Raw genomic sequence first — 72,089 nt, forward strand, 5'->3', positions numbered from 1 at the left:
ACACATCCCAGAGTAATTGTAATTTATTTCAGTCAATCTTCTGTAGAGACTTAGCATTCACCTTTGGAGGAAGGTCCTTTGAGCAGGGACAGAGATGGTGATGTCACTGACAGTCCCCCTTTTACTCTGGGTGAGAGGTCTAGAATCCTCAGCTCCTGTATTCGTGCCCACAAGGGCCTCATCTAGGTGAAGGCTCCACCTGCCCCACCCTGCCATGGCCACCAGGCTCCTCTGCTGTGTGGTTCTTTGTCTCCTGGGAGAAGGTGAGTCCCCACAAATAAAGCACCTGCATTTTTGGATATTGCCAGTTATGATTCCAATTATGTTTCTTATTCTGTCCCCAAATTCTATCTCTTTTCACAGAGCTTATAGATGCTGGAGTCACCCAGACACCAAGGCACAAGGTGACAGAGATGGGACAAGAAGTAACTATGAGATGTCAGCCAATTTTAGGCCACAATACTGTTTTCTGGTACAGACAGACCATGATGCAAGGACTGGAGTTGCTGGCTTACTTCCGCAACAGGGCTCCTCTAGATGATTCAGGGATGCCGAAGGATCGATTCTCAGCAGAGATGCTTGATGCAACTTTAGCCACTCTGAAGATCCAGCCCTCAGAACCCAGGGACTCAGCTGTGTATTTTTGTGCTAGTGGTTTGGTCACAGCGCTGCAGAATCACCTGCTCCCTGTGCAGAAACCCTGGTGCTTCCTCTTCTCCTCCAGTACCCAGCAGCTCTCAGCAGCCTTTCTTGCTCCTCCCCTAGCACAGGAAGTACATAGGTTTCATGTTCCACATGTCCCTAGGCAAGGCAAGAACAGGTCATAAGGACACATCATGTTAGGAAACTTTTGGTAGGAAGTCAGTGGGTGTGATGGTTCCTGGGATTCCACACATACTTCTCACAAGGGTGCCTGAGTCCAAGTTTGAGGGCGAGTGTCACAGACTGGAGCTTTCAAGTGACTGAGTGAGCTTAAAACTGTGCAGCCATTGCATATGGATGCTTATCTCCTTTGCTGCTTTCCGTTATGGCTTCTTTGCCATTTCTTTTCTCTTCTACCTTAAAACTTTCAACATCTTTGATGACTTCCAACATCAATATTGGCTTCCCAGTTTTTTCACTTGCTCACTTCAAATGATCATTTCCTTCACCTTGTGTCAGATATTCATTTCCACTTTCTTTTTCTAGATTCCAATGACAAATTATTTGAAGTACCCCCAAATAGTTTCCTCAAGCATCCCATTGTCTCATGCGGGCTTCTCTTTTCATCTCTGGTACTAGTTCTGCAGCAATTCTTCAACCCCATCAGGACCACTAATTGACTTCTCCTGCAAATATTGCACTATATATCATCTCCTCATGTACTATATTCCTTATCCGACTTAGACTATGTGTTCTAAGGTGATTGTGAAATTTTGCATATGTCTTCAGCTCTTTTCTTTTTCTGTTTCTTACCTGGAAAATAAAATGGAGTCTACTCTGTGCCCCTTTCAATGACACAGAGAACATAAAATGTCCCTTACCCTTGTCAAGCAGTATTATAATGATAGAGTGTGTCTTGAGGTCTGTAAGTCCCTCTATGCATATAAAATTATATACTTTTCTTCTATTAAAAGAATTTGTTACCTTTTAATGAGTTCATCAGTTTCATCTTTCAATTATAGTTATACTTTTGACAATTATAGAAGCACTAAAAAAAGTTATGCACCCAGAATGTATGATTCTATCACTTTTATGTGTGTGTGCACTTCACTTCATACGTACAAAAAAAGTTAAAAGAATGCCAAATAGGCATATTTATCCATTCTCTTGTAGGAATGATAAAGATGAACTTCCAAGGGGAAAATATTTTCAAAATAATCCATGGCACATAAAATTATTTAAGAAAAAAATAAATCAATAAATATCCCTGTTAAGTTTATATATAGTTTTATATGCTTGGGTAAGGAAGAAAAAAAGTTGTGATATATTTTGCTGGTTATTTGGAGAGAGAAAATATAGAAAGACCAGAAAGAACATGATTAGCTTTGTCTTTGTTTAAAATTTTTGCTTTTTAAATTTGATACACTATTTACCATCAAAATTTAAAACAACACCACTGCTATAAAACAATATACAGACAAACTAAAAAGAAAAAGGAATTTACTATGTAAAAAAAAAAAAAGCAAGAGCTTATAGGCAGAGTATTAAGGGGAATTTAAAATTATAAAGACCTGTAAGTTTTCAGAGCAGTATAGGCCTCACAGCTGGAGCTGGGATTTTAATGTCCATATGAAAGAGATGACAGAAAACAGCCAGAATTACATTGCTTGCCTTAATCCTGGAGCTTCAAAATGCTCCCAGACTTTATAAAGTAAAAGTATTACACCTCAAAGACCCAGAAACATAATTGGAAACTGGATGTTTGGTCAGGCCTTTGGGTGATAGATAAAAAGGAAAAGTTAGGAGAGAAAAATTGAATCTTCAGACTGTGTCTCACATGTGTTTGGAATGAAATATACTCTGCATGGAATGTACACCATATACCCAAAAACTGACAAAAGGGTCCATAACCATTAAAACTCTTGGAGACCCTGGCATTAAGAGATTCAATACGGTTCTGGAGTAAACTTCTGCTTCCAACCAAGATAGATTAACGGGAATTAGATTTAACTTCTTGCTTGAAACAGCTAACACCCCAACCCCCACCCTGTCCCCCTGCACACACACATTCACACAACATTTGGAATAACGGTTGTCAAGACATTGGAAGTAGGCAACAGAAGACAGTGATCTCTGAGAGATGGAAACAACCAAGCTGAGAACTATGACTGTCTTAATACCTGGAGGGAGTTTCCAGGCCCTGGGCCAGAAAGAGGAATCCAAGCAGAGCTGGGTGATCTCACTGAGCTAAGTCAGAGTTGTAAATACAAGATCAAAGCAGCTAGATTTCACATGACAGGGCATTGAAAAGGCGATTGCTGCACAGAGAGAATCCTGGAGACCTTCCTAGGGTCTCCCTTAACCCTTCAGCTGTGCTGTAAGCAGTACATGTGTGAGGAAACTCCCTAAGGTTGGAGACAGAGCCACTCAACAAGATTAGAGGAAACAATGCCTGGAGCTCACAAAGGGCTGACAGTAATATATACATATATTACTCTCATATATATATGTATATGTATATTTTTGCAGTGAGAATGGGAAACTTAATAATTCATGGGTCAATCAGTAGAGGTTTCAGATGACTTATGCCTCAGTATAAAAGCAAAATAAGCCCCTCACTAAATAAGCCACATTTGGCTCCTGGCCTATGTGGGTGAGACTTCAAAATATCAAACTGTTTCCGAGTAACTTAAGTCTCAGAGCAAAACTAAAGAATATTTCTAACGTACAAGAATACCTGTTTGGAGATATCAGTATGAATTTATTGTTTTTAAACGTATAGATACAATGGTAAGGAAATGAATACATACCTGTGTGAATAATGGGTTGGTTCTAGGACCCTGAGGTAAAAAACACAAGAATGTTGTAACGAGGTGTGCAAAAAAAAAAAAAAAAAAAAGGATGGGACATATCTCAAAAGGACAGAGGAATCAATCTGAAAGAGCTTCCCCAATGACTAAGGCTGGAACAATTTGTAAAAGAAAATTCACAAGTTCACACTGAGAATGAAATGATTAAATAAATAAATAAATAATAAAAAATGTGAGAAAGGACAATCTCTTACTGAAGAATTCCAAATTGCATATGTAGAAGAAACAGAGGGAAATAGAAAAGTCACTGTGACAACACCACTGTGAGTAATTGCCACACATAAAACCCAATAGTGAGTGCTAAAATTAGTGGGTGTAACTAATTTTAATTACTAATTAATAACTAATAACTTTAATAACTAATTAAGAAGAAATGGGTCATTTGTACAGTCACAAAGTGTCATCCCCAAAATATTAATTAATATGGTGGTTTTAACATATGCCCACACATTCTTTTATACTCATCCCTCTAGATTCCCCTCTCCTGGATTCAGTGGCCTGCCTCTAATGAATAGACACGGGAAATAGAAAAATGGTAACCGAGTGACCGAAGTTAATAAACATGACCCATAATAAGTCTTGTTAACCTCATGTGCATTCTCTTATGATGCAATGTTGTGATGTTATCATGTGACTACATATCTGTAATATTCCTCCCCCAAATCTATAATTCCTGTCTAATAATGAGAAAGCATCAGACAAATCCAAATTGAAAGAGATTCTACAAAACACCTGACCAGTAATCTTCAAATGTCAATATCATTAAAAACAAGGAAAGAGGCTGTCACAAATTGAAGAACACTAAGAAGATATGACACTTAAATTCAGAATGGGATCCTGGATTAGGTGCTAGGGCAGGAAAAGGTCATTATTAGAAAAACTGGGGAAATCTGAGTACAGTCTTTAGCTTAGTTGTGCCAATGTCAAATTCTTAGTTTGTGTGATGTTAGCACTAGTGGGTGTTGGATGAAGGATATAAAGTCACTTGGTAGTATTGTTATAGCTACAGGACATCAATTCTCCAGCTTTGGGTCACCTGAGTCCCTATCAAGCCAACTTGTGAAGCTGCCGTAAGTTGTCCTTACTCCCCAGTCTTGGAGCTCTCAGTTAGACCTAGAATCAACCTCTTCTTCCTCTTGACCTCTGCTTCACTGCATCCTAAACGTGGTGAGGTGGAGGGGTGGTGAGGGAGGCTGAGCAGAAGCCCATCATTCAGAAGCCCATCACTAGAGCTTCTCTGATGGTTCTCTGAGACAGGGGCTCCCTCTGTAGTCTCCTTTGTGCACAATCCCAAGCATGCTGGGCCACACAGACTCCACCAAAGCTAGTTTTGTGAGGAGGCAAATATTGAGGCTCCATTGTGAAGAGAAGGTCCATGTCAGATTTAAGTACAAAAGATTAAAGTTGATGCATTACTATTGCAGGAAAATGATACCTGTGAGAATTTCCAAAAGCCAGATTTTGTATTGTGTGGCTGGCTGAGTAATACCCCTCCCCACAAAGACATTCACATCCTAATCCCTGGGATCTGCCTCTGTTACCTTAGATGGTGAGAGTAGACTTTACAGATGTGATGAAGTTAAGGATCTGGAGATAAGGAGATTATTTTGGATTAGCCTGGTGGCCCTCAATGCAATTACATGTGTCCTTATAAGAGATAGCCAGGGGGAGATCAGACACAAATGGAGAAGAGAAGGCAATGTGACCACAGGAGAAGAGATTAGAGTGAGGTGACCACAAGCCAAGGAGTGAGGCAGCCACTAGAAACAGAGGCAAGGAACGAATCCTCTCCTATAGCCTCCAGGGGGAATATGGTCCTGATGACACCTGGATTTTGGTCCATTGATACTGATTTTGGACTTTTCCAGAACTGTGAGAATAAATCTCTGTCATCGTAAACCAGCAACTTTGTGGTAATTTTTATAGCAGCCACTCAAAATTAACACACTCCAATATGTCCAGTTAACCTGAGACTAGGCCAAGAAACTCATGTTCTCATAATATTTTCTGCAAACCTTGCTGTCATGTTTTTATCTGACACCCATCTCAAACTATAATGAAAGAAAATAATTTTGAGACTTCAATGTCCCCCTGTCTGGGGTGTGCCTTCCATAGTTCGTTGGAAAAGTCTAGTCTCCTTTCAAGATTTTATTCCAGCAGTACCTCCTCTTGAAAGAGTTTTAGGCATTGTTTTATGTTCTCAGTGCACATACTAAAAAGAAAAAGACAAAGACTCATGTCTACTTGATGTTTACATTTTTGCGGGGAAGGAGAGACAGAGATAAACAAATAAGTAAGGCATATAGTGTGTTAGCAGGTGATACCTGCAATGCAGAAAAGAAAAGGCAGACTAGGGTGAGGGAGACCAGGACTGTCAGAGTAAGGAGCGTTGAAATGACAATACATTGTTCAGAGTAGGGCCCAATGAGGAAGTGACCTTTGAGCAATGATTTCAAGGAGATGAAGGAAAGAGACATGTAGGTATCTGGGGGAAAAGAATTCCAGGCAGAGGGAGGAGCCAGTACAAATGCCCTAAAAAAATATTTTAGGACCAATGAGGAGGCCCATATGACTGAAAAATTAAGGAAGGGAGTGGTAGACTTTACTTCCAAGAGGTAATGGGGCAGGATGGATCATTTAAGACCTTGATGGCCTTAAGTGCTTTGTTGTTTTTTTTTCTTATTCCAAATAAAACTGGGAGCTAGTAGATGATTTGGAGATGAGTGACATGATCTAGCATGTTCTAGAGGGCTGAGTTTGAGAGCTAGTTCAGAAGTAGGTGAAAGCAGGGAGATCAGTTAGGAATCTATTGCAGTAATCCAGGAAAAAGATGATGGTGGCTTTGTCCTGAGGGTTAGCAAAGAAGTTGATGAAAAAATGGATGGATTCTGAGTGTATTTTCATGATAGAGCCAGTTGAATTTGCTAATGGATTGGCTATAGGGTGGGATAGAAAAAGAGGATTTGGGAACCACTCTAAGGTTTTCAGCTGGAAGGCTGTTGGTGGAGTAAAGTTGAGGATAAACTTTCATGTTTTGAGCATGCTGTTTGAGAGCGGTGGGGGGAAAAAGTTGATTGGAGTGCATTAGAGAGATAATGGGAAAAGAGAATTTGGAGGTAAGTATTGATCATTAGCAATAGCAACAATAGCTACTGTAGATTAAAATGCCCCACAGTCTATGGGGATGTGATACATGAGGGAAGACAGGGCCAGATGGGATGAGGTAGGATCCAGACATCAGACTCAGGAGCTATGAGTGGTATATATAAGGTTAACACCTAGTCAAATGCATAAACAGGTTGATTTTAATTGATGTCAGTTTTTCTCCATTGCTCCCTCTAGAGGCAATCTTCTTCAGAGAACCCTGGCTAGGTCTTCTATGTTTCATGTCCCTAGAGGGAGCTCCTGAGACTGTGGACATTGGCTAATATGCTGATGTCACTGGAGGCCACATCTTACAGGGCCAAGAGACAGATTTGCTTTCCTTTTTCTCATGCTTGTAAGCTCCTTCATCTGGAAACGTGATTTACCTGGGTCCTGCCATGGTTTCCAGGCTTCTCAGTTTAGTGTCCCTTTGTCTCCTGGGAGCAAGTGAGTCTTCAGGTACTTAAATATCTGTGCTGTACCCTATCCCAGTCTATTCATGTCATGTATTCTGTTTTTGTCTCTTCCCACAGAGCACAAAGAAGCTGGAGTTACTCAGTTCCCCAGCCACAGCGTAATAGAGAAGGGCCAGACTGTGACTCTGAGATGTGACCCAATTTCTGGACATGATAATCTTTATTGGTATCGACGTGTTATGGGAAAAGAAATAAAATTTCTGTTACATTTTGTGAGAGAGTCTAAACAGGATGAGTCCGGTATGCCCAACAATCGATTCTTAGCTGAAAGGACTGGAGGGACGTATTCTACTCTGAAGGTGCAGCCTGCAGAACTGGAGGATTCTGGAGTCTATTTCTGTGCCAGCAGCCAAGACACAGTGCTTCACAGTCGTGCCCTTGCTGTGCAAAACCATAGCCTTCTCCTCTCAACTCACAGCTGCCCAAAAGGAAGGCTTTCCCTGTGCCTCCTCTTCCAAGGGAGGGGAGATAAAGAACCAGAATTAACTCATGAAATACAAGAGTATTCCAAGAAGATTTGGGTGAAAATACTTGTGGTTTGGGGGATCTCTGAAGTTCTTTAAACAGAACTCAAACTATGTGTTTCTCATATTTATTTTTATTTTTTAAAGTGTATGTTGCCCTGGTTATAAAGCAGACTTCTTACCTATCTTGCTGCTCTGAAAGGTTTGTGACTCTGACTGTGAGGCCACATCTTTATATCCCTTCTTATAGTAAGAGAAATAAGTCTTTCTGATGAAAATAAAAATAGTGAATAAAAATGCATTTACTACTGGCTTTTAGGATGCTCAATGATGATGCTAGCAATGGTGGTAGTGGTGACGTTGGTAATGGTGGTGATGAGTTTAGGTTGCTTTTGTCTAGCATTTATAAATTTCCAAACACTTTAAAACAATCTCATTTTAGAGTGGAATAGCCAAGTCCATTATCAGAGGTTAATGCTAATTTTCTGTCCACATAGGGTCTGAGTTTTTAATGTAAAAAATATAGTTAGCACTATAAATAGATATCTGTCAGCCGATACAGAATATTTTTTAAGATCACTTCCAGTTGCTGCAATAGGAATATGTATTCCTATTTTTTTCTTTTTTCTTTTTCTTTTTTTGAGACGAAGTCTTGCTCTGTCGCCCAGGCTGGAGTGCAGTGGCAAAATCTCAGCTCACTGCAACTTCTGCCTCCTGGGTTTAAGCGATTCTCCTGCCTCAGCCTCCCAAGTAGCTGGGATTACAGGTGCCTGCCACCATGCCTGGCTATTTGTTGTGTTTTTAGTAGAGACGGGATTTCACCATGTTGGCCAGGCTGGTCTTGAACTCCTGACCTTAAGTGATCTGCCTGCCTCAGCCTCCCAAAGTGCTAGGATTACAGGTGTGAGCTACTGTGCCCGGCCTTTTTTTCTTTTTGAGACAGGGTTTCATTCTGTCACCCCGGCTGGAGTGCCATGGCAGTGTGATCACGGCTCACTACAGCCTCGACTTCCTGGGCTCAAGCAGTCCTCCTGCCTCAGGCTCCCTAGTAGATGGGACTATAGGTGTGCATGACCACACCCAGCTAATTTTTGCATTTTTTGTAGGGACAGGTCTCACTATGTTGCCCAGGCTGGTCCTAAACTTCTTGGCTCAAGTAATCTTCCTGCCTTGGCCTCCCAAAATGCTGGGATTATAGGCATGAGACACCATGCCTGGCTTGGAATATGTAATTTTTAATGAGACCTAATGGTATAATACATTCTACCTGGTTCAACTGCCTTCTTTCAATATCTGGATTCCAATATTCTGCTCATGTTTCAGCCATGTTTTTGCAAACAGTCCTGAAATTTACTCTAATAATAAGTTTCATTTTCCCAGTCTGATTGTTATTTAGCACCTCAAATTATTATTGAACTCATATCCTAATCCTGATTAGGCAAATGGATAGTGAGAAAATATTACAAGTGGGCTTGGATTTTAATTTTTTCAAACGATTTAAAACCCATTTTCCTTTTCTAATGATCAAGATCCAATTTTTAGATAATCAGTACTCTCTCTTTCTATGTGGACATGTAATATGAATAGGTATATTGTTTCTGTCACAGGCATCGCAAACTCATATCTTGCTTGAAACTTGTCGATGAACTCCTTTAGTATGACAAGAACAAAGAGAAATAGATTTTTAAAGCATAGCCACATATTGGACATTAGTTTTTATTCAAAATTTCAGCTGCAGAACCCTAACTGGTGCCTTTCCTTTTATTGTGTTATGTAATCCAAGGTCATAATAAGTAACTAAATTATTGATTTATTTTTCCACTCTGTAATCTCTCCATTATATTTAAAAATAGCAGCTATGAAGCAAAACAAGTTCCTCGTGGGTACATTGCCTCAACTCCAAAATCTAACAAGCAGAAGTTTAATTCAGTGCTTTGCCATTTCATACTATAGACACCGAATGTTCTATCCTATAAGGGGCACACAGTGGTTCTCTTTATAGTTCTGTTAGCTCAAGTGGTATCTTTATGTACAATTTTTAGAATTTTTTTATTTGTTAATCTTTCTTAAGGTATGATTGACAGAAAAAAATTGTAGGTATTTAAGGTATACAAGGCGATGTTTTGATATACATATACATTGCAAAATGATTACCACACTCATGTTAATTAACATATCCATCACCTCACAAAGTTACCTTTGTATGTGTATGTATGGTGAGAATGATCTACTCTCAGAAAATTTCGAGTGTACAATAATCATTAACTATAGTCACCATGCTGTCCATTAGGTCTCCAGAACTTTCGAGCACACTCCAAAACATCAACTTTTATTCTGATTAAGCCTCAAATATGTCTTCTTGTTGCAAATATTAGCTATTTTTAGATTAGCTATAAATAATGAAAAACACTAGCATAAAAGATGGAAAGAATAAATGCAGATAAGGGCTCTAAGGTCTTTACACTTTCCAGGAAGTGATAAAAGCTGCAATTTAAATTATACATGAAGAAGTCAAGGATGGCAACTCCTATAAACAGCTGATACTTCAAACCTGGAATGTCTAGTGCTAAGCAGCCCAGACCCCTGCACCCAGCACACCTCTCTTTGGCATGATAGGAGGATGAGGGATCCAGGTCTTCTCCTCCCATGCTGCCCTTGGCCTTTATGTTTTGCCTTTCATTAGTAAGGCTTCTCCCTTAATTATCACCCTATGACAGGAAATTCATCCTAAGCCTGGACACGTGAGAGATGGTAACTCTGAAGCAGCCCCCTGGGCATGACACCAAATGAGGCCACACCCAGAACAAATTGCAAGAAATAACAAGGTATTTCTTACAGAATCCCTAAGAGAACATGTCTGTCTGCATTTAAGTGTCCACAGTCATAAATGCACAGCATATGATTGGATCAGATGGAACTGAAAGACTTTCAGTGCTTCATGGTGCCCATCACTCTCATTGTCCTGAAGTGGTGTTGGCAGTGGACTCAGCAGGGTGCCGTGAGGATGGTGAGGCTACACACATATGATGCTGACCAAGCTGGCTACACAGATGGGCCAAACTCACCCTGTGATGGTAGACAGAGCTTACCAATGGGGTTCCATGAATGGACAACGGGCATGCTGCTGTAATAATCCCTTTGACCATGATGGAAGTCAGGCAAGACCCAGGCCATGGGAACATTGAAAACAGTCACCTCTAGCCTCAAGTATTTCCTACTGTTTGCCACACTGTGCCTACAAATATCATTTATGATACTGCTTAAAATTTTCATGTTTATGAAAATTATTATCAGCCTTATCCAATCTGATATTTTCAATGAAATCACATTAAAACCATATATGAATTTAAGAACTGGCATCTTCATAATAGTGAGTTTTCTACAGTTTCCCAGACCACTAAAAAATCTTGGATTGCTATCTCAGACTTGAAATGGGTGATCCTTATTCTTTTCTCAGTCAGAACAGTGAAAGGTACAGATTCATGGCAGCTAGTCCAGCAAGCTTCTAAAAGTCAACTTCTAATTGTCTACTTTTTTGTCTACTTAGGACAAAAAAGAAATAATATCCTTAGGAAGGCCACCATGGAATTCATTCTATCTGAACCACCCTTGCATAATATCATTTCTTATAATATGTCCTCAACATCGTGCTCTGCATATATTTCTCCACCATCTCTAAAAATCCTCTTAGCCCAGGCCCCCTCAAACTTTAATGTGTATGTAAATTATGACCTTGTTAAAATGCAGATTCTAATTCAATCAGTCAGGGTTGGAGCTAAGGTTCCCTGTATTTTGAACAAGAGTCCAAGTGATGCCAAAGCTGCCAGTCCATGGACCACACTGAGCAGCCAAGCTCTAGATGACACCTACAGTAATTACAGGTGTAAGGCCCCTCTTCTCAAGTATCATTTTGCACAGTTCCTGGACTAGGTCAGATACAGACCCTACTTACCACATGTATCTCTGTATTCCAAGTATTATGTAATCATCAGTTTTCCTAAATCTAGGCACCAATATTTTAACATACATTTTCATGGTATAAATAGAAATTAATTTTCTATAGTAAATACACTAATACCTAATCACATTCATGCATCTTTAATGTGAGTAGCAAAAAGCCAAGGCACTCTATCTTAATGGTTATTGAGTGAGACTTTAGCAAATACTATCTTTATGGAGAAACCTCTGGGCTGCTTTTTAGGATGTGAGAAAAGTGGGGTAAAGTGAGGAGAACTGGATGAACACGGGACAGAGACAGGGACAGGGGCAAATATGGGGACACCTGTCTCAAGGAAGCAGCAAATGATATAGAAAATAAATATCTGTTCCATCCCTGTTCCAGACAAGCCCATGTACCTGCCAAGTAGAAAGCTGTGTATCACATTGCAACAAGGAATGACCCCGGCCCTGGTAAAGTCAACAGCAACAGTCATCACAGGCAAATCTGCCTATCGGGGACTGGAGACTCTCTAAACTCCCACCTCTCAACCCAGGAATCAGAGCCTGAGACAGACAGATTCTTCATTCCTGTATGGGGTGGTATTCCTGCCATGGGTCCTGGGCTTCTCCACTGGATGGCCCTTTGTCTCCTTGGAACAGGTGAGTACCGGGCAGAAAGGAAATCTTTGAGCAAAGCTATCTTGTCCTCAGTCTGCACCTTTCATTCACAGCAGTAACACTGTTGTCCTTAACTCTGACTCCAAATTTGTCTTCTTTCTCTACAGGTCATGGGGATGCCATGGTCATCCAGAACCCAAGATACCAGGTTACCCAGTTTGGAAAGCCAGTAACCCTGAGTTGTTCTCAGAATCTGAACCATAACGTCATGTACTGGTACCAGCAGAAGTCAAGTCAGGCCCAAAGCTGCTGTTCCACTACTATGACAAAGATTTTAACAATGAAGCAGACACCCCTGATAACTTCCAATCCAGGAGGCCGAACACTTCTTTCTGCTTTCTTGACATCCGCTCACCAGGCCTGGGGGATGCAGCCATGTACCTGTGTGCCACCAGCAGAGACACAGAGCTGCAGTTCTTCCTGCTCTCTGTTCATAAACCTCATTGTTTCCCAGATCCAGGTGCTTTCTCTAGGACTTCTCCCTCACCACCTCTTACAACAATAGGAAGTGGGTTGGTGGCTGTCAATATCTCATCTGTAGACAGAAGTTGAGCACAAACCAATAAAAACCATTGACAGTTATGCCAAGCGTGGAAAAGTGGTTACACATGCCTGGCATTCAGTTGGTGGTATTTTCCCAGGATCACATGTAGAACCCATGCTGTCCTTTTCAGAAGACAAATAAGAACTTTTTCTTTCTTTTTTTCATTGTTTTAATCTAAGTCAGAGGCTTAGAAATATAAGAGGTGATATGTGAAGAATTACGGACACCCAATGTCTATAAAGTCAAGTCTCTGGCATTCGATGAACTCTTATAGGATTTAATCCTCCTGGAGAATCCACATGTTTTTAGCCTAGACCTGGAGCAACTACCTCATTAATGGGAGAATGAAAGCACAAGTATCCCAAGATAAAAATTTCTCAGAGGAAAAACCACATTGGAGAGAAAAAAAGAGAAGACCATACATTAATCTGCTCATATCTGGAGTTGGAGGTACTATTGAGATGACAAAATGGAAACCATAAATACATAAAGAAATGATATTGAAAATAGAGCACATTTGGAGATGAAGATCATGGAGCCATCTGTATAGAAGAGAGTAATAATGCCATTAAGGTGCATAAGAGTGCCAGCAAATGTCAATAAGAAAAACTACAGGAGGGAAGAAGATGGGAGATCCTGCTCCCCTTAACAAAGATAAACAAAATGCTGAGTGAGAAATATTGCAACCTCATAAATTGTCACATGGAAGTATGTATTTACAAATTACCTTATAATTAACATCCCTCAATAAGAACGATATTCTGAGAAAAAAAGCAGAAAATATAATTATATGGCTATCTAAAAATGTAAAATTTTGCACATTAAATTAAGATAATCTAGGAAAAATATGACAAGACCTATTACAAAGAGCTTTTACAAATTGTTTGCTTTAATGATATTAATAACATAATGATAGCTAACATTTACTAAGCACATATTACATGCTAGACCTTAAGTCTTCTTCACATATATTTATAGTTCATGTTAGTTTTATAACAACCTCAGAAAGTTAATACTATAGTAACCTCACTCATTTATCCATGAGGAAACTGAGACACAGACAAGTAACTAGCCCTTTATCACGTATCTCGTTTGTGGTGGAGCCAGGATCAAAATGTAGACAATTTACTGCTGGAGCTCATTCTGTCTTCGGAGTTCACATGGATTCTAAGTCAGACCTTCAGATAGGAAGGTAAATGGTTATAAGCCAGAAGATTTCCACACTCTCACCAACATTGCACTGGCTTTTCTTTGGGTCTTGGCCAGAGGGTGAGCCCTTGTGACTATGCTTCACTGGTTGACTAGCTCTGAGTTGCACTGAGGACCAACATAGAGAAAGACAGTCTTTGGGATAAACCTGGGAGAATGAAGGGTAAAAAATGCAGAACTTAAATCTTGATCCCAAGGGATCATTTAAAGATGAATGAGTCTCCCTTAGAAGATGAGAAATTAAACATAAACTCTTTAACTTGCAGAAATGCTGAGATGTTTTCCTCAAGTAGTAAACTTTGAATCATGGTTATATGCATGGGAGGGAGCCTGTGGGGATGGAACATGGATGAAAAAGTAACAGGATGTTCAGGGGGCAGGTGCGGGCGAAAATCAGCTGCCTCCAAGAGTGGTGAGAGAAGCAGTAGAGCATCCTTTATCCAGACTAGCGCAACATGCAGTCCAGAAGGCTGTGAGATACGAGGAAAGGGTCACCATAAGCTGCAACCTGACTATGTCAAAAATGACACTTGGAATCCGAGAGTGGGTACGTGTGGTGGTATCACAGATATACGCCCACCCCATCCCCGCCCAACTGGGAGATAAGAGACTTACAGGTTTAGCACTTTCACCACTGGGACTAGAACCCTGGATTTAGCTAGAGGCTGGCTTAGACTTTTTCATGGTTCTTCTGTATGAACCACACAATTTAGAACCATACTATTTAGAGATGATCAGTTTATACGACCTGCATAAAGCCTGTCTTTCCAGAAGAAGCTCAGGTTAAAAAAAAAAAATTGATTTCTCTCTTGTCCTTCTCAATCTTCCCTCCTTCCTTCTTTCCTTTCTTCCTGCCTGCCTGCCTTCCTCATTAAGGATAGACATGAACTAGTCACCTGTATACTCTCTGAGGTATGCTGTTAGTGCTGACAACACATTAGTTCAACCTAGAAAAACTAACCCTGTTTTATTTTATCTTATCTGAGAGTCTGCGACCCCTCTTTGATCCTTAAAAACTTGCCAATTTCTTGCCAAGCAAATATGTGCAGGGTTTTAGAGAGCTGTAGGTAACAGAGACAAAATAGAAACAACACACAGAATTTGGAGGCAAAGCCTTTAGATCTCTGAAGCTTGAGGCCCCACTGCTGCTCCAAGCCTGCCTATGGCACCAGGTTCCTCTGCTATGAGTCCCTCTGCCTCCTGAGGGCAGTGAGTCCTGGGCATAGATAGTCTGTCTGCCTTGGGCACTCACACTGTAGTCTGTTTCCACACCTTCCTCTGGTAGTCCAATATTCACCCCCATTTTCCTCTCTAGCCCCTGCTCCTACACTCTAGTCCCACAGACTCTGTGGATATCCTAATCACAGAGACAGAAACAGAGGTGACACTCAGATGTGAGTGATGAAACTTACAATGCTGTAAACAAGACTCAGGACTTAGACTGCCTACTGATGTTCATTCTTGTGCCATTTGTTCAGCAAATATGTATTCAGGAACTCCTGTATAACAGAACTTGTTTCCGGTTCTGGAAATAAGGTAATAAACAAACCAGAGAGACTTGTTTTAAACTCCTGGAATTTATAAACCAAAGAGATGTATGTGATGAGAACAGTACGACTCTGGATAAGAAGGAACCCGTTACCTTAACACTGGCCAGTGCAAACCCAGTCTGGCAGATATCTGTGATCCTCTAGACTTGTAAGGAATCCTATAGCTGTATAGCTCTTTGCATTTAAGGGCAAAACTAGACAAGACAGAACCTCACTCTCATGAATCCATGCCCTAAGAAAGAGAAGAAACTTCCCTCATAGGAACATTGGTGCAGTCTCGCAGTTTTCTTATCAAGTAGGAAAATTAGAACTGCTAAAACTTTGTGCCAGAATTTAAGACAAATAAATTGCCTGGATCATGCATTATTTACAATTATATTTACAATTATATACAGATTATATTTTCCCTAATATAAATCTGTTGATGAACCACTTATGTGGCATATAAATAGGACTTATTAAAAGTTAGTTGCGGTGCTTTAGAAGATATATTAAAATTATTAGAGTCTGACTTAAATTTTTAATAGTAATACAAAATATAAAGTACCACAGCCTTGTTCAGAAGAAACAGGATTTCTGAAATCCACCAGAATAGCTTTCTAAAAGCCAGTATCTTATGGCCTTTAGTGGGCTGAAATACTTATAATGATGGATTGGAAAAATGGATGTTTGAGTGCATACGGTTCACGAGTAGAAGAAACAATTGGTACCTCCTAACTACAGATTATCAGTTTCAGAGGATGAGAATGAATGTGTCCTCATCCTCATTTTAATTTTGAAAGACAATGCAGATATCCCTACTATGGAATCATTTTTTACATCACCACCTATAGAGATTAACAACACTAGATGTTTCCAGCTCCCTAAGAGGCCAAGAAGTATTAACCCAAGGTCAGATTCAGGTAATTGATCGTGACTCATGAATTTTCAGAGATCCACAATGGTTGTTTTTAAATTTTCAGCAGTTATGTCTTTTTCTCTGGGGAGAGGGTATTCAAAGCTCCTCATGAGGCCATTCTGGACTACTTCTCCCCTCCTGCCCCCTGCCCATAAAACAGTTTACAGAAATAGGTGTCCAGACCGTGGGCTGTAGTTCACCAACTCCTGCTCTAGCCTAATTTTGTCTCATTACTAGAGCATGGCCATTCTGTGGATGCCAGTGAAGCCTTTCTGGGGTTTCTCTCCAATGCCTTTTAAAGCTTTTTCCTACACAGACACAGTTTACTGTTTAGCCAAAAAATTAAGATAATTCCTCCAGACATCTGGAGTTCTTGTGCAGCTTCCTCCTCTCTGGTGGTCTTTCCTTAAAAATTCTAGCTGCCTCAGCCCCCGCTGATTTTGTAACCTGTTTCTGCAACTCAAAATTTGCCATGCTCTGTTGCTCTCTTCCCCACTGTGTATGTGCAGAAATTGCCCCCATGTTTTGGTGTTTTGGCAGAATCCCAGTCCTGTGCTGTCTGCTTTCCAGTGGCTGAATACAATTGTTTCACATATTCTCTTAATTTGTGTTACTTGTATAGAGCAGGATGCTAAAGGCAATTGGATTCTACAAAGTGATCACGTCACAGAGAAGCCGCCGACAGAGGTGGAGAGAGCCACACAGATAGCCAGCTGCCTGTGCTGCCTGCTCTTCCCCTAATTCTGCCATGAGCCCAATATTCACCTGCATCACAATCCTTTGTCTGCTGACTGCAGGTAAGTCCCTGTTCTGCAGTTGTCAGCTCCCTGCTCTAAGCCTTTCATCCATGTCATCGAACTCCCAAATGGGCTCAGTCTCCAACTCCTGTCTGCTTTCTTTACAGGTTCTCCTGGTGAAGAAGTCACCCAGACTCCAAAACATCTTGTCAGAGGGGAAGGACAGAAAGCAAAATTATATTGTGCACCAATAAAAGGACACAGTTATGTTTTTTGGTACCAACAGGTCCTGAAAAAAGAGTTCAAGTTCTTGATTTCCTTCCAGAATGAAAATGTCTTTGATAAAACAGGTATGCCCAAGGAAAGATTTTCAGCTAAGTGCCTCTCAAATTCACCCTGTAGCCTTGAGATCCAGGCTACGAAGCTGGAGGATTCAGCAGTGTATTTTTGTGCCAGCAGCCAATCCACAGTGTTAAATATTAGCTAATCTTAGGACACAAACTCATCACGGACTCAGCTCAGGAAGCAGGTGGTGTACTAGGTTGGAAGGAAATAACAGAAACTAGAGCTAGCTTAAGCCAAAGGGGAATGTATTATAAGGCTAAATGTATGTCCCGTAGAACCACAAAGCAAGAACACAGGAACTTCCCAGAAATAAACTGCAATGAAACCTTAGAACCGGTGGCTCGCGCCTGTAATCCCAGCGCTTTGGGAGGCCGAGGCGGGAGGATCACAAAGTCAGGAGATCAAGACCATCCTGACTAACACGGTGAAACCCTGTCTCTACTAAAAAAAAAAAAAAAAAAAAAAAAAAAAACAGCCGGGCCTAGTGGCGGGCGCCTGTAGTCCCAGCTACTCGCTACTTGGGAGGCTGAGGCAGGAGAATGGCCTGAACCCGGGAGGCGGAGCTTGCAGTGAGCCGAGATCGTGCCACTGCGCTCCAGCCTGGGCGACAGAACAAGACTCCATCTCAAAAAAACAAAAAACAAAAAAAAACCTTAGAACCATGGCATGGCCGATTGACAACTCATTTTTTATATACCTTGTCGGCCTCATTATTCTCTTTTATTATAAGTTGTCTTTTCTGTTTCTTAGGTCTTACAGTGATTAGAAAATTGCAGATTCAGGTGTTAGCCCTCCAGTCAATTGAGACCAACGTGACTTTCTCTCATGCTAGATTACAAATCCAGGGTGCAGGGGGAAAAAATGTGATCCTGCTTTACTCAAGAATGGGCTTGTGGAAATCCAAGGGAATTGAATTATTTTGAACAAGATAGTATCTGGGAGTCTGTCCCTCTGACCTTGTGGACCAAGGATTTCAAGGGGTGGAATCCAGTCAGAACATCCAATAGGCACCCATCACAAGTGAGAAGTTGGGTATAATACATTTTCTGGAATATAGAGACCTTGGGAAAAGAGAAGAGTTTGGAGAGGGGATCAAAACCTTATTATTTAGAACAATATCAGACCACATAAAGAGTCTGGTTAATCTCTCTTTAAGAAATTAAACCGGCCAGGTGTGGTGGCTCACGGCTATAATCCCAGCACTTTGGAAGGCCAAAGCAAGCAGATCACCTGAGGTTGGGAGCTCAAGATCAGCCTGACCAACATGAAGAAACCCCATCCCTACTAAAAATACAAAATTAGCCAGGTGTGGTGGCACATGCCTGTAATCCCAGCTACTTAGGAGGCTGAGGCTGAAGAATTGCTTGAACCTGGGAGGGGGAGGTTGTGGTGAGCCGAGATCGCACCACCGCACTCTAGCCTGGGCAACAAGAGCGAAACTCCGTCTCAAAAAAATAAATAAATAAAATAGAAGGAATAAAAAGAAATTAAACCTAGATAACACAAAAAGCTGTTCATTTTAAGTGTGACAACTTCAGATCCTACAAATTCACTAATTGGCCTCTATGGCACTGAAGGAGAACAGATTAATGTGCTCTTGGTGTAAAACATATTAATGCACAGAGAATTAAAAGATCTTCAGGTATATGATTCAAATTGTAATGAGGGGCAATGTACTCAACATCAATATTCCTAATGAGGCATTATGGTATCAACTGTACCTAGGTAGGAGACTACACTTATGTTGAGCAATTATAGAATTCAAAATAACTCTGTTAAAATTTGATAATCCATTCTGTTCGCAGATCTGGTCACCACCTAGCATTTGCTTTGAGAGAAGTTCCTTTATTCTCTCCAGTTACATCTGCTCTTATTTCAGTATAAGTTGAACCCAGTTGTCTTACTTCCAGAAGTCCAAAGTTACTTCTTTTCTTGGGAAAAAAATTTACTCTGACTCCTGGAAACAGAAGTTCTCACTTTATCATTTTTCTGATCTATTTAACATTATACCTTCTCATTTTAAGTTCCTTTTCCCGCTCTCCAGAAGTGAGTGTTCCTTAGCGTTCTGTTCTCGGTCCCCCTCAAGCCCAGTCTTGCTGTTGGTGGTCTACATCTTTGCTTTTGTCACAGGGAAGTCACTCCTCTAGATGCTATCTTCAGCTTTTTCTTGAAATATTTCCATTCTACCAAAACTGTTCTCCTAAAGATTAAAATTACATATTTCCCAGACCAAAAGACGCATGTGTGTTTCTTTGCCTGCTTGATCTCTTTGAAGCTCTTGACAATACTGACCATGCCCTAAGTCCTGAGCATTAATTTTTGCTCAGTTTCATTTACATCATTTTCAACTAGTTTCTCATTTTCTCTCTATTCTTTTTGTTTTCAATGCAGTTCCCAGAAACTAAATCTATCCATTTAATATTCTTTTTCCCAGGAAAATTCTTCTCATTCTATTTAAAGTGTAATATTCTAGTTTAATGGGAAAGTTTTTTGTTGTTGTTGTTTAGCCTTTTAAAAATCTCTACTGAAAAAATTTTGGATATGAAAATTAGCCAGGCATGGTGGCGGGAGCCTGTAATCCCAGCTACTCAGGAGGCTGAGGCAGGAGAATCGCTTGAAACTTGGAGGCGGAGGTTGCAGTGAGCTGAGACTGCACCACTGTGCTCCAGCCTGGGCAATGGAGAGAGACTCCATCTCAAAAAAAAAAAAAAAAAAGAAAAGAAAAGAAAAGAAAAAATTGTGAAGTGTGGTCTGAGACAACTTTTCTCAGTGTCACCTGAGGGATGGGTTAAACAGGTATATTCTAGGACAGGTTCAGAATTTCAGAGTTGAAATTTCTTGTTGGTGGACTTTAGGAATACATATCATTGCTCCTGAGTATTTCTGTTAGTGCTGAAGTTCTGCCCCAAGGACTTCATAAGATTAATAACATCACAGATCTTTTGTAGTGCTTTAAAATTTTGTTCTTCATTTTTTTATTCTCACTTTCTTCTCTTTCCTTTTCCACTTCCTCTTATGTTTTCCTTAATCTTCAACTTTCCTAAGCACCTGCAAGTGGGATTGGAGCCTTGTTTAACATCATCCATGTAGCAAAATAAGGATGAGGCCAAATATTTGAACCAAGGATCCCCATCTCCTATGGAAGGTGCCCTGAGGTTGTGGGTGTTGCTGGGAACATGATGTCATGGCCAGATCCTACCTCATGCGGCCAAGGGAACCCAGAACTTTCACTGCTCTTTGCTACTGCACATCAGAACCCATCGCTGGGAGTGTCTTGCACTGCCTGACCTCACCATGGATATCTGGCTCCTCTGCTGGGTGACCCTGTGTCTCTTGGCGGCAGGTGGGTCCAGGTATACTTAAACATCTGCATAAAGATGTTTTTGGCTGGGCTTGGTGGCTCACGGCCATAATCCCACCTCTTTGGGGGGTTGAGGTGAGTAGATCACCAGAGGTTAAGAGTTCGAGACCAGCCTGGTCAACGTGGTGAAACCCGTTCTCTACCAAAAATTAGCCAGGCGTGGTAGCGTGCTCCTGTAGTCCCAACTACTTGGGAGGCTGAGGTGGGAGGATCACTTGAATCTGGGAGGTAGAGGCTGCAGTGAGAAGAGATCATGACATTTCACTCCAGCCTGGGCAACAGAGAGAGACCGTGTCTCAAAAAAAAAAAAAAAAAAAGATGTTTTCTTTGGGCTTCCCTTCACCTTCTATGGCTTCTGTCTTCTTCCACAGGACACTCGGAGCCTGGAGTCAGCCAGACCCCCAGACACAAGGTCACCAAGATGGGACAGGAGGTGATTCTGAGGTGTGATCCATCTTCTGGTCACATGTTTGTTCACTGGTACCGACAGAATCTGAGGCAAGAAATGAAGTTGCTGATTTCCTTCCAGTACCAAAACATTGCAGTTGATTCAGGGATGCCCAAGGAACGATTCACAGCTGAAAGACCTAATGGAACATCTTCCACGCTGAAGATCCATCCCGCAGAGCCGAGGGACTCAGCCGTGTATCTCTACAGCAGCAGTGGCACAGCATGGCTGAGTCAGTTCCCTCCAGGGTGCAAACCCTCTGGCTGCTCTTCTCCCAGTTGAACTCCAAGAAAACATTTGAAAAAGCCTCTTCCTTATCTTCCTACCCCAGAAGAAAGAAGCGAGTTGATTGTTGTGGCTGCAGCTGCTACCAGGAGAGTACAAGACCATGAATTAAGGTCTTAAATGGTCATGATGGGCACACTGGACAATGGGCTCCTGAAACTACCCAAATACAAAATGAGACATTCTGTGGATCAGGAGGAATCCACATGTTTAGAAGGAAGGGCCCCAGACCAATTTCCAAGTTCAGAGACCAGCTATCTGACGTTGATATTACTTACCAAAACACAAAAACATTCCTACTGATTTTATCTCAAACACCGTTCTCCTGCAAACTCTTCCCCCACCAACGTACCCCAGCAGAGGCAATGACATGTACATTTATGGAACAGCCTGCTGACTACTGCAGATCCATCTCTTCAATAAGACCAACTTTCCCTGGAGGGCAGTGACTAAACCAAACCGCAAGGCAGACGGCAACACGACCCTCTTAGGGGATGGATGCCAGAGAAACACTGACTAAAATCCCCACTCGGGGACTGTCCTAGCACATTCAGTTCCTTACACAGCTGCCCAGGGGAGCGCGACGTTTTATTCTGTTACTTCAAACACTCAACTGTTCCTCTCTCTCTCTTGCAGGCCCTAGACTCACAGACACTGGAATTAGAGTCAGAAAAATTGCTTTCTAATCCCAAAACTGGTTTTGTTTACTCCCCTTCAGCTGTGAAATCTTGGCAAATGCTCTTACTTCTCTGGGACTCAGTGTCCTCCTCTTCAAAATTAGGGACTTGCTCCACTTAGTCTCTAAGATCTGATACAAATATGATTATTTGACTTGCTATTTATTTATTTATACAAATATTAGAATATTTATATATATTTAACATAAATATATTTATATTTAATATAAACATAAAATTTATAACATTTTATATAAATTTATATCAATAATATATTTATTGATATAAATACTTATATCACATGAGTTATATATAAATATATGCAAATATATTTTATGTAAATTTTAATACAAATATAAAAAATACATTTTATACATAAGTATATATAAATACTTATATATAAATGTATTTTATACATTTTTATATTTACATATAAAAATATAAATACATATATATTAATACTTATATATTTATTATAAGTATATATACTTATATAAGTATATATACTTATATAAGTATTAATACTTATAATACTTATATAAGTATTAATATATAAATATATGTATTTATATATTATTATATATAAATAATATATAAATATATGTATTTATAATATTTATCTATTTATCTACAGCTATTTTACACATGTGACAATCAGGGTTGCGATGGAAGACATCACTACCAGCTGGAAAATATGAACATAATTACATATGCAGATAACACAGATCCAGAGACCATCTGATTGCAAGGGACATTATGGATCACCCCTATATACCATAACTTTGAAGCTAATTTGAAATGTGGTTTGTGAAAGTATTATACATTTCCTGCAATCCCCTCCACTGCTGCTAGATGGCAGTAAAGGAACGTGTTAGAAAGTCTGGGGAGAGGACGTCATGATTTATTTACCGCGCAGTCATGATTTACCACACAATCCCGGATTAGTCTTGTTGTTCTGTCATAATTAATAGTATCCTCTTTCACATACAAAAGTGTCTCAATTTGAACATTAAACTATACGGTCATTGTAGATAATGACACAAATGATAGCATCTCTGTTGAAAGTAAATTGTTTATTAATGTTGCAGTACCTTCATTTCTTTGTTTCGGTTTAATGAAATAGATTTTTTAAATTATAGAATAAACAAACACGAAGCTATAGCGTTGGTCTGCTTTTTGTCATTTTACTATTTAAATATATCTCAGCCCTACTTACAGTTTGTATTAGCGATATGTGGTGTATGAAGCCTCAACTTAAAAACTCAGCTTGGTCTTCGTAGTGCTTCTGTCACTGTCTGCCCAGCACCCACTGCCTCTCAATGTGTTCCAACGTTTCCCAATTCCTACCTGCTAATAAACCTACCAGGATATTTCCAGACCTATTTTCTCTGTGAAGAAAACCAAGCAACATTGACTTTCCCTCATTCATCTACTAATACATAAATGTCACCACATGCCAGTGACAACGGGGTAAAATAAGTAATAAAAGTGAAATAGGATAAAAGAATTGTTATACATTTATTGGCCTTCCGGAGAAATCCACCCTCTTCTCTCTAGTCTCCTGCGCACCCTGCCAACAATGTCATTGGCTGTAAAAATACCTCATGTTCATTTAACACTCTACAGTTTACTGAGTAATTTGTTGTTTTATTTTCATGCTTTAATTGTATGTTTCCAGGTTCTCTGAGCATTTGAGCTCCTGCTCTTCCCAGATGGGCTTTCATAACAAGGCCAGCCCCTTTCTCTCTCCCCTTCCGCCAGTGCCCATCATTTGAACCAAATTTTCTTTCTGTCTCTCTTACTTGATTCTTTCCCAACTTGTGCCTTCTGTTTGGTCTCTTAAAATATTTCCCTATTCAGTGATAACTCCCTTAATGAAGGCATCTTTATTGACTGCCTTGGAAATCCTCAGAATTATAGAAACATCTTTCGTGTCCACCTTGGCATGTTTTATATGTTTCACATATATTTTCATAAATAATAAAAAATGTTATATATTTTCCATACATAATAAAAATGTCCCTTCAACATGCGTAATATATAACAAGATTAGTGATCTTCCACCTAATGTCTTGGACAATGTGACTTCTGTCTGATAGGTATAGTCTTTGACCCCTACTTACTCATGATTAAAGAAATACCTTTCTCTCAAAGGAACTATCTGTGTTCACAGCATTAAGTCTCATCCTGGATGCCGCAAGAAGACGTTCAAATGTCCACTGCCCACCCAGGTATGTGATGCTGCCTGCCATGGGTCACTAGAAGGTGATAGTTAAAAGTGTAGGCTCTGGAATCAAACAATGCAGACCACAATTCTGGCTCCTCTGCTCAAATACTACGTGAACATGAGCAAGACTGTGAACCTCTCTATGCCTCACTTCCTCACCTCTAAAATGAAAATAATAGTACCTACCTGAGGCTGAGCACAGTGGCTCATGCCTGTAAATCCCAGCATTTTGGGAGGCCAAGGTGGGTGGATCATCCCAGGTTGGGAGTTCGAGACCAGCCTGACCAACATGGAGAAACCCTGTCTCGACTAAAAATACAAAATTAGCTGGGAGTGGTGGCACATACCTGTAATCCCAGCTACTCAGGAGGCTGAGACAGGAGAATCTCTTGAACTCGGGAAGCGGAGGTTGTGGTGAGCCAAGATTGCACTATTGCACTCCATCCTGGATGACAAGAGTGAAATTCTGTCTCAATAATAATAATAATAATAATAATAATACCTACCTGATAGTATTGGGTTAAATAAGATAATTCATGAAAATCCCTAGTGTGGTGCCTAAAACTCAAACGCTAGTATACATAGGTTTGGCCTACTATTATGAGGTGTTATTATTTAGGATTGCTGTGCTTCAGCTTTTTGTTGAGTTTCACGGTTTGGCTCTTACTGGACCACTGACAGAAGCAACTCCATGACTGGTTATTCTGTCATTACCCCCAGATACTGTGCGATACCTTCCAAATCTCCTACAAACAACGAGTGTGCATTTCTCTTGCTTGTTCCATCCAAGAGGAAAGAGATCTGTGCAGAGATGTCATTCTGCTTCAGTCAACCCAGCCGTGCCAGACAATATCAGCATAAATGTCAAAATTACCATATGTGGTCAACATATGCTGATACTGTGACCATATGCTACATGGGACTTGTTCCCTTAATTGTGAATAAGAGAACTATTCGTGTAGGTGTTATTATCCCCAATTTTATAGGCTCAGAAAGAGTAATAATTTGTCCAATGTCTCACAACTGTGAGTATGTTTCATGGCAAAGATTGGAAATGAAGCAATAACTTTTTTTCTAGTAAAATTACAAGAATGACCTTAATTTCTTTCTAAGCAAACGTAGCGTATCATCACAACAGTTATGTTAAATCAGCTCAATAATCTCCTAGAAGAACATATTGTAATATTCATTAGAGGTGGTATGGGCTTTAAGAGGGAGAAAAAACTAGGCAGGATATTGCTATACGTGAAGTACCATGCTAGATATTTCACATATGGTATTTCATTTCATCCATACCAGCAACCCAAAATTATGTTATTTATCCCTGTTTTACTAACAAAGAAATTGAAGTTTAAGGAGGGTAAGTGCAGGATGTACACTAAGCCGATTGTAGAGCTGGCTTTTGTAATCAGGGATTTTATTTAATTCGATTTGCTCTTCTATCATCATGTTGAATTAAGAATGGCAAAGGGCTGGGTGCACTGGCTGACACCTATAGTTCTAGCTACTTGGGAAACTGAGGCAGGAGGGTTGCTTGATCCCAGGAGTTCGAGGCTGTAGTGAGATATGGTCATGCCACCGAACTCCAGGCTGGGTAACAGAATGAGACCCTGTCTCTAAAAATTAAAAAAAAAAATAAGAAATTTTCAAAAAAGAATAAAAATTAAAAAATATATATATTTTAAGGCTGGGTGCGGTGGCTCACGCCTGTAATCCCAGCACTTTGGGAGGCTGAGGCGGGCGGATCACGAGGTCGGGAAATCAAGACCATCCTGGCTAACATGGTGAAACCCCATCTCTACTAAAAAATACAAAAAATTAGTCGGGCGTAGCGGCGGGCGCCGGTAGTCCCAGCTACTCGGGAGGCTGAGGCAGGAGAATGGCATTAACCCAGGAGGCGGAGCTTGCAGTGAGCTGAGGATCATGCCACTGCACTCCAGCCTAGGCGACAGAGTGAGACTCCCTCTCAAAAACAACAACAACAAAAAAAATTAAAAAAAAAATGTGTGTGTGTGTGTGTATATATACATATATATCCTTTTTTTTTTTTTTTTTTTTTTAAAGAATGAGAAAGGAACTAGAACAAGCAGAGAGAAAAAGCCCAGGGGCACGACAGCTAAAGGATGACTAATGGAAGTTGAAAATAGGAAGCTGAAAGGTACAGAAATACTGCGGGAAGACAAACTACAAATTATGTGGAGAAAGACAAGAACAAGAACAGTTCCCAGAGGTCTGAACACAGCACATTATGTCTTCTTGCTATACAGTGGCCACCAAACTTGTCAATACTGTAGGCAAATGCTAGTGTCATTGCTTGTGGCTAAGCAGAAATTTTGACACTTGGGAAGGTTGGCATGAGATTGAACAGTTGCCATGGTGACCTGCCATAGATATTTTGATTGATGATGAGTAGACACAAAGTGCCAATGCTTAAGACCTAGCTTCAGATACTTAGGATTTAGTGGAGAGGCTGTTTTGACTATTTCTTTTCTTTTCTTTTCTTTTCTTTTCTTTTCTTTTCTTTTCTTTTCTTTTGAGACGGAGTGCCGCTCTGTCTCCCAGGCTGGATGGAGTGCAGTGGCACGATCTCGGCTCACTGCAAGCTCCGCCTCCCGGGTTTACGCCATTCTCCTGCCTCAGCCTCCCGAGTAGCTGGGACTACAGGCGCCCACTACCATGCCCGGCTAATTTTATGTACTTTTAGTAGAGACTGGGTTTCACCGTGTTAACCAGGATGGTCTCGATCTCCTGACCTCGTGATCCGCCCACCTCGGCCTCCCAAAGTGCTGGGATTACAGGCGTGAGCCACCGCGCCCGGCCTGACTATTTCTGACATCTGACTTAGGCTGCACAGGAGGTAGGGTTTCTTGACAGGGAGGAGCTAATGTAGGGACTGTGATGTGCCAGGCTATTTGGGTTGTGGTGGAGAAACCACAGAGAGACAGACATAAGCTCTCTCCCTTATTTATGGGACATACCTACTGGTCCTGCCCTAGGCCCCAGATTCTTTGTTACGCGGCCTTTTCTACTGGGAGCAGGTGGGGCATTCCAGTTTCAGATGTTCTGGGACCTGGCTTGAAGTTTTTCACTGATGGCTGCATCATTAGGCTCGCTCTTTTGCCCTTTCCTCAGTTCTTGTCTTTTTTTCACTTTCAGTCACCTAGAAATGACAATATCCAATCAGAAGTTGAGAATGAGACAAGTTTGGGAAGACATTGAGGAATGTCTCATATTGTGGTATTGATAAATCTAGAGATGGGGCCACAGCTTGCTTATAGCTGCTTAGAGTAAAATGATTAATCAGAAAAAGTAATTTCCAAGGATTTGTAGTCAGTCTGCCTGAGGCTAATACATTTATTCACAGCAAAATATCTGCTGCCTAAAATGACTCTGCAAGTTACCCCTACAATACCAGCTACTCAGAGTGATGCAATCACCTGGTTGCAATAGGAAATTATCCTGGCTTCAGTTATCTAGTAGAACAGGTGTACATATCAATCTTAGAGCTCTTGAGAAGACCCAGTAGCCCCAGACGCGTGCAATTATATTATAAGCACTCAAGTAACTTCTCAGCTAAAGGAAGAATGATGAAGCAGGAAAGAGAGAAAAATGATTTGTATTTTTTGTGGTTAACTTGCTTAGAAATTTTAGGGAGGATAAACTCAATCTTGACTAATGGGAAATTTAATTAATTTAGAGAGTTATTAAATAATAGCTCCTCCACATCAGGGACTATGATAAATGTTATTAACAACACAAAGAAGAATAAGACTTTCCCTTCTAGGAACATACCATTTAGTGGGAAGAAAGACAGACAGATACACTCACACACATACACACACACACATGCACATACATTTAAACAGAAGTGGTAGAGGCTGAGGGAAATCCCATAAGATAGACATAAAGAAAGTGCTCCATTTGCTCAGAGTTAGAGGTGAAAACCAAGAATATTGGCAGAAAAGAATGTTTTAAAGCAACTTTGAATGATTCTTCCAATGATATTGGAATTAGAAAATGAAGGTTTAGGCAGAGTGGGGAGCAGGACAGTCACTGAAGTGGGAAGGCACACATGGGCTCAGCAAAACCAGAGCACAGTGTAATATCATTAGGGGTGAAGTCAAGAAAAGTAGCTTAAAATTAAGCCATAGAGAATCCAAAGATTTTAAATTTTCTTTTGATTTCAAAAATGATCTTTTCATATTATTGAGCCAGAAAATAATTAAGTCATCTATATATTAGACAAAGTTGTCAAAAGCAACTAAATGGAGGGATGTTAAAATGGGAAAGAAAAAAGCTAGCACATTTAACCTATAGCTAACAATACTGTATTATACACTTAAAAATGTGTTAGCAGGGTAAGTCTCATAGCACAAACAATAAAATAAATTTCTTAAAGAAAAAGTTAACTATTGGAATAGCCTAGACAAGAAATTATGAGGCTTTGAACTGAAACGACAGGAACAGAATTTGAAAGAGGAGAATAAACCCTTGGGATATAGAATGAACAAAATTTTAACACTGTCTGCTGTAAAAAGTGAGGGAGATTAGAGGGATTAAGGTGACCCTTGGATTTCAAGAATAAAAATATGGCCAACAAATCCAGGGAACACAGATGAAAGAGAATATTCAATAAAGAAGACATACAAATTCAAATGGGGTCATTTTGAAATTGTGGCACATTTGAGATATCCTCACATCTATCCTTATAATCAAAACAAACTCAGTATCTGCTCATTCTATGACCAGTGACCTCACTCACTGCTGCCTTATACTTCAGGGCTTACACGCAGACACACACACACACACACAGGCACACACACACACACACACACACACTAAGAAAAGTAGCTTAAAATTAGACCGTAGAGAATCTAAAATTTTAAAATTTAGAACAGATCTTCATCTAAGCCTGGAACCATTCCATTCATCTATGGCTTCTGTCATTTAATAGAATAAACAAAATCTGCATGTGAATCCATGCAGAACTCCAAGTTCAGCATGGTTTCTCACCGTTCTCAAAGTTGGTACCTGAAGTTGCAGGTGTGCATTCTCTGCCACACTCTGTAATGGATGAGTGGAAATTCTTCCATAAAGCTTTTGTCTCTTGGGAGCAGGTAAGTCTAGGCAAAGTATGCACAATTTTTTTTTCTGGGATATCCAGTGGAAAAAAATAGAAAAGCATCATTTTTAAAGTACTGAAAGAAAAAAAGTCAACCTGCAACAACCTCATTCTAGCCAGGGAAATTAGTCATTTTAAGAAAATAAGAGACAATCAGACTAGAAAGGAAGATATAAAACAATCTCTAACTACAGTTGACACGACATAATCTTGTATATAGAAAATATGAATTCTCACACACATACACATGTACACACACAACTCCACTAGATTTAATAGGCAAGTTCAGCAAGGTGCAGAATAAAAGATTAATACCAAAAGTTCTATTGTATGTCTATATGTTAGCAATGATATGAAAATGAAATTAAGAGCAGAATTATGTGTATACTTCCAACAAAATAATAAAATATCTTGGCATAAATTAAACAAAAAAAAACAGAAAAGACTTGTGGGCTGAAAGGTGCAAAATATTGTTGAAATTAAAGACCTAATAGAAAGATACTCCATGTTCATGGATTGGAGGACTTAACATTGTCAAGTCGCAACACTCCCCAAATTGATTTATAGATTCATCTCTGTCAAAATTTCAAAATTCTAGTTGTATTTTTTTTGGAAATTGATAAACCAAAGTAAAAATTCATATGGAAGTCCCAAGTACCGAGATCAGCCAAAACAATGTTGTAAAAGTAGAAAAAATGTTGGGCAACTCACACTTCACAATTTCAAAGCTTATTACTAAACTACATTATTCAAAACAGTATGGTTCTGGAACAGGATAAACATATAGATCAATGGAATAGAATTGAGAACCCTCAAATAAATTCATAAATTTATGGGCAATTAATTTTAGACAAGAGTGCCAGCCAAGACCATTCAATGAGGAAAGAATGGTAAATGGTACCAGGAAAACTGTGTATGTATGTGTAAAAGAGTGAAGTTGTATCTTGTCTCATACCATAAACAAAAAATAACTCAAAATGAATTAAAGACCTAAATGTAGAAGCTAAAACTCTTGGAAGAAGGCATAGGTATACATCTTTGTGACCTTGGTGTGTATGTAACCAGCAGCAAAATCCATATGGGTCTGCAGTAAACTCAATTCTAGCTCCTAGGAGGAGAGAATTTGGCCAAGGGGCAGAAAGAAGTTTAAGGCAGAGGAAAAGACCCAGGCAAGTTTTAAAGTAGTAGTAAAAGGAAGCAAAGTATACTTGGAAGAGGGCCAAGCGGGCGACCTGAGAGACCTAAGGGCCCTGTTCAGCCCTTGACTTAGGGTTTTACACATCACCATGGTTCTAGGGTTTGTGTTTCTCCTCCCTTGATGTTTTCACCTTGGGGCAAGCTGTCTGTGTGCTCAGTGGCCTGCCAGCACTTGGGAGGGGCTGCTCATGTAGTGTTCTTACTGGAGTTGCGCCCATGCTCACTTGAGGCATTTTTCCCTTACCAGTGGGGTGTTCCTACAGTCATATGTTAGTTAAACTCCGTCATTTAGCCTCTGTGCACATGCTTGAGCCCACTCGCCCAACTCCAGAGATCTTATCGGGAAGCTGCTGATCACAAGCTCCAGATGTTTTTTTATCTATGTGGAAACTGTCTTTCCCGGATGCTGGTTGTGACTAATTATCATCTTTGAGAGACAGTTTAACAACCACCTGACCATCACCTGATGATCACCTGACATTCTGGAGTGTGTGTGGTGGGGGTCGGGGGGAGGGGGGAGAGGGGGTCTCTCGTGCCCTCTTCATATCTGCCTACCTATTCTAACAGGTATACGTGAAGCAGATTCGCTGTGCACTGTTACTAATTCCAGGGGATTGTGTTAATTTTCCAGGGAGAAATGCATGAAGGATAGTGGAGGTCATCACCATGCCAACCACCACTTCAGCCCACTGCATCTTGAACTGCAATTTCCATCACTTGCCTGATTCATATAACAAGTTGAGCAAAGCAACTTTATTACTCACAGACAGGCAGCAAAGGACAGTAGAAGCTTAGGATTCATGGCGAGTTTGTCTCTCAAGGCTCAGAAAAACTACCCAGGATGGATAGAATCTTGCCTGCATATGCCTCATGTTGCATTGCAGCTGAGTGGCTCTGAAAGTGCACTCTGTCCTGGGTTTTAAACCCAGGGGCTACATTTAATGGGTTAAAGCACTGCGGGACATCCTGTTCCAGGAGAGACAAGAACAGAGGCCAGGATTTTCCTGCCAGTTCCTCATTATCACAGGATGTGGTATTGCTAGCACATCCTACAGTTATTCTTAAGAACTATAAAAGAGAAAAGGGAGATCCGCATTGCCAAGGCCATCCAGGGACTTATCCTTCAGAGTAGGCAGTGACTTCTTAAATATGAAACTCAAAACACAGGCAACCAAAGAAAAAGATAAATTTGACTTAATAACATTTTTTAAAGTCTGTGCTTCAAAGGACACTTTCAAGAAAGACAACCCCAAAATGGATATATACTTGCAAATCATATATCTCACAGGGAATTGCATCAAGGATATATAAAGAACTCTTACAACTCAATAATAAAAAGACAAATAACCTAATTTAAAAATGAGAAAGGATCTAAACATGTCTCCAAAGAAGATCTGCAAATGGCCAAAAAATACATGAAAGATGCTCAGCATCATTAGTCATTAGTGAAATGCAAATCAAAATCACAATGAGATACCACTTCACACCCAGTAGGCTGTAATAAAGATACTCAGACAATAACAGGTGTAGGCATAGATGTGAGGAAATTGGGACCCTCAAGAATTGCTGGTGCCACTGTGTAAAACAGTCCAGCAGTTACTCAAAAGTTAAACATAGAATGACCATGTAACCCAGCCATCCCTCTCCTCGGTATACCCCTCAGACAATAAAAAATATGTTCACGTAAAAAATTTATACACACACTTCAAACAGTATTATTCATATTACTCAAAAAGTGGAAATATCCATCAATTGATGAGTGGATTAACTAAATAGGTTTTATTTATAAAATAAAACTGGTGATAAAAAGGAACAAAGCACTGATACATGCTATACCATGGATGAACATTGAAAAGCTATATAAAGTGAAGAAGGCAGGCACAAAGGGGCACATATTGTTGGACTTCATTTATATAAAATGTCTAGAATAGACCGGGTGCAGTGACTCACGCCTGTAATCCCAGCACTTTGGGTGGCTGAGGCAGGCGGATCATGAGGTCAAGAGATCGAGACCATCCTGGCCAACATGGTGAAACCCCGTCTATACTAAAAATACAAAAATTAGCTTGTAGTGGTGCGCGCTTGTAGTCCCAGCTACTCAGGAGGCTGAGGCAGAAGAATCACTTGAACCCGGGAGGCAGAGGTTGCAGTGAGCCGAGATCGCACCACTGCACTCCAGCCTGGCAATAGAGCAAGACTCAGTCTCCAACAACAAAAACAAAGTCTAAAATAGGCAAATTCTTAAAGACAGAAAATATATTAATGATTGCCATGGGCTGTGGGAAGGAATAAAAGTGAAATGACATCTAATGATAAAGAATTTCTTTCTGGGGTGATAGAAATATTCTGGAATTCATGGTGACGGTTACAGCTTTGTGAATATACTAAAAACCACTTAATTATATATTTGAAAGGGTGGATATTATGGTATGTAAATTATATTTCAATTTTAAAGAAAATGTCAACACTCAACATGAAAATATTCAAAATTACAGCTCCAACATCAGAATAAAGACTATATTTTTGGATCTCTAGGATCCTGATATGAGTAAGACCATGAGTCACTATTATTTGGACACTAAATGTTAACATGATCTTATTTATTATTCAAAGTGTGGAGGGTCCTAGAGGTGCAAGTCATACACCTAACCCCTCTGGGGTGCCTATCCAATGGAGTGAGATTGTGCCTTGTTTCCTGTATCTTTCTTTCACTACTCCTGGAACAAAGTAGACTTTCACATAATTTTTATTCAATGCTGCAGGATGAGAAAGGACAGAAAAATGGGAGGAAGGGGCTGGGCGCAGTGGCTCACGCCTGTAATCCCAGCACTTTGGGAGGCCAAGGCGGGCAGATCATGAGGTCAGGAGATCGAGACCATCCTGGCTAACACGATGAAACCCCGTCTCTACTAAAAATACAAAAAATTAGCCAGGCGTGGTGGCGGGCGCCTGTAGTCCCAGCTACTTGGGAGGCTGAGGTAGGAGAATGGCGTGAACCCGGGAGGTGGAGCTTGCAGTGAGCCGAGATCGCGCCACTGCACTCCAGCCTGGGTGACAGAGTGAGACTCTGTCTCAAATAAATAAATAAAAAATAAAAAGGGAGGAAGGAAGATCTCTCAAACACAGGCATCCCATGCATGACTACAGAGAATGATACAGATAGGTATGCAGAATAACGGGACCTGAGGTCAGAGGGGGAAGTCTTTTTAGAGTTTGTTCTTTGAATCACTTATATTGAAAATTCAAGTGGAATAAGTGAAGGTGACAAAAGTGAATTACAAATCTTAAAGTTCCCTGAAAATGCTTGAAGCCATCCCTTAGCTGAGGTGTGGGAGTGAAAAAGCAAACTGAGACAATGTGAAATCATTTTCTATCTCGAATTTTCCCTCCAGCAATGTTGGTGTCCACTTCCCTGTCTCTTAATGGGTGCATCTATATATCACCTCTTGTCAATACCTCTACTCAGCAACAGCCAGAAAATAGAAAGATTATATAAGCCAATAAAAGGAAAATAAAGGAACAAAAAATAAGAATAGTGGAGAGATCATCTACTTGGGAGGCTGAGGTGGGGAGGATTGCTTGAGCCCAGGAATTTGGGACCAGCCTGGGCAAACAGCAAGACCCCATTTATGAAAAAAATGAATAACATTATCTGGGTATGGTGGCCTGTAGTCCTAGCTACTTAGGAGGCTGAGATGAAGGACTCACTTGACTGATCCTAGGAGATTGAGGCTGTAATGAGATATGATTGCACTGCTGCACTCCAGCCTGGGCAGCGGAGCTAGATCCAGTCTTGAAAAAAAAAAAAAAAAAGGTGAAGAGGGAAAAAAAAGAACGAGTAATAGAGGTGCTTACTTCACAACACTAACCTCACAAACACATACTAAGCTAGGTTGTGTGTATAGGTCAGAACAAAAGATCTACCATTTAACTGACATATAAGATTGGTTCTCGAAACCATAGGACCCACTGGAAATGGTGACCTCACAGGAAGATGCATCTTGTAGGAGGCAGCTGTGAGGTCTGGTTCCCCGACGTGCTGCAGCAAGTGCCTTTGCCCTGCCTGTGGGCTCCCTCCATGGCCAACTCTGCTATGGACACCAGAGTCCTCTGCTGTGCGGTCATCTGTCTTCTGGGGGCAGGTGAGTTTTCAGCTAAAGGATCACCATCACTGGGCTTTGTTTTGGGCTCTACAGCAGATTCTCAAATATACCCTGGACCTCTGTGTTGACCAAATATTTTGTGAAAGGTATTGACATTTATATGAAAACAAATAATTGCATTATGGAGTAAAAAGCAAAATTCATGTGAGTTTTTAAATGAACGCAGGAGACTTCAAACAGGCTCCTTCACTGTAAGACATTCATCCTTCTGCCATTACAACTCTGTCTCATGCAGTCTCTTCTCCTCTGAGGTCTCTCAAATGCCGGCGTCATGCAGAACCCAAGACACCTGGTCAGGAGGAGGGGACAGGAGGCAAGACTGAGATGCAGCCCAGTGAAAGGACACAATCATGTTTACTGGTATCGGCAGCTCCCAGAGGAAGGTCTGAAATTCATGGTTTATCTCCAGAAAGAAAATATCATAGATGAGTCAGGAATGCCAAAGGAACGATTTTCTGCTGAATTTCCCAAAGAGGGCCCCAGCATCCTGAGGATCCAGCAGGCAGTGCGAGGAGATTCGGCAGCTTATTTCTGTGCCAGCTCACCACCCACATTGATGCAGAGCCACATCCTCTCAGTCCACAAACATCCTCCAGACCTGCCTTGGAAACAGCGGTGGGCCAGGAAGGGAAACACGTTACCTGTACAGTGAACAGGTCAGCTCTACGGTATTCTGCAAGTTGAGGGTGGAAATAGGGGAGGATTGTAGGAATAGCATGAAACATCCCAGGCTACGCTCAGAAACTAAGACTCTGTCATCCAAAGAACATAAAGATTTTTAAGAACTAGACATAATTTTTCAGTTTCAACATTGACTTAATTTGTCAGTTTCAAAACACTTAGCAGTGTAACTCTGTTTTTTACTCCACACTGTATGTCAAGTTCTATATTTCATGCTTTACATCAATAATTTTATTTAATCACCAAGACACACAAGCAAAGGAAGTGCTTTCTTCATTTTCACCAAGAGAAATTATGGTTCTAGGAGTTAATTTTTAGAAAGAAAGAGACAGAGAGATGGGGGAAGAAAGGGGAAGGGAGGGGAGAGGAGGAGAAGGGAAGGGAGGGGAAGGGAGGGGAGGGGAGGGGAGGGGAGGAAGGGAAGGGAAGGGAGAAGGAAACCTAGTAGGTGGCAAAAAGCATTTGGCTCAAAGGGTTATGATTTTTATCTCACATCATGCTGCTTTGCATTCTTTTACGCATAATCCTTGTTCTGTTCCTTGCCGAGTACCTGTGCAGGTTTTTACGGATGCTAGGTTCAAGAATTCCTGCTATAAAATTATAGAACATCTGAGAGATGATGGAAATAGAGTTGGATAAATTTGTCTAGAATTTAGGGAAAAGGTCTGGCCCACAGATATTGTTCATTAGAAATGTGTCACCTGAACTTTTTGTCTTAATGTTTGTTTTTATTCTCATCACTCAACAGATATAGGCCACCTACAGAAAAAGATTTGTTATAATTTGCTTTGATGAAACAATTTCATAAAATCAAAAGGCAGACAAAAGCAAAGTCATTTCAAATATATGCGCAGACTAAGTCCAGCCTCACCAGCTTGGAGTATAAACCATATGATTCCACTGCAGTTTTTGCCCTTTGATTTTCTAAAATCATTTAATGTACTCCTGCCCCTCCCTCACTTTACCCAAAAGGAGAAAAACCCAGAAAATCTTCCAGGAAGACAGAAGAGGGACACCGGCTGGGGAGCCTGAGAAAGATCCAGAGAGATTTCCAGAAAAAGACCAACCCTGAGACCCCAGCAAGGCTGCAGAGAAGATGGATTCCAAACTTCATGCCATTTAAAGCACCAGACATGTAATTTAAAGAAACAGTCTTCCAAAGGTAGTGCTTTACAGGGAGGGGAAAAAAAGGCAAAGAGGAAGAAAGAGGGTCTTCTGGCAATTCAATAGTGAGGAGAAAAAGAGGAAAAAGGGGAAAACTGAGAATTCTGCAAAACAAAAGGAAATCACAAATCAAGAGGACCCACAACCAGCCCCACTACGAAAACAAACAAAGCTCACTAAGGAGTCTGGATTTTGCTAGAATGATGGCCAAAGGAACATTAGACTAGGAATTTTGTAAAACACCTCAATAACACGAAAATGAGCAAGATGAAAGTAATACCCGTACAACAAAGGAAAACATCTCACCTCTGTTCCCTGTTCCCTCACCTCAAAAGCAATCATGAGTCAGAAGAAAATGTAAGTCTACACTCCAAACAGAAATAAATACACTCAAGGAAGCAGCTGAGGATATAAGTGACCATAACCAGACCAGGACTTTAAAAACTCAGACTACAAATGGCCAAAATGGGAAGACATCAAAAAAAAAAAAACAAATTGATTGAACTCAGGAGGGACATGAAAGAAAAAGACAAAGTTATCCCAGTCATGAAAAATAAAAGATGACCAAGGGAAAATAAACCCAAATGAAAATTTAGTCAGGACATTGAACAAAGGCAAAGAAACAAGTAGCAGAATGAGAAGGACATGAGTGAAACCAGCCAGTTAGAAGGCGGTCAAAGAAGGCGAGGTCTTGGTATGATTGCATGAGGGGCCTGGAACAGCAGCGCTGGGCTCTGTGCAGCAGGACGGCTAAGCAGCAGGTTGTCACAGTGGCCACAGCACTACTGGCCAGACCCCAGGAGTCACAGTTTCCCTGAGAGAGCTGAGGGCATAAACAATGATAAGTTCTCCAGGGGATGGACTTCTTAAATACTCTGAGTTCATCATTACACATTCTATGCATGTAGCAAAATACCACAGGCACCCACAAATAGGTACACATATTATGTTTCAATGTTTTTTTAAAAAAAGGAAAAATAAATGAATTCCACATTCTTGTATAATCAGAGTGTCTACAGCGCCCCTAGAGCAACCCAAACCTTACGGTTCCTGGAAAGATAAAAACCAATGGGCCAATTGGGGTGAAACTCTGGCCCGGAAACGTGGGGTGCCAGCCCCCTCAGCACAGATGCAATGCAGAGTTATGGGAGGTGCGAATGACTCTGCTCTCTGTCCTGTCTCCTCATCTGCAAAATTAGGAAGCCTGTCTTGAATATCTCCAGGAACCTCCCACCTCTTCATTCCAGCCTCTGACAAACTCTGCACATTAGGCCAGGAGAAGCCCCCGAGCCAAGCCTCTTTTCTCATTCTCTTCCAACAAGTGCTTGGAGCTGCAAGGAGGCCCCCTTTGCACTATGAGCAACCAGGTGCTCTGCTGTGTGGTCCTTTGTCTCCTGGGAGCAAGTGAGTCCTGGGTTCAGGGAGAAAATTCCTATCTGGAGTGCTGCAAGTTCCAAATCTAAGGCCTCCCCGAGGGACAGCAGCATCAGGCGCCTCCCTGGGCTGTACTCAGGCATGCCTCTCTTTCTTTTCCAGACACCGTGGATGGTGGAATCACTCAGTCCCCAAAGTACCTGTTCAGAAAGGAAGGACAGAATGTGACCCTGAATTGTGAACAGAATTTGAACCACGATGCCATGTACTGGTACCGACAGGACCCAGGGCAAGGGCTGAGATTGATCTACTACTCACAGATAGTAAATGAATTTCAGAAAGGAGATATAGCTGAAGGGTACAGCGTCTCTCGGGAGAAGAAGGAATCCTTTCCTCTCACTGTGACATCGGCCCAAAAGAACCCGACAGCTTTCTATCTCTGTGCCAGTAGTATAGACACAGTGAAGCACGGATGTCACCTCTCTGTGCATAAATGTGCCCAGTCCTGCTTCCCCGACCAGGTGGCAGGGCTCCTCTGCACTCCATGATGGCAGGAAATGCCACTCAGCCACTAAGTAGGTTTAAAAAGCTATATATAACTAAAACTCTCTATATAAACTATGCATATAAAACTAAAACTATATATGTATACATTTATATATAACTAAAACTTTATATGAGACTAAAATGATAGTTTTATATAGTTTTTTAAACTATAGTTTTATATATATATAACTATATATATATATATCATTTTTTAAACTATAGTTTTGTAGTTTTATTTATTTACTTTTTAGAGATGGAGTCTCACTCTGTTGCCCAGGCTGCAGTGCAGTGGCATGATCTCAGCTCACTGCAATCTCTGCCTCCCAGGTTCAAGCAATTTTCCTGCCTCAGCCTCCAAAGTAGCTGGAATTACAGGTGCATACCACCACACCTGGCTAATTTTTGTATTTTAGTAGAGGCAGGGTTTCACCATGTTGGCCAGGATGGTCTTGACCTCCTGACCTCAGGTGATCCACCCACCTCGGCCTCCCAAAGTGCTGGGATTACAGGCATGAGTCACCGTGCCTGGCTGTTTTATAGTTTTATATAGTTATTTTAAAAAACTATATAAAAGTTTTTGTATAGCCAGTTAGTGGCTGAGTGAAGTTTCCTGTCATATATGATATAGATATAGATATGTTTATATATGATATAGATACAGATATGTTATATATATGTTATATGTTGTATATAAGATATATACATATAGAGTCATAGAGACACAGAGAAGAAGGAAAAGTTAATCTTACAACCCCAACCTTTTTTCTATTTTACTGAATGCTAGATGAATAGATGAACGAATGAATAGAAATGAATGAATGAATAGAAAATTTTCCCTTTTTTCAGGAAGATAAAAAAGCCTGTGGAAAGAGAGATGTAGAAGACAAACCCTGTAATCACAATTTCATATGACGCGTGCTTTAATGAGAGACATTAGTGTAGTATAGGAAGTAACACAGCCAATTCTGTCTGGTGACATCAGGAAGGGCGTCAAATAGAAAGCAAATTTTGAGATGAAAGTTATTATTCAAATTTCACCAGATGGGCAAGCAGGATTTCACCAGATGGGCAAGCACCAAAAGAGGGAGGCAGGCTAAGGGAACTATGAAAGGAAAGAGTGATGAGATAATACCAGGAAAAAAATTATCAACACTCCCTCCTCCACCGGAATATGGCAATGGAAGAAAATTTGGACAAATGAATGGAGTCAAGTTATTGAACAAAACTGAGTTTCTTGTTCTAGTGCTCCTTCATTGGATATCTGTGTAGAAACATCCAAGAGGCTCCGTAAGTGCAGGTCTGGCACTTAGAAGGGAGGGTCGGGCTTGAGAGAAATGTTTGAGTGATAGTTAAGCACACAGGTGTGAGTAAAACTTCCCAGGTGATCTTGTCTTCTATGCTTTCTCTCTTTATGCTCTGCCACCTATGCCTTGAATTAGAAGGTAAGTGGTGTAAGTGGTGTTATTTCTTATGTTGACTTACAAATGTCTATTTGATCATATAATTACGTTTCTGGAAATTGATGTTTCTATGTTATTCTTCAAATACAACTAAAACTGCTGGTTGAAAATTTTTGTAAAATATTGTCAGAAGCATCAAATAACCTTAGTCTGTCCTGCTGTATTGTCCTCTTTTTCCAGGGATAAGAAATTTTTAGAAAAATATGAGTCCCTGTCCAGAATACACAAGCCTTGGCTCCACGAATTTTCTTCGAATTATTTCCTGGATTCTGTGTTTAGCTTTGGATTTCTTCTTCTACATAGCCTATGGGAGTTTGACTCACACAGAGTCCCACAGAAACCAAAATACTAAAACATAGAGATGGAAAAGACAGTTCTCCCTGAATAGGATCTAAAGAACATTAAAACATGGTATCATGAGAACTACAACCAGTCATTGAAACTAATGTTTTCTGACGGTAGTAAGTAAAACACTGGAAATGAGATGGCTCTAAGCTACTTCACTTTGAATGTTCAGACCATATTCACAGATGCCTCCACATCAGTCATTCTCTGAGCCAGAGGATGGAGCCAGGGACCTTCATGGCGGTGGGAAAGACACAGTCCCATAGTGCTATCTATGCCCTGTATACAAGCCATTCTCCAGAGGTGATGGGATTGGGAAAGCCCGTCTGTCCAATGAGAGGAAGAAAATGAAAGGGAAGACAGTAAGAGACAGACAATCTTGCTTTTCCTTGTTTTTTCTTGTCCGTGACTAGAATGGACACAAATTCCTTTCTTTCAGTTGAGGAATTTATTAAAGCAGGGCATAAGAGCTTAAATAGACTTCAAAAATTCTACTGTAAAACTATTAATCATTTGCTTCTTTCAGGGTAATCTTAATACTGAAAAGAACACTGTAGCTATGAAGTTTCATCATAATCTCCATTCCCACAACCAGGTTGTAAGAGAGATATCATCTGAAGTGAAAGACAGGACATTTTTAAAATGTAAAATATCACTGAATGTTTTCTTAGCAAGTTTTGAGAGGCCATCGCATCTATTAAACAGGAAGATAATTTATATAAAATTTTAATCTAGAACTGTATTTCTTTAACATAATAAACATAATTGCTCTATTTAAAATCACATTGAACATAACAAACAGTAAATTAGACAAGTCAGAAAACCAATTTGTCAACTGTATAAAAATTGAAGAAATAGTCCAGAATTCTTAGGAAGCAGAAAGGGATATTTAACGTGTGAGAAAAAGGTACTACCACAATAGCAGCTTTATTCCCAATGGCTCCAAATTGGAATATATTCAACATCTGACAATGCAATGGAGAAATGATTGTGTTACATTTATGTAACAGAATAGAATATAGCACAAAAAAATCAAATGTAATTTCCAACACAGATATTTCAAATATAACATTGAATAAAATATAGTAGACACAAAATAATACAGTATGTGGTCAGAATAGTGATTAAATTTGGTAGCATTATGTATTTATTCTGAGGGAGACATGAGGAAGGCTTTTGGAATTCTAAATTCTATATCTTGATCTGGGTGATGATTACATGAGTATATTCATTTCAAAAATTCATTGGGCTGAACACTTAAGATTTGTGCAGTCTATGTATTTTATACCTCACTTAGAAAACTTAAAATGGCAAGTATATTATCTTGACCAATGATCTATTGCTGTGTGACAAACCACTCCAAAAGTTAGTGATTTAAAAGAACAACATATTATTATCTCTTGTGATTCTGTAGAAGGGCTCAGCTGGACAGTTCTCACTTAGGGCTGCTCACATGGTCACTGTCAGATAGTCACTGAGGCTGAAGATATCTGAAGACTCAACTAGGCTGAATATCCAAGGTGGCTTTTTTGTGCCCCTGTTGGTTTGTTACCTGGGATGGCTGCAGTAGCTGTGGACCCGCTGAGCATTTCTCTCTGTACACAGCCTTTTGATGTGATTAGATGAGCTGTCTCACAGCATGGTGGCCTCTAGGCAGCTAAAGTTTTGGCATGGTCGTTGACCACCCTAACTGTGAGCATTCAAGAGACCCAGATGTGGTCAACTAGGCTCCTTACAGCCCAGCCTGAGAAATATGCAGTGACACCTCCACCACAATCCAGCCAGCTCGGATTCAAGAGCAGGGCACCCCTGGGAAGGTGACCACTGGCCAGTGTGTTTCATCAGGCTGGTGTCTTTGAAGACCAAATACCACACCACAGCCATTTGAATTTGTGTCATTACTTGGTACTCTTATTTTTTCCCTGCTGCTCTTTTTGCATTGAAGTCCTTTTGGGATGACATCAATAAAACTATTTCATGTTTTTAAGATTGTATTTGTCTAGTATTTCTTTTTCAACCTTTCTACATGCAGCCTTTTTGTTGTTTTTATTCTTCAGGTGGGTATTTCATAAGCAGTGTGTATTTTTTCAGCCCATGATTTATAGAACTAGAATCCTCAGTCTATTGTCTTAAATGTATTTCTGTATAGTTTTCTATAGAAGGTGATTTCCTGGGTTTTGAGTTATGTTTCTTGCTTGGTTTTGTACATTAATTTTTCTCACATTTTGGTTTCTTCTTCCCTTATGCATGACCTTATTTTTGTTGACTATTTTTCTCATTTCATTATTTTGCCTTTCAGAAGTCCGCAATTCATTTTTATTTTTTGATGGTTAACTGTAACATTTTATTATATAATTATATTAAGTAAATCTGAGATTAGTCTTATCTTTACCATTCTCCTGAAGCCTATGTGAACTTTAGAACAATTAACACCTATGGTTCCCCTTCATGATTTCCAATATTTTGGATAGTCAGAATGTTAGATCTATCATAACTAGAAGTATTGTTTTATTTTACCAATACTTAATTACAATTACCTACCTATGTGTTAACCACCATCTTTAATCGTCATTGTTTTTGCACAAAACTTTAGTATACCAACTCAGAGCAGAAAGAGGATCCATCATATTCTGTGTCTGCCCTATTAAGCATGCTTCTCTGCTGCATGGCCTTTGATTCCTAGTAGTAGATTTATCCCAGGCAAAGACGTAGAGCCCTATTATGGGCTATCAGATCTCAACACCAAGGATTTCTTGTGCCACAGCCCTTTGGTGCCAGGCCTCTGACTCTAACTTCTACCTCTTTTTCCAACAGTTCTCATGGATACTGAAGTCCCCCAGACACGAAGAAAACTGGTCACATTGACTAATTTTAAGAGATGGCATTGAAGTAGTCTCAGAAAATGAAAAGTCATAGCACATACTAGCTATTGACAATGTATGGTTTTGACTATGGCAAACCCATAACACAAATGGAAGTGTCAGGGAAGAAAAACCACCATGAGCATTAAGGAACAAAAGAATATATTATAGGAATGAGGCCTGACACAATTTGGGGAGAAGATGGATAAGTGAAAGTTTGAAAAGGGTCGGAAAAAACAACTCTAACCAGCTCTGGTGAAGGTGGATGAACTGGACTTTGCATTAAGTTTTGCATTAAGCTGGTATATCCATGCACTACATGGAACCCTGAAGGGGCTGGTGTAGGAATCTATTGAAGATGGCAGACTCTATGGGCCAATAGCCCTGTGAGTTCTCAGAAAATTTGGTGGTGGGACTGCAGTCCCTCCTGGTCAGCAGGGCTGGCAGTCGGTATAAAGAGCTGGATGTGAAGCAGGGGAAAGTCAGCATAAATTGGAACTCACTGGCACTTTTGATGCTACTCCTCACTGCCTGGAGCCAGTAATGACTTCAGAACTCAGTAGCAGCTGTTTTACTTTCCCCTTACAAACTTCCTGCATTTCTTACCCCATGATCAACTCTAACCCGGAACCATACTAGGAAAAAAGTTATCTGAAACATATTCCTTGCTTAGCTAAGTTGACACGGCGATAAAACCCCACAAGAATATCCAGATGCTCCTTGACTTGCAGTGGGGTAATATCCTGATAAATCCAGCACAAATTGAAAACATCATAATTCAACTTACAATATCCAGCTTATCTGTACATAACCCCATCATAAGTCAAGGAGCACACTGAAATGCATATTGCTTTTGCACCATTGTAAAGTTGAAAAGTCATTGAACCATCATGAGACCATCTGTACCTGACAATTAGTGTTTCTCAAAATAAATAGGAAGATTTTCTTCTGATCTGAAGGTCTTCCAGCCACTCCCTCCCAGACATATCATAATATTGGACCAGAGGTCACCCATAGCAAGCTGTCCCTACTTATTCTTTGCAGAAAAAGTAAAGTTACAGTATGAAGTGGCCTCATTTTAATGAGGCCCAACATACCCAGGAAATAAAAAATGCAGCCACAGGAGCATACAGATGCCCTTTAATAGATATGTCAATATTAACATAATGCAATAGCTATATTTGTTATAAAACGATTTCACTATTGCACAAACATAATATGATGGGCGAAGTCTTAATCTTATCTTTTCTAGCTATCTGTGCCAGAGAAGCAGAACTAAATATTAAATGAAAGCACAATTGGGAGGCTGTTATAAAAATGAAAACATAGGGCTTTCAAAAAAACTTTCCAGCTCCTTGTAATTGCTACACATTTCCAACATCGATCCATTAAAACAAGTATCCCAGCCTGTTCAAATCAAAGAATTTCTTATGCCTCCTAGAAACTATTTTCACTGTCCGGTACTTAGTATGACCTCCATTACAATAGAATAAATTTAACTAATTATTCTCACAACCTCAACAGTGATTAACACAGAAACATACAAGCTAAATTGAGAAATATTATTAGAATGTTTAGAATTAAGTCCCTTTATATATGAGGGAAATTGTCATGAGATACTCATGAGGTAACTATCTCATTTAGAAAATGATGAAGTGGCTTCAACATGATTATGAAGAAACATTGGACTTCCAGCCGAGGCACTGGCCTGTGCTTTATCAATATTTATGGTAGTGCCAACCTGTAGGTCTAGTGATTAACAACTATGAGTTGTCTTGGTGTCATTACTTTGAGGATATGAAACAGAAGCAGCAAACAGACTCCAATGCCATTCATTACCCAAACCTACACTCCTTTCCTTATAGGAAACTCACTTAAGTCATTACAATGCTTTATGTCTCAGTGTATCTTTAATAAATTTGGAAGCTGAATTGGGAAGTCTTTAGGCCACTTTAGGCAATGTATGGGTTTTTTGTTTTCTTTTGAGATGGAGTCTCACTCTGTCACCCAGGCTGGAGTGCAGTGGCATGATTTCAGCTCATTGCAACCTCCGCCTCCTGGGTTCAAGCAATTCTCTGCCTCAGCCTCCTGAGTAGCTGGGATTACAGGTGCCCACCACCACGCCTGGCTAATTTTTGTGTTTTTAGTAGAGATGGGTTTTCACCATGTTGGCCAGATTGGTCTTGAACTCCTAACCTTGTGATCCACCCGCCTCGGACTCCCAAAGTTCTGGAATTACAGGCGTGAGCCACCTCACCCGACCTGTATGGTTTTTTGACAGGCAGAGATGGACGTAACATCAGTCATGGGCAAAGATTACCACCAGGGGGCAGACTAGGGCATCCTTGGGATTCTGTGATCAGTCATCCCTCCTCGCTGGTGAATGGAGGCAGTGGTCACAACTCTACCCAGAGAAGGTGGTGTGAGGCCATCACGGAAGATGCTGCTGCTTCTGCTGCTTCTGGGGCCAGGTATAAGCCTCCTTCTACCTGGGAGCTTGGGTGGGCATGTGCGTGTGTTGGCATGGTCAAGTGGTGGCCAGCAGGGTTGCAATGTGGATTGTTTATGCTCATCGAAGGGAGAGGGAGAGGCCCTGCTCTCTAGAGGTGTAAAGGGTAAGGTGAAAGCCGCCGGTCAGAGGAGATGGGGGATTATGGCCCTAGGGAGATGACGGGAAGATTGCACAAAACAAACAGGACTCTCCAGGAGCTGGGAGCACAGGGAGGGAGTGAGGCTCAGCTCTGCCTGGCATCCTGTCTGACTCGGCTCCCACTGGGCACTCCTCTCTCTCTGGCTTCTGTCTCAGCAGGCTCCGGGCTTGGTGCTGTCGTCTCTCAACATCCGAGCAGGGTTATCTGTAAGAGTGGAACCTCTGTGAAGATCGAGTGCCGTTGCCTGGACTTTCAGGCCACAACTATGTTTTGGTATCGTCAGTTCCCGAAACAGAGCCTCATGCTGATGGCAACTTCCAATGAGGGCTCCAAGGCCACATACGAGCAAGGCGTCGAGAAGGACAAGTTTCTCATCAACCATGCAAGCCTGACCTTGTCCACTCTGACAGTGACCAGTGCCCATCCTGAAGACAGCAGCTTCTACATCTGCAGTGCTAGAGACACAGCGCCAGGAGGGGATCAGAGACCGCGGCAAGAACCCCTGCAGCTGCCCTCCGCCCCAGCGGGCCCCCTGAGTGCTGAGAGGGGAAGCGTGGAGAATGGAAAACCACAGCTTTCCTGACTGAGACATCTGGGAGTGTGTGTGCAGGGGGTGGGGCGGGGGGAGGGGGAGAAAAAGAAAAGAAGCACTGTGAGTGTGGAGTATGGAGGAGGTGTAGTGTTTGAGACCCACGAAATGGCAATAGAGTTGGGCCTAAAGTGGTCGGCGGACATGGAAAGTTCCCTGAAAATTATAAAACCTGGAATTTTGCCCTGACTCTGCCACATTAGTCATGTATTCTTGAATAGATCTACACATAATTCTAGAGGTAGATATGAAGACAGTTGTATAATCACTGTGTATTTCCTATAATAAACTTCAGCAACTGGCTTTCTTGTCATCATGCTGGGCTCTCAAGACAAAGATAACCAAGAGGCAGCCAAGTAGAGAGTTATGCATGAATACATTACCTTAGGGGAGGATAGCAACAGCATTGAATAGCATTCACTCCAAATTTGTGTTCTGTCCTCCTTAGACCAGGCCACCAAAATAAAATCCTATCACATTTCCTGTAAATGTTGAACGCCATCATGTTCTCCATGGTGTTTCGGTTGATGAATGAACAGAGTAAGACTCGGTACAAAGGGAGGGGAGCATCCTCTACGCCTAGGTACACACCATACGGAATGTATCGCTAGGGAAGGTGCTGGTGAGCTGGCTCCTGGGAAAGGTGTCAAGGGGAAGAGGGGGCAGAGGTACCTAGAAGGAAGACCTCAGACAACATGGCTTGTCTACAGAGTTGGAAAGTTCTGCCAGTAGTTAGAAGACAGTAAGTGGAACAGTGAAAATCCTTTCCTAGGAGAAACCAAACATTTACATTGACCACAAATCTGTATGAACCAACAGAAAATGAGCAAAACATACGACCATACATTTAATAGAATAAACATATATGACTAATAAATACATAGAGATATTTCACTTCATTGATGATCAGGATAATATGAAGCAAGACACAATGATACATAGTTTTATATCCACTTGATTAGCAAAATATAAAAAGTTTAGAAATATAAAATGTTAGCGAGGGTATGGATTCATAGGATTACTTATAAATTACTGATGGGAGCATAAGTACTACCAACCATTTGGAAACAGTTCAGCATTATCTCGTAGTTGAAGATTCCTATATCCCATGACTCAGCAATTCCACTCCTAGGTTTACATCAGGAGAAGCTCTTGCATACACATATCAGAAGACATAAATACAAAAGTGTTCTTAACAGCACCAAACAGTAGAAAAACATGGCCCCAAGCCACATATGCACTGAGAAGAGTGAACGAATAAACTGTGACATATTCATATGAGTCAAAATGAATGAACTATAGTGAAGAGCAAGGTTATAGGTGAATCTTAGCAATATAATAGCAAATGTAAAAACTAAGTCTAATGAGATTATGCAAAGCATAATGTGCTTTTCATAAAGCTAAAAACAAGTCAAGAAAATAATTTTCAGGACTAAAACATATTAGAACAAATTATATTGAAAGGAAAGCAAAGATGAGTTGTATGCTGGAGCCTACTTTATCAGCTCATGGGAGCTGACTGTATACATTTTTCCCAACTCCAGTTTTAGTGACATCATTTTGTTAGCTTGAAACTGGCCATAGTGAGGGTATTTACACTACAGAAATTAGCAAACACAGCAAATTACAGTTTGCTTTATTTTCCTCCAGACTTAGTTGTCAACCCTTTACCCTTTACCAACACACTACTGGCAGGGAATAATAATGACCCAAGTTCAGGATTTTTATAAGGCTGGGGCATGGCAGGAGATAGAATGAGAGAGAACTACATAGCTATACATTGAAATATTGTCAAGGCCTATCTTGCATAATGTTGAGGAGGAGATGTTTTACAAGTTCCTATTATGTTTTTTAAAAATATTCATTGACAAGCAATGCCTGTGTGTTATGAACCACAGGTTAAGATAAATAAAATTGTATGCATATAGCATCAAAAAGAAGAGAAAACAAATAAATGAATAGATTGGCGTTCTTACAAGAAAAGGATCAAGGGCATTTTGTAGTCAAAACCAGGAGTGAAATAGCAGTGGCTTAACTGCTACCATCCTCATATAGATATCGGCTGCTGAATTAATCACAGCGGACAACCTACCACCCAACAGACCTGGACGCTTGTCAACCCCTTTGCAACACAGAACAGGGGTTTAGACAATAAGGGTGAACGTGAAAGCGTGGAGATGACACCTGGCCCCTGACCAAGGTGGAACTGACTGGAATAAGATGGGAGCCAGTTCTGCAGTGGACACGCTGCTGCTGTTCGTCTCCGCTATGACCGTGTGTTGCTGGTGGTTAAATACCCCACCTGGGTTCAGTCACCTCAGACTGTGCCATTGCCACTGAACTCAGGGCCCACTTTAGTTGTAGCCTTTTACTCTGTTAGTGTTTTCAGCCTGGAGAACAGAGCTAGTAAAATACTTATAAAATATTCCACTGCTTCACTAACGGCATGGAAAAGACAAGAGCTTTTAAGGCTCTGGCATGAAACAGGGAGACAGTGGTTACATTCCTATTTCACGCAGTCACTATTTCCGTCTATGTTAAGCTGAGGAGTGTAGTGTTTCAGTGACATTTAGCATGGAACGCTGCTGGGTTCAGACCTGCCATTCCCAAACCAGCTGACTGTCAAGGACACAGCCTACTGCCTACCTATATTACCTTAGGAAAGGAGACAACAGCGTTGAACAGCATTCAGTCCGTATTTGTGTTCTGTCTTCCTTGGACAAGTACCAACAAAATAAAATCCTATCACATTTCCTGTAAATTTTGAATGACATAAATTTTTGATGAGCAATTCTTTTTGAAGTGTTGAACTTTCTGTTCTGATTTTATATTCTACTCTCTGTGCTTTGTTGTATTTAAAATCAAGTTCACCTTTCAGAGGCAGTGATGGGTGAGGTAAGAGACAGACTCTTACATCCTCCTCCCCAACACACACACACACACACACACACACACACACACACGGAGGCACTGTTTTTCCCAGTAATGGAGAAGCCATGGGAAGAATTTCAGAGGTTTCAAGGGAGCTAGGGTCATCTAATTCCTCTATATCCTTGCATATCCCCATTCTTAATGTCAAAAATAATCTCTCGAACTGGTTTCCCGGAGTCTCAACCCATTTGCTATAGTACATGCACCATCTCAGGTGTCCAAAGATGAATATTTGATAAGCTACTTCACAACTTCATACCTCTGCTGCTGTTTTTCCATTCTGGAATGTGGAAAGCAGTGTGACTCCTATTAACTGACCAGTAGTCAATTTTAACTACCCATAAATATGTGAGTGTCTTTTATCTGTAATCTCCTATCTGGTGCCATTTTTGAAAACCAGTTAAGACTCTTTAATCCTAAAAAAATGAACTACGTCTAATTTCTTGAAAGTAATTATTGATGAAATACTCCCTGGAGAGTCTGAAGCCCCTGATATTGCATATTTAATGGTTATCCTCCTTTTAATAAACGGTATAGGAAGAAATTTTAAATATTATTCCTAAATACCTTACATCAAGATGAGCTAGAGTTAATTAAGTGGGACGAGGGATAATGAATTCAAGGGCATTTAAGAAAGATTAAAGAACCAGTGCAAAATGTTTTAATCAGGAAAGAAATTAGTGTGTTTAATGACAGGAAAGAAGTCAGCAGAGTGACAGGAGCAGGGGGAGGAGGTGGTTGAGTACAGGGCAAAATTGAAGAAGGCAGGAAGGCACCAGACCACTCAACCTTACTGGTCAAGGTAAATGATACAGAATCCAACATAAAGCTTAATAGGAGACACTGAGGTTTTCAACATTTGACTTCTTTAGTAATCAGATTCGTGGCTGTGTGTGTATCTGTGTATTTAATCACCCTGGTCACAAAGTGAAGAAATAATGGACCATGCAGGGAAGGCAAAATGTTACCTCTACCCTCTTGCAGTTTTTCGGCTGGTCCTGAGAATGGAACAGATTAACAGGAAGGAAAGCATACACATGTATTTAATACAAGTTTTACATCACATGAAAGCCCCCATAATTAAAGGAAGAACTGAATGTGCAGTTAGAGTTGAACATTCATATATTGAATTGGGCAAAGAGTCATACATTGTGGAAAGGTGAAAAAGTAAAGGGGCTTAGGCTAGAGTTGCTGGTTGAATGGCAAAGTGACTAGGAAGGTGAGGATTAGTTTAACAAGCTTTTTTTTGTTACAGATTCCTTGGCCTCAATATCACCCCATTCTATCTTGGATGTTAAGAATATTCTTTTTTCCTGGTATAGATAAGACATCTTTTATATGGGAGGCTTATTCCATCTTTCAAGAAGAAAAGGGGAAGGGTCAGAGTACTCCTCTTATACTTGCTATTGTCTTTAATGCCTCTAGCTCAAAATAATCCTTATGCCAAAGTGGCATATTTTGGGCAGAGGGTTGGGAGGCTTATGCTGCCACCCTCCAGCAGTGTGAACAGAGTTGATGCGGAGGGAAAACTTAGCTCAGGCAAGCAGTAGTTTAGCTCAGATAATGATGATGGTGTTAGAAATATGGGGAAAATGAGACATTTAAAAGGAAGTAAATCAAAGGACTTGGCAATTGATTAGACATGAGCAGCAATATGCAGGGGGTGGGGGGTGGTGATTAAGAGAGACTGCTACACACAGACAAATAAGAAGGACCAAGTGGGAAGAAGATCAAGATTTACTTTGAGATTGGGAGTGCCTTAGGGACAGTAATCTAACCAGGAATATGCAGAGAGCAGTTGGATGTACAAGTCATGGACTCAGAAAATGGATCTGGATAAGAAGTACACCTTTGGGACATTTAGCATCACTGGAAGAACGAAAGTGCCTCCAACCCCTTGATATAGAGTTTACGATGAAAAGATCAGAGAACGTAGGATAGCGGTTTAGGGAGCACACCTGCCTTGGGGGACTATAAAAGGTTGAGGGAGGCAAAATGCACTGATAAACCACCATCGGCATTAGACTAATGGCTGAATAATTGTGTAAGTAATTGCTAGTAACAATGCTGTGGAGTATGTGGCAGGTAGCACATCAAGTGCTGCTTTTTTCTTAATTTCGCTCTGATACCTGGAATGCCTTTTTGCTGCCTCGCTGCCGGGCGGGCCACTCCCCACTCAGGCAGGCCGAGGCAGAGCTCAGCGGGCATTGGATGAATTCGCTCCTTTGACCGCTAGAGGGTGATGTGGATCTTTCTATAAAATATCTGCCGCTCATCAAGTGGGGACTCACAGCTTCACCGGATATTTCAGATGAGATGTTTAGGTACTGACTGACCAAAAAAATTGCAGATATCCTGGGAGGCCAATTGGTCTTTAAAATGGCAGGATCTAATCTTAACATTTTGTAATACCCTTAGCGTTTACCCATACCTGGCACCTGTAGTTGTGTGATTTCTACACAATTGATAAATATATAAATGAATAATACCGTGATTTCTATTCAACATTGTGCTGAATTTGCAACCAGTGAAACAAGGGGAAAAAGTTGAAAATGAGAAAGGAAAGAAAAATAAGTATTGGCGCACGACAAGTTTATTTATAGAGATTCGAAAGGGTCTAAAGAAGCAATGCATTATCAATAACAAAATGTAGTAAGTTTACTGAATTTAACATAAATATAAAACATTATTTTATTTTCACATACTACAAGCAGTTATGTTTTTTAACGAGAGACAATTTACAAATAATGATATAAAATAGAAAATAAACACCTAAGAACAAATCTATTAGATTAGCAAGACTATCATGCAGAAAACTATTAAAATTTTAGGGGAATCAGGGCCGCGCTCAGTGGCTCACGCCTGTAATCTCAGCACTTTGGGAGGCCGAGGCTGGCAGATCATGAGGTCAGGAGTTCAAGACCAGCCTGGCCAATAGGGTGAAACCCATCTCTACTAAACGTACAAAAAAATTAGCCAGGCATGGTGGCGCACGCCTGTAGTCCCAGCTAGTCCGGAAGCTGAGGCAGGAGAGTGGCTTGAACCCAGAAGGCGGAGCTTGCAGTGAACCGAGATCATGCCACTGCACTCCAGCCTGGGTGACAGAGCTAGCCTCTGTCTCTAAATAAATATTTAAGGGAATTATTTTAAAAGTTTGAAATAAGCCGGGCGTGGTGGCTCACACCTGTAATCCCAGCACTTTGGGAGGCCGAGGTGGGTGGATCACCTGAGGTCAGGAGTTCAAGACCAGCCTGGCCAACATGGTGAAACCCTGTCTCTGCTAAAAACACAAAAAATTAGCTGGACATGGTGGTGGGTGCCTGTAATCCCAGCTACTCGGAAGGCTAAGGCAGGAGAATTGCTGGAACCCGGGAGGCGGATGTTGCAGTGAGCTGAGATTGCACCATTGCACTCCAGGCGGCTGGGCGACAGAGCTAAACTCCGTCTCAAAAAAAAAAAGTTTGAAATAAGTAAAGATATACAACATGATCATGAAAAAGTGAATCCAATAGTAAGATTATTTCAATTTCTGCAGTATTATCTATATATTCAATACCACAGTAATCAAACTACAAAAGATTTACTTTATGAAATTTGGCAAATAATCTACAACTAAGTGAAAAAGAACAAAAATAAGCAATATTTAAGAAGTACAAAAAGTGATGTGAATTGCTCTACCAATTATCAAATTATGTTATCATTTAGGATAATGAAAGAAGCTTGATTAAATAGGCAAATGGAAAACAGAAAATGAAAAATAGGCCCATGAATATACAGGAATTTCATATATAATAGAGGTGTTATTGAAGATATACGGAGGAATGATGTAATATACAAGTTATTCTGGAACAGGTGGTTATCCATACAAGGAAAGATGAATTTAAACCTTACTTCACAATATATGTCAAAATAAATCACAAGTGAATTAAATGCTTAAATGCAAAATTCAAAATGTTAGGAGTTTTGGTAAATAATAAGGATTATATCTTCATGAACTTGGGCTATGGAAGATTTTTTTTAATAAAGAATTAAAAAACATGTTTACCCCAAATAAAAGAATAATGCATTCTACTAAAGAAATCCAACAAAAAGTAGCACAAACGGAATAAAGACATACATCACAAATTGGAAAGATATTAGCAACACACATAGCCGACAAAGGTTGGGTATCCAGAGTCTAGAAAGAACTGTTACAAATAAACAATAGCTAATCAACCAAAAAGAAATGTGGACAAAGGGCAGTTTACAGGCAACACTGGTGGCCTATAATATATCAAATATATTCAACCTCCTTAGCAACCAGAAAGAAGCAAACAAAAACTATACTGCACCATGAGATAATATTAATATACTAGGCTGGCAAAATTAAAGGTATATTAAATAGCAAGTGTAGTCCTAGATGTGGAACATCTGAACACACTCATGAGCTGTTCGTGGGATCATTTATTTGGCTTAATCACTTTGGAAAGCATTTTGTTATGTTATGTAAAGTTGACATGTTGACTTGAAGACGCAGTCTTTACATTGCCAGGTATGGCAACAATCTTGCACCTAGAAAAGCAGAGACATGTTCAAGAATACAATACTGTTTGTAGCAGCACAAACACCCAGGGAAAAATTAGTGTGCATTAATTCAAGAATGAATAAATTCTAGCCAATGAATATAATGTAATACTAGATAGCAGTGAAAGTAAATTGTCTAGATTGTGTGTCAACGTATTATCACAGACCTAATGTTGAATGAAAAAATAACATTATAGAAAATATATAAACTAGCTGATTCCTCTTAGATACATTTCAAAGACACACAAAAAATACTACATAATTTACAGATTCCTGTGTAAATGCTAAAGACTATAATGCAAAGCAAGTGAATGACAAATTTAAACTTCAGATTACACCTACCTGGGCATGACGGAGAAACAATGAGGAAATCTAAAAGAGTAACATGGACTGAGAAATTTTCAGCAATAATCTAACTCTTAAGCTGATTGTTTCAGGCAAAGGTATTCATTTTATTGCTTCTATATATGCATTGCATATTTGTCATAAATATTGTTCTGTATAGTTCAACATTTCATTATTTAATGTAGCCGGGCACAGTGGCTCATGCCTGTAATCCCAACAGTTTGGGAGGCTGAGGCGGGCAGATCACTTGAGGTCAGGAATTAAAGACCAGCCAGTGACATGGTGAAAGCCTGTCTCTACTAAAAATACAAACATTTGCCAGGTGCGGTGGTGGGGGCCTGTAATCCCAGCTACTCAGGAGGCTGAGGCAGGAGACTGCTTGAACCCGGGAGACAAAGGCTGCAGTGGGCTGAGATCACGCCACTGCACTCCAGCCTGGGAGACAGAGCAAGATCCGTCTCAAAAATAAATAAATAAATAAATAAATAAATAAATAAATAAATAAATACTTAATGTAAAGCAGCTGCTATGTGATTTTATAAGTGTGTCAAAAGCTACTATTTGTAAAGACCGAGTTGTATGATTCCTTACCTGAGATGGAAGGGAGGGGAAGAAGCAAATTGACAAGTTAAAAAAGTAAATAGAGTGTAAATTAGTTCAACCATTGTGGAAGACAGTGTGGAGATTTCTCAAGGATCTAGAACCAGAAATACCATTTGACCCAGCAATCCCATTACTGGGTATATACCCAAGGGATTATAAATCATTCTGCTATAAAGAGACATGTTCATACATGTTTATTGCAGCACTGTTCACAATAGCAAAGACTTGGAACCAGCCCAAATGCCCATCAATGATAGACTGGATAAAGAAAATGTGACACATATATTCCATGGAATACTATGCAGCCATAAAAAAGGATGAGTTCATGTCCTTTGCAGGGACATGGATGAAGCTGGAAACCATCATTCTCAGCAATCTATCACAAGAACAGAAAACCAAACACCACATGTTCTCCCTTATAAGTGGGAGCTGAACAATGAGAACACATGGACACAGGGAGGGGAACATCACACATGGGGCCTGTCGGGGGATGGAGGGCTAGGGGAGGGATAGCATTAGGAGAAATACCTAATGTAGATGATGGGTTGATAGGTGCAGCAAACCACCATGGCATGTGTATACCTATGTAACAAAAGTGCACATTCTGCACATGTACCCCAGAGCTTAAAGTATAATAATTTTTTAAGTAAATAAATGTATGAGTGATTTTACTTAAAAAAATAGCAAAACAGTGAGTCACAGAAAAAAAAACTAAAAGCAGGCTGAAACTTACACTATTTTTAACAGCTAAAACAAAGCTTGCCCTCCTACATTGTTTGAAATTGAAATGACTGTCCCATGTACAGAGCATCTACGAAGGCTATGGAAAGTGATCACGTCACAAGCAGGTTGCTGACGGGGGCTAGGGGAGCAGCTGAAGAAGCCTTACAGAAAAAGCTACCACTACGATTTCTTTCTGAGTCAACCATGTGCCTCAGACTTCTCTGCTGTGTGGCCCTTTCTTTCTGGGGAGCAGGTAAGGCCCTGTTCTGAACTGGTTGAATTTCAGTTCCAAGACTCTCTCCTGTGGCTGCAGTATCAAGCTCCCTCCTGCGCTTTTTCTACAGCTGCTCTCTCCTTCCTCCACAGGCTCCACGGACACCAAGGTCACCCAGAGACCTAGACTTCTGGTCAAAGCAAGTGAACAGAAAGCAAAGATGGATTGTGTTCCTATAAAAGGACATAGTTATGTTTACTGGTATCGTAAGAAGCTGGAAGAAGAGCTCGAGTTTTTGGTTTACTTTCAGAATGAAGAACTTATTCAGAAAGCAGAAATAATCAATGAGCGATTTTTAGCCCAATGCCCCAAAAACTCATCCTGTACCTTGGAGATCCAGTCCACGGAGTCAGGGGACACAGCACTGTATTTCTGTGCCAGCAGCAAAGCCACAGTGCCGAATGTTAGCCCTTCTTAGAACACAAACTCATTATGGACCCAGCTCAGGAAATAAGTGTGTAGCAGGTTGGTAGGCACTACATAACAGAAACCCAACTTGAAAGACAATAAATCAGAAGGAAAAACTTGTAAATAACAGCTCTAAGTGAGCAAAAAACAAAGGGGGGTTATTTAAAACAACTGATGGGGACAAAACCCCAGGGAAGGGGCCAGAAGGCATAAAAAGCTTGGATTCCTCAGTGTTCAGCATATTAGGTAAGATATGCTAGGTTACCTTCTCTCTCTCTTTCTACATGAGCTTTATGGATTTCTAACAATCTTTATTTAAAGAATGGGATTCTGTGCTTTTCACTTGGTAAAGTTGTGGGTGCACAAATAAGAATGACAAGCGGATCAACTGTGTCTTTCAGGTAGACCCTGATCTTCTGACCCAGCACATTTCCTTAAACTAGAGACAGACTCTAAAGGGCTTTTTGACTGCTTCTCACAGCTCTCCCTGCCATAGAAGCCTAGTGGGAACCATTAGCAATTCCTGCCCTATGGAATGTTACAATCACAACTTTTTCTTTTTATTTATTTATATTTATTTAAATTTTTTTGAGACGGAGTCTCGCTCTGTCATCCAGGCTGGAGTGCAGTGGCGTGATCTCGGCTCACTGCAAGTTCCGCCTCCTGAGTTCACGCCATTCTCCTGCCTCAGCCTCCCGAGTAACTGGGACTACAGGCGCCCGCCACCACGCCCAGCTAATTTTTTGTATTTCTTTTAGTGGAGACAGGGTTTCACCGTGTTAGCCAGAATGGTCTCGATCTCCTGACCTCGTAATCCACCTGCCTCGGCCTCCCAGAGTGCTGGGATTACAGGCATGAGCCACCACGCCTGGCCAACAATTACGAACATTTTTAAAGCAACTCTATTGAGACATAAGATATATATGGAATATGTATGCAATAAACAAATGCAACTGCTGCAATAAAACACACCCGCATTTTAAGTGTACACTTCAACAAATTTTAACACATTTTTATACCCATGATGTAACCATGATGACAATCAAGATACAAAACATTTTCATCGTCTCAGAAAGTCCCCCACATCTCTTTATTGAGGTCTTGTTAATTTCTCTCAGCATCGCTTTGTATTTTTCATTATACAGATCTTATACATATTTTCCTAAATTTTATTTTAACAAGATTATAAATGTACTCAATAAAAATATTTTCTGCCAAGATTTCACGTCAGCCTAATTCAATTTCGTCTTTACATTTTTCAATTGACATCTCTACCTCAGCATATTACATAAAAATACCTTCCCCAGAAATTGCATATGGTTTGGAGCAACCATATGTGAGCTCACAGCGTCAGCCTCATTTACCATGTGAACCAATCAAGTGTTAGTGCTGCTCTGTTTCCAGGTAAAATATACTCATTGACATGTATTGGAAAAGCTGTGAAATTTCTGCAAGGTGTACTTTAAGAAGAGATACATTTTGTTAATGAAAACATACCTATGAGGTAAGATTAATTAAAGGGAATGTTTTGCAGTTAAGCACATGATTTGGAATGAGGGGTTGCAGCCCTGCTGGTCAAGCCTCTGAATTCCATTCTTGTTTCTCCCATAGGCCACCTTCATCAGGTCTACAGTTCTACAACACAGAGTGTCAGTAGTAGGGAAGGTTGTTCATGTGAGAGCAGGGAATACTTGGGATTCTGTAGTTTCTGCTCAACTTTGCTGTGGACTTAAAATTGCTCCAAAAATACAATTCACTAATTTAAAAATGGATCCAAGTATTCAGATGGAGAATTACCATATTGGAGGCACGAAATGGGAACATACTGTTGAATCTGTTGCAATATAGGAAGAGTGTTTAATGACATAAACTTTTTCATTATTTACTCCTTTATCTAGGAAATAGGACACTATTTAACACTGACTACAATGAGGATCTTAAATACAGTAGAACTGTCTAAATTCTATCAATAAGACTAGTGTATATATTACCAATATTGGGATCTGAGGTGTCTCAGAATTAGTAACACATAGTACTGTAGACATTATTTTAAAACATAGTGTAGAGATAATTTTGTGATTCCATTTTAGGAATACTATTTCTGATTACATGGTTTCTTAGCATAAAGCCTTACTCTTTCATGCAAGAGAGTATATACTATCATACTATGTCCCTGTAGTTTTCTATTCCAATAATGCTCCTCAGGAATGAAATATACATGATAATCATGATGATGATATGGATAATGATGAATATAATTGATAATGCAGACAGTATGTAGAAAGATAGATGATAGAATTTGTACCATGTTTCCAGGACTAGAACACAATCATGGTATGTATAATATAATACCTCTTATAATTGAAGTCTGTAAACAGTCTAAAGAAGTAGTTTAAATTGTTTCCCTTGACACCTTGACAAATCTGCAAACTACACATATAGGCTAAGTACTTCCGAGGCTATATGAATGTCCTAAAAAACATTTCCTGTCTGTGTATTCCAGCATAATGCATATTCTCTTCTAAGGCAGAAGTTTTTAACCTGGGATCCGTGGACCTCCAAGGAGTGCACAGATAAAATTCAGGGAATCAATAAATTTGAATGGGAAAATAGATCTTTATTTTAACTAACCTCCAACTGAAATATACCTTTCCTTCTATGATATAGTGAGTAAACCATAGTAGTTTTAGTAATATCAGTGACAAAGTCAATGACAGAAATCACAGACATTTGCTTATATGTTGCATAGATGACAGTTGATATAAAAGTCAGATATTTTCATACCACGTTAAATGCAGTAAATATACTTTCATCACTGTGTTGAAATCATGACAGTTTTCAGATTCAGCAGGTTATATTTCATTTAATGAAATTTAAAGGTGTTCCTATATTAATATATGAGAATTTAAAAAAATTGATATCTGCATTTCAAAATAATTTTCTATATTCTAGTTTATGCATTTAAAATGTTATTCTGAGATGGGGTCCTTAGGATTTACCAGTCTGACAAAGAGGTCCCTGGTACAATGTGAAGAACTCCTGGACACAGAATTAGATCCTCAACGCAGGCATGATTGACAACCTGAAGCCTAGACCTATGCATTGGAAACAACTATGTTGCAAGCATTCTTTCTCAGAGTTTCACCCACACTGCTGCACCTCTTAATGCTTCTCACTCTAAATAATTACTTTATATTCTCTTTCTGTCTCTCTCCTGCTCTTTCTTTTCTCTCTCTCTCTCTCTCTCTCTGCCTTGTTTTTCTTCTAGGAGGGAACAGCAACAGCTTCTAAACCCCACCAGCTTGCAACCAAAAGTTTCATCATGAAAGCATCTTTTAATTGCAGATAACCTCAGAAATAGAACAACATTTGTCTACCAAAACAAAAGCATTCATTAAGAAATCAGCTAGGATCCTATTTTTATTTACTAAAACTACTGGGAAGAACCCATGTTATACAATGAATTTACACTCATACAAATTTCTACTCAGTTGGAAAATGAGACTTTAGTCAGCTGGTACAACCCTATGACCATAAATGTCTGATTTCACTTGATACAGTATTGACTTCCTAACTTCCTGTGAATTAGAACTTCAGGTCCAGAAAGTAATAAGAGCAAATGCAAATCTAGTGTTTCTTATGTACTAAGAACTGCTCTAAATGCTTTATTTATGTAATGTTCATCACAGGTTTTGGGGTAGTTACTAACTATCTCAATTTTACAGATAAAGTGAAATTGAAGAGATGCTCTGTAACTTCTCCAAGGTTACATAGCTGCTAAATGGCAGAGACAGGACTAAAGCCCATGCCGTGTCCCAAGTCCCTGCTCTAATCCATTGTCACAAGGGAAGGGGTGCTTCAGACACTTTGCTATTCCTAAAATTACAGGAGTAGCCCCCACCCCATCTCTACTGTATTAATTATTTATAGTGAATACAGAGGGTGTAGAGAATCGGTTCTCTAAAAAACAAAAACAAAAACAAAACCACTAAACTTCCAAACCCCTTCTTGTGTTGAGTTGAGCACAGGTGCATGGCACTCTGTGTATGACTCTGACCAGGAAATGAGGGATTGGCTCTTCTGACCATGCAGGCAGGCACTTGTCCATTTAGAAGGGATATAAAAAGCTTCTATAAGCAGAAGAGGAGGTGCATGTGACTTGATCGCTCTAATTCTTAGTCTCACCATCTGCAAAATCAGCTGTGAAAATCAGTCATCACGTAGCAATGACAAATTCGTTATATTAAGCCCTGGGGAGGGGCTAGATCTCAGCCTCTTCCCTTGGCCTCTCTCTCTCTCTCAGAGCCTGTGTCTGTAACTTCAGAGAGATTTCGTCGCTGCCATGGGGAGCTGGATCCTCTGCTATGTGACCCTGTGTCTCCTGGGAGCAGGAGAGCTCAGCACACATCTAGTTGGTCAATTCCTATTCTGGGCTTGCCAGACCCCTCCCTGGCCAGCAACTCACTTCCAGGCATGATCTCCAGCCTTTGTCTCTTGGACCCTTGGATGCTGACATCTGTCAGATGCCATTCCAGCTCACTGGGGCTGGATGGGGTGTGACTCTGGAGTGGAAACAGAATTTGAGACACAATGACATGTACTGCTACTGGTACTGGCAGGACCCAAAGCAAAATCTGAGACTGATCTATTACTCAAGGGTTGAAAAGGATATTCAGAGAGGAGACCTAACTGAAGACTACAGTGTCTGCCAAGAGGAGAAGGGGCTATTTCTTCTCAGGGTGAAGTTGGCCCACACCAGCCAAACAGCTTTGTACTTCTGTCCTGGGAGCGCACCACAGTGGAAGCACAACCATTGTCTCTCTGTGCGGAAATGTGTCCTCACCCTACAGCCCCCACCACATCCTCTAGCTTAATTTTTTCATTTTTAATATTTTCTTGAGATTTTACTATGTCCTGTTACTTTTGCAAACACAAAAGATACAAAACTGAAAAGAAAATAGATCCTTTATCCAAGGAGCTAAGAGTCTAGCAAGAAAGTAATTATAACAGAATGGAAAAGATAATGTATAATACTATAATCAGAAGTCATTTGGGAGCTTCAGGGAGGACATGCCCAATTCTGTCTGATTGAATCAGAGAAAGCAAAGAGGAAGTCACATTAGAACTTCACCAGCTAGACCTCATTCTGAGTAGGGCATTCTGGGCAAAGAGAACAGCTTTTGCAAAGGCATATTAAAGAGTGTGTCACTTTGGGGAACAGTTTACAAAGAGAAAGAAGATGATCAATTTATATGAATCAAAAGAAATGGAATATATTTGAGGAAGTAGACAGAAAGGAGTTTTTGAAAAAGTTGAGTTTTTGGTTCCATGAATACAATAAGTATGAAAGTCCTTTGTAGGCTGTTGCTCAAAAGAGAGAGCTGAAGCTTCATTGTCATCAGCAGACAAGCAAACGATACAATTTTTCAATATATATATATATTTTCCTCATGTAACTTTGAAATGATACTATTTTTCAGTTTTCCTCATATAACTTTGATCCTTAACAAAGGGCACAGTTTCAAACAATATGAAATCATGTTAGCAGTAGCAGTTCCCATTTGGGATAATAGGGTTCAACTGTCTATGGAACAATGAGATAAAAACTAGAAGCAGGCAACTGCATAGACAAGATGTGAAACTGAGATGCCATAAGGCTGGACTAGAGGTTGAGATTCTGCAGATTTCAGCATGTAAATAATTGAACTATGGGGACAGAAAATTCCAACCAAATATAGATTTAGATCACAGAGTTAAAAGGCATGGAAGTTAAGACTGTGGTATTCTGGTTCCTTATGGAGATTAAAGAAGCCTAAGAGTGAGGAGTGATTAGAACATGGGATGTAAAAACAAAAGAGGGAAAGAGAGAGAGTGAGAGTTTTGTTTTGTCTAGTATTTGATATTTCTAAGAAAATTCGGGAAAAAAATAAAGGTAACCCAGGCAGAAGAAGCCGCAAACACTTCTTGGGTAACAGGGAATAGTTGGTAAAATGTCATATGTTAGTTTACTGAGGTGAACAGAACCTTTTCCACTGAGGTTCCTTTTGGAAAGACACAAGACTTAGCTAAGATTCCAAGAAATCACCAAAGTAGGAAATGAAAAGCCTCCATGAATGAAGTTGCATGAGTCTCCTACCAGTGGATAAAGGATAGGATAGGATAAAAGAATAGCTGCAAAGGATAAAAGAATAGCTGAGACACTGAAGTAGAAGCTCCAAGTGAGAGGACTAAATCTAACAAACATGAAGAATTATTATAAAACCACAACAATAAAAGTGGTGTAATATAAGGGCATTGATATATAAATAGATCCAAGGAAAAAAATACATGTTCATAAACACAGAGCAATGGTACTGCAACAATCAAAGAATATATTTTTCAATAAATGGTGATGGGAAAATTGGGTATCTATATAAAGAAAAATAAGTGCAATTGGACACATCTCAATATATAGCCAAAATCAATCCCAGCTATATTAAAAGCATAATTGTAATAAAATCACAAGGCTTCTAGAATACTGTATAAGAGCACATCTTCACGGCCTTAAAGCAGGGAAAGAGTTCTTATTCCCTCAATCAGTAGGGAACAGATTGATAAAAATGGCTATATCAAAATTAACATATTGAATTTATCAACGTTAATTATGTAACAGTGACAAGATTGACTGTATAGTGACATATCATTAAATATCTATATATTTATACCAAATTAATATCCCTATTTATATTTATATATTCAAGAAAAGCTAGTATATAAATTTTTTAAAAACCTACAAACTAATTTTTCTACAGATCAATGAGAAAAAGGTAACTGTCAATGGAAAAAGTGAGTGAAAACCATAAGCACCTAGCAAAATCTCACTGGTCATTAAACATGTAAATGTGGCTATATTTAATAATCAGGGAAATAGCAATTGAGTCCAATGAAATATATACCCACAAGAATGGCTACGATGATAAAAATAGTAACTATCAAGTGTTGGCAAGGCAAAGTGTCAACAAGAACTCTCTGAATCACTGGCTAGAGTGTATATCGGTAGATCCAGTTTGGAAAACAATTTGGTATTATCTAGTAAAGTTCAAGATGTGTGTACCCACTATCCATCAATTCCACCCTTGAGAAAGGCTTTTCTAGAGAAACCCTTCTATGAAAATCAGGACAAGAATATTCACTGTAATACATCTGTCATGGCAAAAACGTATAAAATATCCAAATGTAACTTAACAGAAGAATAAATCCTGGTTATTAAAAAGAAATTACACAGCAGTGAAAATTCATGAACTAAAACTAAACACATAAACATGAATGAATTTCACAAATTTGAATGAAAAATTACATTGCAGAAGAAAGGTACAGTATTGTCTTGTTTGTGTAAAGTTTGAAAGCATCTAAAACTAAACACTATTTTGTTTGCTTATGTGCCTATGCATTAAAATATAAAAGAGAAGCCAATAATTACAGAAACAAACACCTCAATAGAGTTAGAGAACAGAGGCATGGAATCTGGGAAAAGAAATAAGAGCTTTCAAATATTCTGGTAATCTTTTATTTCCTGTGCCGAGTTGTTTTTTTAAGTGATCATTCTGTTGGTATTTTATCAAGTTATTATCTATATATTCAAAGTCCATTTTGCAATGTGGAGAAAACAACCTCACTGAACAATTAAATTAGTAAGGAGAAATCTATGGAAAGATATACATTAAGCTGTTAACATTACTTTCCTGAAATGAGGATGAGATGGAGGAATAAAAAAGTAAGCGAAAAAAAAATCATCAAAAAATGCACAATTTAAAGTAAATAGTTAGAGAGAAAAAGCAAAAAAGGGAGGTTACGTAAAAGAAGCACTAGTAAATGAACAAGCTAAAATACACCAGAAAGAGCTAGAAGGGAAGTATTTTTCAAAGCAGTCGCTAGTTTCAGAATCATAAAGATAGCAATTACAACAGAGATCTGAATTATATAAAAGATAATTAGATAATTAATAGCCAGAAGGAATGTCCAGTCTTGAGTTAGAAACTGATGCTCAAATTAATGGCAAAGGACATTTTTGAAACAACTGTGAAACTTTGCATAAAAACTAAATAGTAGATAAGATGAAAATGCGTCGATGAGAAAGGATGATCATTAACTGAAAAAAAGCTTATCAAACAGAATTTCAAGAATATTGTTTACTAAAAAAAGTGTCTATATATCTAGACATTTATATGTGGGGCAGAGAAGGATCTAGAAAGACTCACTAAGGTGTTAACAGTGATAATTGCTTTCTGGCAGTGGTATCATATTTTTATTTTGTTATTTTATTTTCTAACTTTCTAAAATATCAGTGCATTGCTTATATTAGCAAAAATAGACATAACACATTTTTAAATGAATACAAAATAACTTAGTTATATTTCCTGAGTTAGGATAAAAGCTTTTTTTCCCTGATACTATGAAGTGTCTTTGCTCAGGAACATGAAGCAATAACATGATGATTATAAGTCTGTGGAGGGATCACGTCACAAGAAGGTGCAGAAAGGGGATGAAAAAGCCTCATCCCTTTGCAACGTCAATGCGATCATGGGCACCAGGCTCCTCGGCTGTGCAGCCCTGTGTCTCCTGGCAGCAGGTGCGCCCTGAGCACAAAAGAAAAATCCTTGTCCTGGGCTTGCCAACCAGCAGATCCAAGCTTTGTTTTGTTTTGTTTTGTCTGTTAAGCTCTTTCCTGGACTCCTTCTACAGCATCTGTTTCTTTCTCTTACAGGCTCTTTTCATGCCAAAGTCACACAGACTCCAGGACATTTGGTCAAAGGAAAAGGACAGAAAACAAAGATGGATTGTACCCCCGAAAAAGGACATGTTTTTGTTTATTGGTATCAACAGAATCAGAATAAAGAGTTTATGCTTTTGATTTCCTTTCAGAATGAACAAGTTCTTCAAGAAACGGAGATGCACAAGACGCGATTCTCATCTCAATGCCCCAAGAACACACCCTGCAGCCTGGCAATCCTGTCCTCAGAACCGGGAGACACGGCACTGTATCTCTGCGCCAGCAGTCAATCCACAGCACTGAAATGTCAGCTCCTTTTAGCACACAAACTTGTCACAGACCCAGCTCAGGAAGCAGGTGATGTATTAGGCTGGAAGGGAGTAACAGAAAATAACTGGAGCCAGCTTAAGCCACAGTGGAATTTAACACAAGGATAAAGGTTGTTTAGCAGAAGTCAAGAGGTGATAGACAGTTCTGAAAAGGCACCATTAGGGCTGGCTCTAGAATGGCTACCTCTCCAGCGCTGATTTTTATTCAATTTTGGCTGCCGCATGCTTTTCTCTCCCTGTACGCCATCTCTTTTTCTCCAGGCCTCGTGGTGAGAATGAGATGGTCACTAAAGATTACAAATTCAGTTGCCATCATTTCCCTACACTGATAAATACCAGCCTGGCTCTTTCTAAGCCTCAGTTCAAAATCCCAAGAGGAAAAAACAGATCGGTCATGATCCAGCCATGAACCTTCTCACAGAGCACTCAGCAGTAGGCATGTATGTATGTATTTAAAATCACATAAATATTACTTTTCCACTCAGCTCAAGCAAGGGAAGTGCTCGGTTTTTCTGTATGTACATTCGGTCTTGTTGCTTCTACGTGATAGAGAATACTCATACCCATTTCTTCAGAATACATAGCCAGATTTTCTCCAGTTTTCTGCCAGAATTGAAAATTCTTGTACAAATACCTTCATAGACTTGTATGATTGCTTTATAGGATTATATACCCAGAGCAAGTCATGATTGCTGAGACATGGAATTCTATGCATATTTTATCTATCTAAATACCACCACGGGTTCTTCAGGATCACTGTATACACCTGCAATCCCACATAAAAGTGAATAGAGTGTTTTCCTACATCCTAATATCTCCTTTAATCCTTATCCAGTGATCTAGATTGTTCTCAGTCTAGCAATGTAAAGAGATTCCAATCTCTGTCTCTCTTTCTCTCCACCCCCCACCCCCCCAACCCTCTCACCCACCGCCAGAATATCATCAGTGTTTACCATAAAGATACAGGTGACAATTTTTTAAAACTAAATAAAACCAATAATTTAAAGGAACTGAGAGATTACGTTATACTACTATAATAATAACTGGCAGCAATCTAGAAGGCTGAATAATGTTCTCTCCCTCCTTTTCTTTCCCTTGCAATTTTCTAATTACTAATGAGTTTGAGCACTTCTTCATGTGATAGTGGTCCTGGATTTCTGTTCTCAAAATGGCCTATCCATATCCTCTGGCAAATTCTCTATTGACAGTTCTATATTTTCTTCAATGATTTGTAGGAGGTCCTGAGATATACAAGATATTAGTCTCCTTTTTGAAACTTTAGGCACTGGAAATACCACCACCCAATATGGCACCACCCCTGTCCCAGACTTCAAAGAATCAGTAGATGTGGGAGGAACCAGGTGATCTCTTACCTTAGCAGGTGCATGTGTGTTATCTCCATTATGTGAATGAGACTTCTATCTTTCACTTCCACTCTGCTGAGTGCTCAACTTGCTGTCTCTTCCATTATTACTCATGTCTTTAAGCAGCATAGAAAAGTTACCAGCCATGGCTGTCCCCAAACTACTATCACCCACTGACAACCCTTTCCATCCAGAACTGCTGAAAAAATGCTTCACTCCATTTAGCTGTGCTTTTTTACAATATGGGGCAAATTTGATTCAAATTAATTCTTATTGCTCTTTTCTAAGTGAATTATGCTGCCTGGTTATAGCAAAGGACAGAAAAACTTCACACATCTTTTTGGAAGACTTAATACTTGCCCACACATTATCTCTTTTAGGGCCAAATTCCATCCACTGCAAACACCTATCTCCTTGAGCTCTTGATATGACAGCTGATCCATTTTGATTCCACAAATGCTTGCAGAACAACTCCCATTCACTGAGACATAAAGGCATTCAGAAACTTTCAGCTACACTACATGGAATTTTGGTCTCTGGGGAAAGGGAGAAGAGTAAAAAGAACCATAAAAATGTATTTCAAATAATGTGTATAAGGATGACAAAATATAGATTACTTTCATGAAAAACATTAGAACATTATATTCTCTTTGGGAGTGATTTATCAGTGGATAAATTAAAACAAATTCCTGAGGAAGTTTGGGAAAAAAATAAATTTAGGAAAACAAATTTTAAATGATATCCTGAAAACCATCAGGGTTTACCATAAAGATAACAATCGAAAAAAACAAATAATTTAATAGTGAATGAGAATATGAATATAGAAAATTCATATGAATATGGAATGAAATATTAGTAAAAATGTGAGAACACTTATGAATGAATTTTGTTGTCCAATTTGATTAAGAGTCTAGTCAAAGTGTTACTCTTTTAAACTACTTATAATAGTGTCAGTTTGACGATATGGAACAAAAACCTTTAAAATGCTTATTTTTGGGAATTTGGCTCTAAATCAAAATAGATAGTTGTCACTGTACTTGTTCTATTGCCTTAAGCCACTATAAAACTTGACAAAAATTGTAAGACAACTATTTTCAGACATCAGACAACAGGCAGTACACGGTCGCCATCTCTGGGAAAGAGGAAACCTAGAAGGGGAATTTCGCTATTGTCCTAAGACTCTGCCTTGGTATGACTTCTGGGCTGCAGCACAAGTATATGAAGCCCAAGCAGTGGGCAGTGGTCTACCCAGCATAGGGAGGCAGAGATTGAGTTCAGAAGTATGGACATGGCTGACAGTGATAGGGATAAGCTACTGCAGAGAAGGAAGCTATGCAGAATAAGACCTCCAAATATTTTATGAGGTCCCCTTAAGTCTTTGGTCAAAAACTAAGCAGCAAATGCATGGGAAATGCCTCCATAAGACCTGGCAGAGAACAGTGGCTGGGTAGTTGTGAGAGGAATAGAGATTCTGACAGTCATACGAGCATGAGAGACATGAATCCTGACCGGGCAGAGCTGAGAGGCCTTGCTGAAACCCCTGGGAATGCAGCTGGCACCACATAAGGGTCACATCTCAAGAGAAGGACTACCAAAGTCCTAGAGTAAACCACTCCAGAACTGCCCTAACAAAGCTCAGCAAGTCTCAAAAGGATCTCGCTGATCTGCCAGTAAGTTCACTGCCTTTTGAAGAAAAATATCTCAGCACTCTCTAAATAAAGGCAAATATAAATATATACATATATATAATCTGTGGATATATAAGTCTGTAGAGAGATATGTATCTCTAGAGTGTCAACAATGTGGCATCTACTATTTTGACCTTGACATGAAAAAAATATTAGACGTGGGAAGAACTAGGAACTGTTACACATGGGAAAAAAATAAACAATAAAAACCAACCCTGAAATAATACAAATGTTGGAAATTTCAGATGAGAATTTTCAAGCAGTTATTATAGAAATATGTTCAAGAATTTGGAGGAAGGAGGAGCCAAGATGGCCGAATAGGAACAGCTCCAGTCTACAGCTCCCAGCGTGAGCGACGCAGAAGACGGGTGATTTCTGCATTTCCATCTGAGGTACCGGGTTCATCTCACTAGGGAGTGCCAGACAGTGGGCGCAGGTCAGTGGGTGCGCGTACCGTGCACGAGCCGAAGCAGGGCGAGGCATTGCCTCACCTGGGAAGCACAACGGGTCAGGGAGTTCCCTTTCCGAGTCAAAGAAAGGGGTGACGGACGCACCTGGAAAACTCGGGTCACTCCCACCCGAATATTGCGCGTTTCAGACCGGCTTAAAAAATGGCGCACCACGAGACTATATCCCACACCTGGCTCGGAGGGTCCTACGCCCTCGGAATCTCGCTGATTGCTAGCACAGCAGTCTGAGATCAAACTGCAAGGCGGCAGCCAGGCTGGGGGAGGGGCGCCCGCCATTGCCCAGGCTTGCTTAGGTAAACAAAGCAGCCAGGAAGCTCGAACTGGGTGGAGCCCACCACAGCTCAAGGAGGCCTGCCTGCCTCTGTAGGCTCCACCTCTGGGGGCAGGGCACAGACAAACAAAAAGACAGCAGTAACCTCTGCAGACTTAAATGTCCCTGTCTGACAGCTTTGAAGAGAGCAGTGGTTCTCCCAGCACGCAGCTGGAGATCTGAGAACGGGCAGACTGCCTCCTCAAGTGGGTCCCTAACCCCTGACCCCCGAGCAGCCTAACTGGGAGGCACCCCCCAGCAGGGGCACACTGACACCTCACACGGCAGGGTATTCCAACAGACCTGCAGCTGAGGGTCCTGTCTGTTAGAAGGAAAACTAACAAACAGAAAGGACATCCACACCGAAAACCCATCTGTACATCACCATCATCAAAGACCAAAAGTAGATAAAACCACAAAGATGGGGAGAAAACAGAACAGAAAAACAGGAAACTCTAAAATGCAGAGCGCCTCTCCTCCTCCAAAGGAACACAGTTCCTCACCAGCAACGGAACAAAGCTGGATGGAGAATGATTTTGATGAGCTGAGAGAAGAAGGCTTCAGACGATCAAATTACTCTGAGCTACGGGAGGACATTCAAACCAAAGGCAAAGAAGTTGAAAACTTTGAAAAAAATTTAGAAGAATGTATAACTAGAATAACCAATACAGAGAAGTGCTTAAAGGAGCTGATGGAGCTGAAAACCAAGGCTCGAGAACTACGTGAAGAATGCAGAAGCCTCAGGAGCCGATGTGATCAACTGGAAGAAAGGGTATCAGCAATGGAAGATGAAATGAATGAAACGAAGCGAGAAGGGAAGTCTAGAGAAAAAAGAATAAAAAGAAATGAGCAAAGCCTCCAAGAAATATGGGACTATGTGAAAAGACCAAATCTACGTCTGATTGGTGTACCTGAAAGTGATGCGGAGAATGAAACCAAGTTGGAAAACACTCTGCAGGATATTATCCAGGAGAACTTCCCCAGTCTAGCAAGGCAGGCCAACGTTCAGATTCAGGAAATACAGAGAACGCCACAAAGATACTCCTCGAGAAGAGCAACTCCAAGACACATAATTGTCAGATTCACCAAAGTTGAAATGAAGGAAAAAATATTAAGGGCAGCCAGACAGAAAGGTCGGGTTACCCTCAAAGGGAAGCCCATCAGACTAACAGCGGATCTCTCGGCAGAAACCCTACAAGCCAGAAGAGAGTGGGGGCCAATATTCAACATTCTTAAAGAAAAGAATTTTCAACCCAGAATTTCATATCCAGCCAAACTAAGCTTCATAAGTGAAGGAGAAATAAAATACTTTACAGACAAGCAAATGCTGACCGATTTTGTCACCACCAGGCCTGCCCTAAAAGAGCTCCTGAAGGAAGCGCTAAATATGGAAAGGAACAACCGGTACCAGCCGCTGCAAAATCATGCCAAAATGTAAAGACCATCAAGACTAGGAAGAAACTGCATCAACTAACGAGCAAAATCACCAGCTAACATCATAATGACAGGATCAAATTCACACATAACAATATTAACTTTAAATGTAAATGGACTAAATTCTCCAATTAAAAGACACAGACTGGCAAGTTGGATAAAGAGTCAAGACTCATCAGTGTGCTGTATTCAGGAAACCCATCTCACGTGCAGAGACACACATAGGCTCAAAATAAAAGGATGGAGGAAGATCTACCAAGCAAATGGAAAACAAAAAAAGGCAGGGGTTGCAATCCTAGTCTCTGATAAAACAGACTTTAAACCAACAAGATCAAAAGAGACAAAGAAGGCCATTACATAATGGTAAAGGGATCAATTCAACAAGAGGAGCTAACTATCCTAAATATTTATGCACCCAATACAGGAGCACCCAGATTCATAAAGCAAGTCCTGAGTGACCTACAAAGAGACTTAGACTCCCACACATTAATAATGGGAGACTTTAACACCCCACTGTCAACATTAGACAGATCAACGAGACAGAAAGTCTACAAGGATACCCAGGAATTGAACTCAGCTCTGCACCAAGCGGACCTAACAGACATCTACAGAACTCTCCACCCCAGATCAACAGAATATACATTTTTTTCAGCACCACACCACACCTACTCCAAAATTGACCACATAGTTGGAAGTAAAGCTCTCCTCAGCAAATGTAAAAGAACAGAAATTATAACAAACTATCTCTCAGACCACAGTGCAATCAAACTAGAACTCAGGATTAAGAATCTCACTCAAAGCCGCTCAACTACATGGAAACTGAACAACCTGCTCCTGAATGACTGCTGGGTACATAACGAAATGAAGGCAGAAATAAAGATGTTCTTTGAAACCAACGAGAACAAAGACACAACATACCAGAATCTCTGGGACGCATTCAAAGCAGTGTGCAGAGGGAAATTTATAGCACTAAATGCCCACAAGAGAAAGCAGGAAAGATCCAAAATTGACACCCTAACATCACAATTAAAAGAACTAGAAAAGCAAGAGCAAACACATTCAAAAGCTAGCAGAAGGCAAGAAATAACTAAAATCAGAGCAGAACTGAAGGAAATAGAGACACAAAAAACCCTTCAAAAAATTAATGAATCCAGGAGCTGGTTTTTTGAAAGGATCAACAAAATTGATAGACCGCTAGCAAGACTAATAAAGAAAAAAAGAGAGAAGAATCAAATAGACGCAATAAAAAAT

At 40.1% G+C, this 72,089-nt stretch overlaps 1 pseudogene and 5 gene segments (V, D, J or C); all 6 read left to right on the forward strand.

Moving 5' to 3' along the window:
• Positions 1-214: 214 nt before the first annotated feature.
• LOC112440479 (T cell receptor beta variable 12-5-like) lies at positions 215-4,160 on the forward strand. The segment is given in 3 exon segments: positions 215-263; positions 364-651; positions 3,270-4,160. Coding segments are annotated over 3 exon segments (492 nt in total).
• A 2,816-nt stretch (positions 4,161-6,976) lies between these two features.
• On the forward strand, positions 6,977-7,695 carry LOC130541660 (T cell receptor beta variable 14-like). The segment is given in 2 exon segments: positions 6,977-7,103; positions 7,190-7,695. Coding segments are annotated over 2 exon segments (555 nt in total).
• Positions 7,696-12,113: 4,418 nt separating this feature from the next.
• LOC130541661 (T cell receptor beta variable 7-9-like) lies at positions 12,114-12,765 on the forward strand (annotated as a pseudogene).
• Positions 12,766-35,513: 22,748 nt separating this feature from the next.
• Positions 35,514-46,950, forward strand: LOC117981138 (T cell receptor beta variable 20-1-like). The segment is given in 3 exon segments: positions 35,514-35,632; positions 45,689-45,878; positions 46,217-46,950. Coding segments are annotated over 2 exon segments (513 nt in total).
• Positions 46,951-56,016: 9,066 nt separating this feature from the next.
• On the forward strand, positions 56,017-56,504 carry LOC117981136 (probable non-functional T cell receptor beta variable 23-1). The segment is given in 2 exon segments: positions 56,017-56,065; positions 56,179-56,504. Coding segments are annotated over 2 exon segments (375 nt in total).
• An 8,549-nt stretch (positions 56,505-65,053) lies between these two features.
• Positions 65,054-65,680, forward strand: LOC130541662 (probable non-functional T cell receptor beta variable 23-1). The segment is given in 2 exon segments: positions 65,054-65,102; positions 65,238-65,680. Coding segments are annotated over 2 exon segments (492 nt in total).
• The last annotated feature ends 6,409 nt before the right edge of the window (positions 65,681-72,089 follow it).

Source organism: Pan paniscus, chromosome 6, assembly GCF_029289425.2.
Source record: "Pan paniscus chromosome 6, NHGRI_mPanPan1-v2.0_pri, whole genome shotgun sequence".
Taxonomy (NCBI): domain Eukaryota; kingdom Metazoa; phylum Chordata; class Mammalia; order Primates; family Hominidae; genus Pan; species Pan paniscus.